The sequence below is a fragment of the Zingiber officinale genome, chromosome 5B, assembly GCF_018446385.1.
Source record: "Zingiber officinale cultivar Zhangliang chromosome 5B, Zo_v1.1, whole genome shotgun sequence".
NCBI lineage: Eukaryota > Viridiplantae > Streptophyta > Magnoliopsida > Zingiberales > Zingiberaceae > Zingiber > Zingiber officinale.
The window spans coordinates 135,491,534-135,556,741 of NC_055995.1; the positions used below are offsets into that span (position 1 = coordinate 135,491,534).

General features: G+C 36.6%; 8 protein-coding genes and 1 pseudogene across 10 annotated transcripts; 6 read left to right on the top strand and 3 right to left on the bottom strand.

Moving 5' to 3' along the window:
* Positions 1-3,507: 3,507 nt before the first annotated feature.
* Positions 3,508-8,073, top strand: LOC121986173 (bystin-like). The gene is made up of 12 exons (XM_042539998.1): positions 3,508-3,814; positions 3,898-4,101; positions 4,230-4,356; positions 4,588-4,636; positions 4,725-5,052; positions 5,269-5,348; positions 5,431-5,478; positions 6,256-6,402; positions 7,018-7,090; positions 7,201-7,273; positions 7,472-7,551; positions 7,644-8,073. The coding sequence occupies exons 1-11, from the start codon at positions 3,689-3,691 to the stop codon at positions 7,549-7,551; spliced, it is 1,335 nt and encodes a 444-aa protein (XP_042395932.1). The 5' UTR covers positions 3,508-3,688; the 3' UTR covers positions 7,644-8,073.
* Positions 8,074-8,800: 727 nt separating this feature from the next.
* LOC121986174 (allantoinase-like) lies at positions 8,801-25,926 on the top strand. The gene is made up of 15 exons (XM_042539999.1): positions 8,801-8,955; positions 9,200-9,293; positions 9,526-9,646; positions 11,796-11,869; positions 12,605-12,681; positions 12,781-12,817; positions 13,037-13,122; positions 14,068-14,127; positions 17,086-17,231; positions 20,709-20,835; positions 21,436-21,600; positions 21,671-21,781; positions 23,538-23,648; positions 25,201-25,299; positions 25,480-25,926. Exons 1-15 carry the CDS (start codon positions 8,869-8,871, stop codon positions 25,609-25,611), a joined length of 1,527 nt encoding a protein of 508 aa, XP_042395933.1. The 5' UTR covers positions 8,801-8,868; the 3' UTR covers positions 25,612-25,926.
* Positions 25,927-26,285: 359 nt separating this feature from the next.
* Positions 26,286-29,425, bottom strand: LOC121986175 (methionine adenosyltransferase 2 subunit beta-like). Its single transcript, XM_042540000.1, has 6 exons — positions 29,170-29,425; positions 28,684-28,843; positions 27,788-27,975; positions 27,341-27,467; positions 27,015-27,145; positions 26,286-26,824 (listed from the first exon to the last, which is right to left on the bottom strand). The coding sequence occupies exons 1-6, from the start codon at positions 29,389-29,391 to the stop codon at positions 26,696-26,698; spliced, it is 957 nt and encodes a 318-aa protein (XP_042395934.1). The 5' UTR covers positions 29,392-29,425; the 3' UTR covers positions 26,286-26,695.
* Positions 29,426-29,777: 352 nt separating this feature from the next.
* Positions 29,778-33,917, top strand: LOC121986176 (protein PHOX4-like). Of its 3 annotated transcripts, none has more exons than XM_042540003.1 (4): positions 29,778-30,168; positions 30,287-32,232; positions 32,916-33,153; positions 33,484-33,917. In XM_042540003.1, exons 2-3 carry the CDS (start codon positions 30,348-30,350, stop codon positions 33,062-33,064), a joined length of 2,034 nt encoding a protein of 677 aa, XP_042395937.1. In that variant the 5' UTR covers positions 29,778-30,168; positions 30,287-30,347; the 3' UTR covers positions 33,065-33,153; positions 33,484-33,917. The 3 variants fall into 3 exon arrangements, with proteins under 3 accessions (XP_042395937.1, XP_042395936.1, XP_042395935.1); XM_042540002.1 differs by having other exon boundaries at positions 30,290-32,232; XM_042540001.1 differs by having other exon boundaries at positions 29,778-32,232.
* Positions 33,918-34,484: 567 nt separating this feature from the next.
* LOC121987085 (peptidyl-prolyl cis-trans isomerase CYP28, chloroplastic-like) lies at positions 34,485-40,502 on the bottom strand. The gene is made up of 3 exons (XM_042540990.1): positions 39,776-40,502; positions 34,879-35,089; positions 34,485-34,713 (listed from the first exon to the last, which is right to left on the bottom strand). Exons 1-3 carry the CDS (start codon positions 40,500-40,502, stop codon positions 34,485-34,487), a joined length of 1,167 nt encoding a protein of 388 aa, XP_042396924.1.
* A 103-nt stretch (positions 40,503-40,605) lies between these two features.
* Positions 40,606-52,701, top strand: LOC121986177 (chorismate mutase 2, cytosolic-like). The gene is made up of 5 exons (XM_042540004.1): positions 40,606-40,878; positions 51,796-51,882; positions 51,966-52,109; positions 52,186-52,278; positions 52,352-52,701. The coding sequence occupies exons 1-5, from the start codon at positions 40,657-40,659 to the stop codon at positions 52,586-52,588; spliced, it is 783 nt and encodes a 260-aa protein (XP_042395938.1). The 5' UTR covers positions 40,606-40,656; the 3' UTR covers positions 52,589-52,701.
* Positions 52,702-52,708: 7 nt separating this feature from the next.
* LOC121987086 lies at positions 52,709-53,550 on the bottom strand (annotated as a pseudogene).
* Positions 53,551-55,390: 1,840 nt separating this feature from the next.
* On the top strand, positions 55,391-57,625 carry LOC121987907. Its single transcript, XM_042541608.1, has 2 exons — positions 55,391-55,712; positions 57,306-57,625. The coding sequence occupies exons 1-2, from the start codon at positions 55,547-55,549 to the stop codon at positions 57,395-57,397; spliced, it is 258 nt and encodes an 85-aa protein (XP_042397542.1). The 5' UTR covers positions 55,391-55,546; the 3' UTR covers positions 57,398-57,625.
* Positions 57,626-59,617: 1,992 nt separating this feature from the next.
* Positions 59,618-60,658, top strand: LOC121987908. Its single transcript, XM_042541609.1, has one exon. It carries the CDS (start codon positions 59,730-59,732, stop codon positions 60,363-60,365), a length of 636 nt encoding a protein of 211 aa, XP_042397543.1. The 5' UTR covers positions 59,618-59,729; the 3' UTR covers positions 60,366-60,658.
* The last annotated feature ends 4,550 nt before the right edge of the window (positions 60,659-65,208 follow it).

A 65,208-nucleotide genomic window follows, 5' to 3' on the forward strand; every position in this document is an offset into this window, starting at 1 on the left:
CACTGCAATTGATTATATGAAAAGAATAATGAAAAGTGAAAATTCATTTTGTTTGAAGGGAAATACTTGCACTTGAGGTGTGCGACCATATACTTGACTTAATTGTTAAGGATGGCTTAAAGGAGCTTAATGTTTCAATTAAAGCTATAAGGAATGCGGTTATTTTTATTCATTCTTCCCCATCAAGGTTGAACAAATTTAGGGAGTTTGTCATGCTAGCCAAATTTTTTTGTACGTCAACAATACCTATGGATGTCAAAACAAGGAGAATGCAACTTATTAAATACTTGAAGTTGCATTAAAGTATAGAAGAGTGTTCGAAAGGATGGTCGAAGAATGAGTGCCTTTTATGAATTACTTTCGTGAAAAAGATGAAAAAAGTAAAGTAATGATGGCCCTCCAATTGCTGATGATTGGGAGAATGCAAAGACTTTTGTACACTTTCTGAAAAAGTTTTATGATGCAACTTTAGAGCTAAGTGCATTAAAAACTCCTACATCCCAATTGATTTATCAATCAATGATTGCACTATAAACTGAGGTTGCGAGAGAGAATTGATGATTCCGATCTAACTCCTTAAAAGGTAGCATATGCAATGAAGTCAAAGTTTGACAAGTATTAGGGGAATTAGGATAATATTAACCCTTTGATATTTATTGGAAATATTTTGGACCCAAGGAACAAACTTCAGATGATCAAAGTGAGTGTCAAAAAATTTAGAGGTACTCCTATAAGAATCCAAGAGTTCATTGATAAGATCAAACAAAACTTGGTAACTTTATGGACAGAGTACAAAAGAATAAGTGATATAATGAATGTTGACAGTCAAACTATGCAAATAAAGTGTGATGGTGGAGATGACGGTACTAGTGGTGGTGATGGTGGTCTTTGTGATGATATATTTAATGATGTGGAAGCACAAAATGAAGAATAACTTCAAGAGATATCCAATGAAGTGGATAAGTACTTAGTTGATGAGATTGAAAAACGATCTAATCAATCTTTTAATCTTTTGGAGTGGTGGAAAGGAAGTGAAATTAGGTACCCAATCATTTCAATTATTGCCAAGGATATTGTTACAATTTCATCCTCAATTGTTGCTAGTGAGTCCGCTTTTAGCTTGGGCAAAAGAGTTATGCACCCTTTTAGGAGCAGTTTGAGTCCTGAAATGGAAGAGACATAGGTGTGCACTAGTGATTAACTAAGAGCAGAGGAATTTAGTTTTGGAAAAGATCCAATAGAGGATGACCTTGAATTATTTAAGCAAATTGAAGAAATTAAAAAGAGTAAGAGTTTTTATTTAATTAAGTTTAAATTTAAATAATATTTATCATCATTAATCTAACATGAATATAATACTTTTTTTTACAACCGTAAATGTCACTCAAGCCCAAGTTACTTGTTCTACGTACACCTCCATTTTGGTTTAACTTAAGAGTAACATTATATTTATATTGCTAGTTGTATGTATTGTTCTTTTAGAAGTTGACTTGATCGGACCTAATGCAAATTATTTAAGTGGTGGATTTACATTGCTAGCAATTTATTTTATAATCAATACTTATGTTCCATGGATACGGGTACGGGTATCGTATTGGACATGACACAGATACGACGATATGAAAAATTTTAAAATATAAGACATGATATGGCTAGGATACGGTGATTATTAAAAAAATATAAAATATTATATTTTGCCTCTTATGGTTCAATCCAAGTCAAAAGTTATGACATTCCAAAGTTCACACGACAAACACATTGTAACAGCTACAAACTAATAGCTGCTACAACATAATTTTCTCTGTTGTAGTAACTACTGGTTCTTAGATCAGGAGATGCTACAACAATATAGCTACATAGGAAAAATTATGTTATAGTAGCTACTAGTTAGTAACTTTTACAACGGATAAAATTATGTGGTAGCAGCTACTAGTTAGTAGTTACTACAATGTGTTTGTCAAGTAAATTATGAGAGGTCAAATCGATGATCTCTTAATGAGCTTCAATTTGATAAATTTTGTGTCTTGTGATTCAATCTGAGTCAAAAGTTATGACTTTTCAAATTTCACTTAACAAAAATATTGTAGCAACTACTAACCAGCTACAAGTCCACAACATAATTTTCTCAGTTGTATCAACAACTAATCAGTAGCTGTTACTGTTCAAACTTTCCAAATGTATCCGAAAATATGTTCCATCTGTGTCCTAGCTGTATGTGACTGGTCAAACTTAAGTCAATGACATGGTTTTTGTTGTATCTGACACACATATTTGCGTGTCGTGTTCGTGTCCATACGTGTTGTGCCCGTGTCTGACACTTAATTTTTTTTGGAGTGTCCATGCTACCAAGCCTATGTTGCATGGATACAGGTATGTCTATCGTATCGAACATTACACAAATACGACGATACAATTTTTTTTTGAAAATATAAGACACGACACGGTTAGGATATGACAATTACTAATAAATATAAAAAATATTATATTTTGCCTTTTATGGTATATTGTACGTCTTATGGTTCAATTCGAATCAAAAGTTATGACATTTCAAAGTTCACTCGGCAAACACAATTGTCTCTGTTATAACAGTTACTGGTTTATAGTCACGTAAATGCTACAACACCACAGAAAAAACTATATTGTAACAACTACTGGTTAGTAGCTGCTACAACAGAGAAAATTATGTTATAGTAGCTACGGGTTAGTAGCTGCTATAATGTGTTGTCGAGTAAATTTTGAGAGATCATAACTTTTGATTATGGATGAACCTATAATGTACAATATATCAAATCGAGAATCTCTAAACGAGTTTTGATTTGATATATTATGCGTCTTGTGGTTCAATCTGAATCAAAAGTTATGATTTTTTAAAGTTCACTTAACAAATACATTGTAGCAACTACTAACCAATAACTACTATAATATAATTTTTTTTGTTGTAGCAACTACTAACCAATAGATACTAGAACATAGTTTTTGGTGTATCAAAATTTTTGGTATGAAACTCATACCATATCTATATTGAATTTTGGGTATGATATAAGTATATTTTTTTATATTGAATTTTTCGATATGACATATGATATAAGAATTCAGTATCGTATAGTGTACTGACCTAACTCTAAACTTTACATATATTATTTGATTAAAATTGTTGGATAATTAATTACAATTTTTTAGGCAATAATAGTTCAAAGAAATAAATGACTTAAATTCTAGACTCATTTGAATTTTTCTGACATTTAATTATTTTACCTAAATTTAAATTTATGTAAATTTCGATTCTTATAACTGTCATAAATTTAAAAATAATATTTATAGAAATATTGATATTAGTTTGTGTTTATAGTGCTATAAAAAGTTATTTTTTAAAATTATTATTTTTATATTGAATTATTATTATTTAAATATTATCGATATAAAAATTTAAATTTTTTCATTAAAAATCGATATATTATATATAAATATATATGATATTAATAAATATTATATGTTAATATTAATATATATAGTCTCAGTTCACCCTAATCCCTCCGTCCCAAGCCGCCATCGCCGTTCCGCCTTCCCAGCTCGTCGCCGCCGTAACGCAGTCATCCCGCGCAGCGTCGCTTACCACGCAGCTTCCCCGTGTGACGCCGCCGCTCCTGACCTCTGAGAGATCGCCATCTCTGTTTCCACAGCCGCGACGATGGCAGGGAAGAAGCGGAAGGAGAATCCGACACGGCAACAGCACCATATCCCTCTAGGAGACGAGGAGCCCTTCAAGTCAAAGAAGCGCGCCGGCTCCCCCAAAAGCCACCAGACTGGAGACAAGGCAAAATCCTCCCTCTATATCCATTTCCAAATATTTTTTGCTTTCAGGACCATGCTAAAGGTGGTCGCTTTTCACCTGCGCAGTTGATTTCCTCTGGCCTGAGTTCGAAAATATTGAAGGAAGCCCTTGGCCAGCAGAAGGAAATCCTTAAGGAAGTTGAGGAAGAGAGCAGAGTTCCCCTCTCAGCCATCGCGGTTGATCCTTTGGCACGCTCGGATAGCGATGCCGAAGACATTGATGAATTCGATGGGTTCACCGAAACGCAGAGTCTGTATGATGGTGGTGATGTGAGTCCCTTTCATCAGCTTTCTATGCTAGTTCCTCTCAGCTTTTTATGCTAGTTCCTCTCTATTATTTAACTTAATATCCTTGGTGATTGTTAATTATCCGAGGTTTGAGTTTTTTTCTGGTTTAGGTGGAGATTGACGAGGAAGATGAGAAGGTTTTGGCCTCATTCATGTCCACCAACGCAGGACCACTACCAACGTTAGCGGATATAATTATCCAGAAAATAAAAGAAAAGGAGGCTGAAACTACATCTGGTTGGCTTATCCTTCCTGACTAAATCATTCAATGTTATTAGTGAGATGTACTATGATTTATATGTTATAGTAGACATGATTGATGATATTGGTGATCAACTGACCTAACATTGTTAGCCTTTTTCTGCTCTGTGTCTATTAAATCAGAAATATAATAACTTTTTTTTATCTTATTTCTTTGATGGTTAAGGATGTAGTTTATTGTTTTTAACTGGTTACACTTTCTCACAGAACGCCCACTCCCTAAATTGGATAGTAGCATCATTGATCTGTACAAAGGGTACCTTACATTTTACTCATACTTCTTCTACTTCTATTAATTCTTGTAGCTTAAACGACATGATAAATGTATAATTGATTTCTATTAGGGTAGGGAAGCTGTTGAGCAGGTACACCAATGGAAAGTTCCCAAAGGCCTTCAAACATATTCCAGCCATCGAACTCTGGGAGGATGTGCTATACCTAACAGAACCAGAAAATTGGTCTCCTAATGCAATGTATCAAGCAACAAGACTATTCTCTTCAAATATGAATGCAAAGAAAGCTAGGCGCTTTTACAATCTCGTTTTACTCCCACGAATTAGAGAGGACATCAGAAAGAATAAGAGGCTGCACTTTGCTTTATATCAGTCTCTTAAAAAATCCCTTTACAAGCCTGCTGCCTTCTTCAAGGGTTTTCTGCTACCACTTTGTCAGGTAGTCAGGATTTTTTTTAGCTATACTACTATGCCTTCAATACATGGTTCACATATCTATCAATATATGCTTGTAATAGTAGTCAAAGTTGCCTGGTTTCAAAAAATTGATATGTTGCATCTTCAGACTGCCTTCCTGTTGCATGCCTCCTGGGCCTTAATTATGATATATTTTTAGTTGCTTTGAAGCTTCAAAAATGCATTTTCTGATTGGCAGTCAGGAACTTGCTCTCTCCGGGAAGCTGTCATTATTGGGAGCATAATTTCTAAAGTATCAATTCCTCCACTTCATTCCAGGTAAAATGCATGATTGGAATTTTGTATTTCATTTGGTCAATGAACTTTATGAATCCATGATGAACCTTATTATTGCTTACAGTGCAGCTCTCATGAAGTTAGCAGAGCTCGACTATTGTGGCACCACTAGGTAAAGTTTATATATTTGTTCTCTGTTCATTCTCTATGCTAATGTTACAGTTAACGAGTATTTTAATTGTTTTATCCTTTGTTTTGGTTGAGATGCATCATTCTGTACTCACAAAATTGTTAAATATATATAAGTCTTTGACATAATGTCCATTATCTTTTTTTCATCTCATGCATTGTGCAATTAATTTGACGTCATGACATATATCATTTTCAGTCTTTGAAATGCATTGATGAACTTCTTTAGTCGACTTAAGAAGAATCGTAATATAAATCACACTCTATGCTGTATTTGCATTTATCTTTAAAATTTCTTTGAACTTAAATAGTATTCTGCAAAATTAAAGTATTCATTTACAAATTATTATATGACTATGATCCTAGAAAAAATTTAAAAAATTCCTCTAGTCTAACCACTCAATCTTTGTGCTATAAATTATATATTTATCATTCTCCATGTTGAATAACAGACCTAGGACCTTGAGACCCTCATAGTATTCGATGTTCATTGAATCTAATTATTCTCATATCATAAACCATTTGGATAAATATCACATTTCAGATGTATTGTACAAGTAGCCACATGATCCTAAAAATATAAAATCATCCTAGCATTGGACAATTGACAATGATGTTTTTCTAGCTTTTATTGTAAATTTTTTTGGTGCATATTTTGAGGTGATACTCATTTTATGTTTAGTTGTACTAGTATCAATGCCAAGTCTTGTTCAATGTCCAACAAATACCAACCTATACTTATGTGGTTGCTTTTTTGCAGTTATTTTATCAAGTTATTCTTGGACAAGAAGTACGCAATGCCATATCAAGTGCTAGATTCAGTCTTTGCACACTTCATGAGATTTCTGGAGGATACCAGAGTAATGCCTGTCATATGGCACCAATCGCTTCTTACATTTGTGCAAAGGTGATTTGCTGAACCTGTTGTGATTAGTATATTAAAATTATACTTCAACCTGCCCCTTATGGTGAATTAGTGTTAAACCTGCTTGATATTGTTGGGTTATTTAACAATGCACTTTGATCTCCTTTTAACCTGTATGGGGTAATCCTTTGATTAAGCCTAAACGTGCTTTACACTGTTGCATGCATGTCTTTATTATTCTAAAATTTGTATATTATGTTACTGTCTTTTTGTTCTATTGTTACTCTCCTGGTTTACTCTGCTAGGATTAAGTGCGAGTTGAGTCCTTGCAACATGGACAGCTATTAGAGTAATTCTGTGAGAATCTTTTGGAAGCATGCTATTTCCTTTATGAATATTGTAGTTGTTTGGAAGAGATAATTGTAGTGGGTAACTGGAGTTTCTTTGTCTGCTGCCATCATACCCTTTTTTTTTTTTTCTGTTTTGGAAGAGAAAATTCTTTAGCTGCTTAGAATAATTTTTGCTTAGATTGTCTCCTTCCATAAGAACTGGAAGTTCGCAAGACTGCAATATAGACACACTAAACTTTCATGTGAACTTACTTCATTGTGTTATATTGTTTTTTTTGTTTTATCAATGACTAAATTTACCTCACAGATACAAAAATGAAATAAGTAAGGAGCAAAAGGATGATCTTCACCGTTTGCTTCAACACCAGAAACATCATTTGGTATGAAATCCAGACGCATCGAGATATGAACATATGGAAAGATCTCAGTTTTGAAGTCTTAATTTTTTTTTGAAGTTGCTGATTTATTCAACTGTAATGTTTTTTCTCAGGTCACTCCTGAGATCCGAAGGGAACTAAAGAACAGCCGGAATCGTGGGGAGAAGGATGATCCCATGTCTATAAATATCCTTTTTCCTATGTCATTTTGATAACGATCTAGTAGATAGATCATAACATATTCTCGTTTTAAGAAATTCTTCCTCTTTTTCATGCATAATGAATAATTTGTTGTTTGCTTTGAATTTTTCATTGGCCCCATGCTTCCTTCATGCATAACAATCTTTTCTGCATTGTGTGAATTGTTTCCTTAACCATCCCTACCTTCATCTTTTTCTATTATCAATAATCCAATCCAGGAAGATAGATGGGATTTCCCAGAAGTTCCAATGGAGGAGGATTAGGTATTTGGTTCTTTGTAATGACCATCACATTAAATTACTTTAGTTCCTCTTGCATATTCTTTGCCCATTTGGACTGGCCTTTCCTTGTGCAGTTGCAGATGCTTGAAACCCTAATTGACCTTCATGTCTCTCCTGCCAAGAGTCGAGCACCTGTTGCGATTGCCTGAGATATGTAGCTCATTATTCAAGCAGGCCAGACCTACAGAAAAGCAATAATCTGGGTGGAGTCTATTATGTTTCTGTGCAATTACGAGATCATTGTTTTTCTTTCTGTGCCCTATGGAATTTTTTTATGTTGAAAGTGGGTCGCACCTTCAAAAACTAGTTATTTAAGCCTTCTGTTCAAGTGTTCAACAAACTGAGAGGAGCTGCACTGACCTAAAGTTTATTATGGGGAATGCTTTTAAATCTTACAAATATTATTCTGCTTTCCTATCATGGGATTTAATAGAAATTGTAAAAGTGTGTTTCTGAATAACAATTTTCAATTTTGACAGTAAATTCCAGGTGTGCTTTGGTTTTTTTCCTATGTTGCTGATAAATTCAAAGGCCAATTGAAATAAACTTTATGTTGTTCTCCAGTCAGCAAATTAATTTTTAAATCAATTTGAAGGAGTTTAAATTTATTTTGAAATTTAGAAGGGCACAAATTTTTTTAAAAAAGGTTCCACTAATTATTAAAATTGTCCAACAAACCTAGAAAAGCTTTCTTGCGAATAAGCTCAACCTAAGGAGCACAGATCTTCTGGATTATTTTTTGTGGTCTAGGGAATGTGTTATTCATATTTATAGTCGGATTATGATTGTGATCCGGTCGTAAATGGTTGCGATCTTTTTTTGGATTTATCGTCTCCTTCAGGTTATAGTTTTTGTTCTGAGCGGGCGGTCGGAGGTCGTCCAGAGGACACCCTCGTTCGACGTCCAGTAACTTAGTCACTTATCCACCATTGGAGACCTCCGGGCGGTCTTCGACCATCTGTTCCAAACAAAAATTATAACCTGGTGGGGACAGTGAATCCAGGAAGGGATCGTAATAATTTGCGGCCGGATCGTGATCACAATCCGACCGTAAATACAAGTGACATATCCTCTAGATCACTTTTACCCCTAGATCTGCCTCCAACCTAATTTAAATTTAAACTTAAATTTATAAATAATATTAATAAAAGAACTTTTTTTTTTAAAATAGCACAATTATAAAAAAATTAGTTTTTTAAAATAAAATTTAATTAATTAAAATTATGATCCTGTCAAGGCAAGCACCGAACAAAAACCCGATCGAAATCGACGCGAGCACGGAGGGAGGGACAGAAGCCAATGGACGATTTGTGGAGATGGAGGGTTCTTCCCTTGCTGGTTTTGATCGCTTCCTCCCTCGTTCTTTACCTCAGAAGCAACCCCAAGGTCCGCCTCCTTGCCACTCTTCCACCTCTTCTTTTCTTTGTCCAGTAATCAGAGTAAAGATAGTTTTTTTTTTCCAAGTTGAGTTGCCTTCTATTGTCCTTATTTGTAATTTTCTTCGTAGTCGCTGTTTGTTATTAGGATTTGATTGGTCTATGGTAATTCACCAAGTTCTCAATTCGTGATTTTTCTGAACATTTATTGCTTGGAAATTTCTGATTTGTGAACTTTCTTTTTCGATTTGCAGAAGTCAGTTACTGAATGTAGCCTTTTTCGCCATGACCACTATTGGATAACCAGCAAGCGGGTTGTTACACCTCGCGGTGTCATTGAGGGCGCAGGTAAGCGCAGTTTGAAAAGATAAAAAAAGGAAAATAAAAAACGGGAAGAAATAAAAAAAAGAAGATAGAAATACGACACAATAGTATTATTAGAAACGTATGAAGCACTGGATAGCTTCAAATGCTTATTGGGTGTTGAAGTTTCTATCTGTAAGTCATTTATCTGGTTGTTCTATCTGCATATTAATTTTGAGACATGAATTCCTGCTATTAGTTGTTTTCTGATTTTCAGTGGAAGTAAAAGAAGGGAAAATAGCCTCCGTGATTGAAACAGACAATCAGAAAGGGTGGGCATCTGGAGGGAAGGTTGTGGATTTTGGAGAAGCAGTTATCATGCCTGGTCTTATTGATATGTATGCGATCAGAAAATCCTTTTCTTCATTGCCTTGTTCATAGAAGAAAGTAGAAATACACAATAAACTTAGATTTTCTGCATTTCAATATGCAAATTTATGTCTATATGTCAATATAGAGTTTATGATGTAAGATATGAGCAGACTACTAGCATTAGTTATGATCATTGTTAACTGCTCCTTGGATTTGATTTCTGTATATTCCTTAGTGTGATATTTAGACATTGTATTATACCTGTAATGATCCAGTCTATCGAGGGTAGACAGTAATCACTAGAGTAAACAGCTCAGATAAGGTGCTTGTCCTATTAGGATTCTAGGAAGCAAGTGAAAAAAATGAATCCATACATGTATAGCAGTGGGGAAAGTCTAACTGGGTTATGGTTCCTTAAATGAATTAAGTATTTACTTTCAACAATGGGTCATTTTTTTTGTGGTATTGACTTAGTTCTTCGTAGGAACTGAGTCATCCTTACTTTCGAGTAGGTTTCCACCTAGGAAAAACTGTGAAACCAATAATATGGGAGGCTGGTAAAAGTGGAGAATACCTTGATACATTTGTGTGATGAACTAGTGGGCTTAGAGCAAGCTGGTCCTATGAGAGCCACGAGTGATTTCCAAGAAAATAGCTCAGACAAGATGTGATTATTTCCAACAAAATCGTAAAATGCAAAGGGTAGGAATGATTGGACCATTGTTTTCATATACCTTAAATGAACTAAATATGTGATCTCAATGATGGGGCACCTTTTGGTGGAATTGGATCAATTCTTCATAAGAACTCCAAAATTAAGCATGTTTAGCATGGACCGATTCATGTATAGGTGATTCTCACGGAGTTCCTCATTTTAGAGCCAATTTTTACTAGGGACACATTGTGAGTCCAATTGTATGTGATGTTGGTCAAAGTGGGCGATACCTTGATGGTGCCAATTGCCATGTCCATGGTATTTTACGTACTGATCACAAGTTCATAATTACCTTTAGAGTACTTAAATAAGGACATAACTGAGTTCTATAGATAAAAAAGGTCGATAGGTCATCTTTCCACACTGGTTGCTGCATATTCTGGGTAATATATCCTGTCAACTTGTTAAGTTACCTAATGAAACAACACCATGCTAAAACGGGAATGTTAAAGCAGTCCCATGCTGCATTCTATCAACCCACAGTAATGGATCAAATACTAATTGGTGCTGTTGTATACTTCAATATCTACTACTACTGGACTGACCAGCTCTCACTGGTTTTCAACTGTCCTCGATTCCACAGTTTATCCAGAAGTTTTGTTTTTAGTGCAAATGTTATAAGATTGGTTATTGTAAATGCAGTTTTGAGTGGAATTTGAATAAATAAAAATAATAATTGATGGATAATAGATTTATTTTGTATGTAGAATAAGGAGTCTATGCTCTATCCCTTTTCTGGAAGTCTCTTTCTCCTTGCAATTTCCATTTCCATCCCATTAGCACTATGCATCCCTTGCCCTTCCTATTACTTTTTTTGTTTTGGATCTTTCCCATCTAATCACTTTATAACAGATTATTTCCACCATTCCCAATTCCTTTTGGGGGCATCTATTAACTATCTTAAAATGACCTGTTACTTCTTTATGCATTCTTGAGTTTCAGTAAGAGATCCCTAAAAGGCAAAGGTTAGCCTGTCTGTAATTTGTCATTCATTATGATGGACAAATTATAAGTTAAATTCATGAGAGAGAGAGAGAGAGAGAGTTGCTATATATATATATTCTGTTGGAAACATACTTCAGGATAATGCATGTATACTGATCGATAACATAGAGTAAACATGGTATGGTACAGACAATTTAGACTCATTGCAGCAGACAATTTATGATCTTCATAAATCCTCATTCTCTTATCACATTCGTGCTTATGGAATACAGACTAAGTTTTCAATGTTTTACTATATTATTAGTTAATTTATAGATTATTGAGAGACACTAGGTCTTCATACAAACAATCAATTCAAGTTAAATTACAAACTAATTGGCAGTGTAAATTCATTCATGGATGACAATTTGCTTCTCTTTCTTCAAATGTAGATTAGCTTTATAATTCGGTAATTTCTATTCCAAAGATTTTGTAACAACTTGAGAGTTGAATTTATGAATGTGCCTGTGTATCAGACATGTGCATCTTGATGAGCCTGGAAGAGTTGAATGGGAAGGATTCTCATCAGGAACGAAAGCAGCTGCTGCAGGTGCCTAATTGAAAATCTGTTTATTGATCCCTATTATATGATGTCATATATACTTTGGAATGATGTAGTTCTTATTAACAATCTACTTAAGCAGAGTATAGCTAACATAGAGGACTATGTTGTTAAGATTGGCTATGTACTAAAGTCTGCAAGTCTATATTATCATGAATGCATATTAAAACAAAATTAATATATGAACACATTTTGTTTCCCTTCAATGGAGCAGATTCTGTATAGTACAAATACACAGATAGACAGAGTTACAAGGTATAACATAAATCTATCTTTGGTATAAAAGGCTAGTATAGGTTGCCTAATTTTACTCTAGTTTTTTAACTCAAATTTCCATGGCTTTTATATCAATATACTTCTGTTGACTTGGGAAAAGGAAAGATACTCATCATTCAGATGAATCATAAAAATTGTAGATTTGTGACAGCCTGTAATTTTCTAGATTGATCGTTGATACTATAAATTTAATGTACTCCCAGATAGATTAGGTAGTTCCTCCAAGTTATTTGTTTTCTTAAAGCTTTTGTTGTCAATCTATCTTTGAAAAAATTGATTAAATCTAGTTACAAATGAAACCTAACTTTGAACCGACATTAGTACACTATTAATGGATTCAAAATAATCAAATTTGTTGCTCTAATGCTATTCTGTTTAATATAATAGATATTTTGTCAAGCAGTAAGTCTAGTCATTTATGTTGATTATTTTGATCTTGTACTGTAGGTGGCATAACAACACTGGTAGACATGCCTCTTAACAATTTTCCTTCTACAATTTCTGAAGAGACACTAAGAATGAAGGTCTATTGTTGATAAGTTTGTTCTGTATCATTTTATGTCTTCCTTACTGTTCGTCACTCGACATAGTTCCACTGCTGATTCTTTAATTGTTTATATTAGGTTGAGGCTACACAGGGGAAGATTTATGTGGATGTTGGTAGGTTTGAAAATTTCAACCACCCAGTTAAAATTAGCATATTTTTAAATTTCAAATTCAGTCACAAGATTAACATGTCTCTTTGTTGATATCTTTGCAATTAATATTTTGTCTGTTCTGCGCAAACTTTAGTTATATTCTATTTGTCTTCTTATTCAGTATTTGTGCTGATCGTTTTGATTCTCATTGTTGAGGGACCATACTTTCTGCATGACATAGGTTTCTGGGGTGGTTTAGTTCCAGAAAATGCTTACAATATAACCATGTTGGATGGTCTCCTGCATGCTGGTGCACTTGGTTTGAAGGTATTTGGCAAAAATAACGCTTTTTAGTTTTTGGATAGAGATTACATTTTTTTAATTTCTCAGGTTTGAAAATTTGCTGGTGCAGTTCAAGGTCTAGGGAGCTTCCAACTTTCAGTTTCATAATAGTGTTACCTGTGACTATTAATGAGACAATTTGAGATGGGTTAAATATAGGATTTCTTTTAAAGTTTAGAGTTTGGAATGCTTGTAATTAATTGTAAGAGTTATTTTAAAATTTTTAATTCTTTAGAAAAGTTTGTTATAGATATTTTAGGGATAAATTAGGTTGTTGTTTTACAGAGAATTTGTCTTGTTGATTTTTTTCCCTCGAGAGTTTGAGTTTTTGGCAAACGATTTATTCTTGCTGCATCAATTAAGTTCAGATATGTGCAATTTCTTAGTTTTACCTTTAACTTTGCTGGTCTATCTTTTTTACTTGGTGAAGTATCTTAGCAAAATGATCCATGCAGCTCAAATTTATGTTTTTGGTTAACATAATCATCTTTAGTTACTATAACAATCAAAAGGTTGCAAACTATTGTTGTAATCTCCATCCAAATCGATATTCTAGAAATTTAATTCAAAACAGTTATGACATGGATATATTTATAATTGACTTGATAAAGGGTGGAGTTGTGCAAATGCTTTTGTCTAAATCAGTCATCCAATTTTGATTGTAACATATGTTGTTGACTAAAGTTTTCACAATATAGTGTTTTTCTCTTGTATTTTGTGACACAAATTGATGGTGATTTTTTGTAAAAAAATTTGATGGATTAGGTATTTAGGTGTCTCTTAAGGTGCAATTGTTTCCCAACGTTCAATTAGGACTTTGTGTTTTTTTTTAATGAAGTTTAAATATCATTCTAGTAGGATGACTTAAAATTTGGTTTGAACTATGATTGGCATTCAAATTCTGATTTTGTTCCTTTACTTATCGTGCAGTCTTTTATGTGCCCTTCAGGAATAAATGACTTCCCAATGACAAATATAACACATATCAAGGTTAGTCCATGACCTCTTTCTATTTTTAGAAAAGCTTTTGCTACATTATCTGTGTCACTTAGTAATTAAATAGTGATGGAAGTTAATGCTTGATTCAATTCCTAACAATGACTTGTCCTGTAATAGGTTGTTGTACTCATTTTTTATAGTTCTGGGTATTGCTTTTCCTGGTATTATAGCTAATCCTGCATTATTTTTCTCGTTTGATCTTCAAACAATATCGAGGCTTGAAGCGCCATGTCTGCCTCATCAACTCAATCCCATATTCAACACAATCACTAAATGTACAGTGTAGCTGATTCTCTGTCATTACAAGATCAATCTGAAAGCTTATACTATCAGATAAATTGATTAGTCATAATTTCACTATACTTTTCTAACACCCGTCATATTTTACTGTAGAGTGATGAAATACAAGGAACAAATTGATCTGCAAAGAGAAATAAATAATAGCATAAAAAAATAGGAATCACACAGAGGATTTAAAAATTCCATTAATCGGAAAGTAAGTTAAGAAAGAAGGGGTTGGGATCACTTCCAGAGGTTCCAACATCGGCCTAGTCTCATAAGAATTAGACAAGCAATAATCTATTTCCTAATTACTGAAGATCTTGATTTTAGGCATTTTGACTTTTTTCCAGAGCTTCGGAGAAATTGAATAAGGCTTGGTGAGGCTACACTTCACTGACCAACATTCTATACTTACAAAGGTTTAAAATTTTGACCGACATTCTATACTTACCAAGATTTAAAGTTTTGACCAACATGCTATACTTACCAAGGTTTAAAGTTTTGATCTGATTTAAAGTATTGGCTAGGCACTGGAACAATACTATTATAGAACAATATCATTCTATTTCAATCAGTGTCAATCAATCTGAGGAAGAGGAGGTAGATCGTAGGTGGATGATGAGGAGGAAGCATATTACAACCTATATGCTTCAGATTCCACGTGGCGTCTCCTCGCTTGTGTAGGAGGAAAGTGTAGATGTAGAAGAGGTGTATCAAAAGGTCTAAAAGCCTAGTCGGCTTCTCACGGCTTCTCTGGTGTGCTTCTTGTGGCATATTTGGTGTCTTGTTGCTAGTAGAGGAGGAAGTTGGAGATACGAGCGTTGTTGAGGGGTCATTCGAGGAGAAAAAGGCTTGCAAGAAGCTTAGTAGCTTTGGTGAAGTGCTTCTCATAGAGGAAGACGCATATCGTGCTTCTCACGAAGTACATCTCATGGAGGACGATACGTTCTGGAGCTTGGAGCATATTGTGTGTTCACCCATGCTGATAAGTAGGCATAATGAAAAAATTCACGAGTGCCAACCGGCACAGAATGAAATTTGATTCCTTGATACTTACTACTTTGGGACCATTTGGTGGGTGTTGAGACCTTCAAATTATGATTACTTGGAGTTTGGAGGGTAGGGATTCAAATCTATAGAAGGGGATGGTGTTTGTATCATCTCCTTCGTTTACTTTGGTGATACAATGGAATGAAATGGAGCTCTTGGTCTCATGAAGGATCCAAATCCCATCCCTCACTGATGCCCAACATTGGATGGAAATGGGGAAAAAATAATGAAATGTATAATCTGCCTCTCTTCTTACCTGTAAACAACACAAATAAACCAACTCTCACTAGTCGCGATTCACAAGATCAAGCTCCTCTACCCACTTTGTAAACCCTTTCCTCATGATTTCATCCTTCTCAGAACATAGCTGCAAGGCAAGTAATTAACAAAATTGATTGAAAGTCAAGTATCCTTCCTCTCCTTTTGTTACTCTAAATAATTAAGCTTTTAAATCTCTTTTTTTTCTCTCTTTTTCACTCCTTCCTCCACCTCCATACCCTTTGATTCCCTCCCCTTAAAATAATCTTAGCCTCAGAGTCGTCTTCGGAATACACAAATATTAATCTGAATCTTGGGTTAAATTTCTGCAAATCAAGGCAAACCTTTTCGGTTCATCATGTTGAACATCATTGGCTGACATAAGTGTTAACAAATAAGTGCAGATTTGCTGGACAAAATTTCAAACCCATAACCATTGGGCATGTAGCCAACGCCTGAACAATCTTCCCAGTGGTGTGCTGGTTGGACAACAAATACTATAAATCAAAAACTTAATTGCCAAAGTATGTTGGAAAATGTTAGTAAAACGTTTATGAATATTCTAGTATTGAAGAGTGGTCTATCATTGTTTTTTTTGGACATAAAAACAGACAGCTATTTTGGGTATCATATACAACTTTTAAAACAAACATAACAGTTCAAGCACAAGCATGTACTACATTCTCCATTTCCTTTGTTTTTCTCCTTATTTGGAATTCTAGCCAGTCAACATTATCTGGCTACAAGCCAGCTGGAGGAGGTTTCTCCAAACTCCAGTGACACATGTTAGAAGAGCGGGGTTGGCTAGAGGTCAAACTTATGATCTGTTTATTATTTTGTCAAATTAATGACCTAATTGGGACTTATGGTTTAACACACTCCATGGCATGTAAATTTGATTTTATCACAATTAACATTTGCTGGGACTGGAGATGGTGAAATTTTCACACCTGGGTCAACAAATTTCTCTAAGTTTGCATATTGGCAGTCTCATTTTTGCAACCAATGTTATGAACCGGTCTATTTCAAAATAACTAGTTTGTAACTTATATGTAAGCTAAGATTCTAATCTTTGCCAACCTGCTTGTTCTCATAAAAAAAATTATAATCCACCATGTAAAAGATTCCTCGGAGACAAATCTCAACTAATTATGGGTATTATCCAAAATACCCATGTTGCTTAAATAGGGCTGGATAATGCATGACCATGAATATTTTTAAGAGAGAGTTTCTGTGATTATTCAAATGATCTCCACTGATTAAAAAACCTATTGTGTGTAAAATATTTTAACTTAATAGGGTCAACTTTCTTATTTTTCTGTATATTTTTATCTTTTAATTTTTTTGGTGCCATTGTAGGAGGGTTTACATGTCTTAGCCAAGTACAAGAGGCCTTTGCTTGTGCATGCAGAAGTAGTTTTGGATCATGAGACTGATGAAGGAGTTGGTGGCGGTCCAAATCCTCGGTCCTATGCAACATATCTTAAGACTAGGCCGACATCGTGGTAATCACGGTTTGTTTTTCTTCATAAAAAACCATTTGCATCTAGAGCTGAATAGTCTTGTCCTCATTAGATTCAGACATGTAAACTGCTTCTCAATGTGCATTCATTTTCTATCAGACTGAATGATGAACATGCTCTTTCAGGGTTTCTTTGAAATCTTGTTGTGTGCCATATAATATTTTCGATGTAAAATAGGGAAAAGATTCTTGATACTTTAATATTTTTCAAGTAAAAACCATATGTTGAATACTTGTTGGATAGTTTAATATCAGACTTGTTTCCCTATTCATATCGAGGGTACAATCACTTCACATGTGGAATACTTAGTTGGATAGTTTTTTTTGTCCTGATAAAATCATGACAGTTTGTAAGTTCATTGTTTAGCTTGTACTCTAAAACATGGTTTCTATCAAGTTTCAACCAAAATTTTGACTTAAACATGTGGATTTCATTTCCCTATTCATATCAAGGATACATTCATTGCACATTGATTACTTAGTCCCATAGTTTTTTTTTCAGGTAAAAATACCACAGTTTATAGGTTCATTGGTTAAACCTATGCTCCTTTCGAATATGGTTTCTATTAAGTTTCATTTAGATTTTTTTTATCTCAAGTATGTGAGATTCCTTTTCCTTAGTCATATCGTGTGAACAATCAATTCACATGTTACTAAGCCTTATCCCACTAAGTGAGGTTGACTATATGGATCTTTCTACGCCATTGAGCTCTATCTCCTACTATATCATCATTTATATTTAAATAAAATTTATGTTGTTTTATTGTTGCTAACCAAGTCTCTTTTTGTCTTTCTCGTCCTCATTTAATATGCACATTTGTTATGGTTTCACATCGCCTAACTGGAGCATTTATTATTCATTTAAGTACATGATCGTACCATCTTAAACGCATCTCTTGAAGTTTTCCCTTAATAAGTGCAATCCTTACCTTCTCTCTAATATTTTGATTTCTTATCATGTCTATCCTTGCATGTCCACACATCTATCTTAACATTCTCATATCTGCGACTCTCATTTTTTATTCATATGCTTGAGTGATAACTCAACATTCAACTCCATATAACATGGCGGGTCTAATTGCCGTTTTGTAAAATTTTTCTTTAAGTCTTGAAAGTACTCAACACCTGACACTCTTCTCCATTTCAACCTACTCACTTGTATTTTATGTAAAACCTCTCTCAATCCCTCTATCCTTTTGCAAAAATAATCTTAAATATTTAAAACTCTATGTTCCTGTCTGAAACCTAGGAGATGGTATGCTTGCGTTGGCAGGTAGCATACGGGAAGATGATGCTCCGATCTAGATCTCCCAGAACCCCTTGATGATCGCCGATGTCAATAGATAATGAATTGAAGGATGTTCTGTTGAAGATGTAGAAAAACTCCTAGATAATCCTGCACACACTCAAACGAACCGATAAAACGTTAGTGACCTAAGACCAGGGTAGGAATCCTGGCTAAGCCCTCCGACGCTCAAGTTAGTTTTCCCTCTTGCTCCTGGAAGAAGAACAGTAATGGAAATAGGGTTTCAATGTAACAAGTGATGCTTGCGTACCTTGCCAACGGAGAGGATTCCCCTTTTTATACCACCTCACTTAACCTCCGTAGTCCTGAGGTGGTCCCCGATTTGTTAGAGTATGTTAGGAGATGAGAAAAGTACAACCAGAGCTTCGTACAATAATACTCCGAAGAATCTTTTTTCTACCTTAGATGTACCTCTTTTGTCTTTTATGGGTTGAGTTTCTCATGAAGCACTCTTCAGAATATGTCCCAACTTCTTTAATGAAGAGACTTTAAAGGAATATTTTCCGGCAGACTTGCCAAGTTGGCTTAATAATGTCGGCTGCTTATCTACTATACATATTGAGGATACTTTCTGTACTATCATGGCCGGTAATATATTGAGAACATCTTTTATGAAGAATCTCGGTCAGCCATGTACTGAGAATACCCTTTAGAGCATATCCCGACTTGTCATGTATTGAGAACACCCTTTATGAAGTTTTCCGGTTGGCCATGTATAGAGAACACCTCTTAAGAGGTACCCCGGGCGACCATGTATAGAGAATACCTTTCGGGAGACACCCTGGCCAGTCATACATAGAGAATACCCCTTATGGAATATCCCGACCGATCGTAATCCCGACCAATAGTATCTTGCCAATGATATTTTAGACTCCTGATCAGGTTAGTTTTCTTCCGACTCGGTCAACCTTTGTTAGCCAAGTTTTTGTATTAAGCCTAATGTCCTATATCCGGTTGATCCTCGTCTGTCCTGGCGTGTAATACTGAATTACACTGGATGCCCTTTAAGCTCGGTCAGACTCATATCTGTTTAGGCGCCCACATGGAACCTCTCATTCGATCAGTTTTCGCTCGGATGATCACATACTACTGACCAAATAGGGCTAAATGCCCTAAAACCTTGCCGGACTCATATTCGTCTGGGCATACACATGGAACCTCTCGTTCGATCAGTCTCTGCTCGGCCTTCGCTTGGTCGATTACATACTACTAACCAATTAGGACTAAATGCCCTAAAACCTTGCCGGACTCATATTCGTCCGGGCATACACATGGAACCTCTCGTTCGATCAGTCTCCGCTCGGCCTTCGCTTGGCCGATCACATACTACTAACCAATTAGGAATAAATGCCCTAAAACATGGCTGGACTCATATTCGTCCGGGCATACACATGGAACCTCTCGTTCGATCAATCTTCGCTCGGCCTTCGCTCGGCCAATCACATACTACTAACCAATTAGGACTAAATGTCAGGAAGCCCGACCGGACTAATATTCGTCTGGGCATACGCATGACTCATACTTCTTTATATCACCCCCAATTATCCTTCTACTCTAACTCTAACCACCCCACCGTTCTTCCTACCTACTCACTACAATCCGTATTACTCTCAGTTCTAAGCAATTGGCCATCTCTTATCTTAACAATTTTCTCATTATGTCTAATATTACTAAACTTAAATTTCATATGTTTTGTTTTTACTCTACTAAGCTAAAATCTTTCACTTCTAGTGTTTACCGCTGAGATTCAAGTTTAGCATTACTCTTTCACCAATCTCATCTACCAAAATAATATTATCTAAAAACAACATCTACCATGGTACTGTATCTTGAATGTGTCCATTGAATTCATTCATTATTAGTGTAAAAAGATAGACTTAGAGTTGATTAACCCTATCTTTATGGAAAATGCTTCGGTTAATCCACCTCACTCTTATCACATGTTGAATACTTAGTCCAATAATAATTTTTAATGGTAAAAGCATAACACTTTATAGGTTCATTTTGTAAAGAACAACATTGCGTATGTTTAATGCTATTACAGCCTTTGTGCCTGTGCGGATAAGTGCTTGTCTAATATTCTATTTCAGATTTGTTGGTTTTCTTGTAAGCACCAAGTGGATGAATTTATTAATAGGTTTTTTTTCCCTCAAGGGAGGAGGCTGCTATTAGAAACTTACAAGAAGCAATTAAAGATACAAGAACTGGTGGTCCAGCAGAAGGAGCTCATGTTCATATAGTTCATCTGTCTGATGCAAAAGCTTCACTAGACCTGATCAAGGTAGCTCAACCTGATGGAACTTCTATTATTACATTGTTCTGGATGAAATTTTATCAGGATTCAATAAAGGTTGAGCTTTAATTGTTCCAGTGCAAAAAAATGTGCGACAGTTTGCTGCTACATCGGTTGTTTGTGAATACAGTGATGAATAAACTGCATAATTTTACATAAATTACATGGTCTGAATTCTGAAAATGAACTTTCTGAACCTATATTTTTATTACGACATTGCCAGCTTCTGGTAATCCAATACTGCAAAAGTCCTGTTCATGCCATTAATGTTTAGACCTCAAGGCTTTATAACTATACGAGGGATAGTCCAGTGTTCCATCTTCATGACATCCTTATCCTAATCATCACTTTCATCTCTTTATTCTTACTTTATTAGCTTAGGAATATTCAGCAAATTACAAACTGAAATTAATTTAGCATGTCACATCTCATGAATATCCATATTGTGCATATTCTCATGCATGTTCTATGTTTTGAAATTATACACACCACCGCACGTCTCTGTTTTTATTCTGTTGGTTTCATTTCTTAAAATTCTATTTTACAGCTCAATTCTTCTGAGTTTTGTCTATTTTTCTTTCATTTTAGGACTTGAAACAAAAAGGACAGGATGGTGGAAGTGTGAGTGTGGAAACATGTCCTCATTACCTGGCATTTGCAGCTGAACAAATTGAAGATGGGAATACTCGTTTTAAATGTTCTCCACCAATACGAGAGGCGGCCAATAGGGAGAAGCTGTGGGAAGCATTACTGGTACTCAAATGATGATGCATTTTCACATCTGGATTGATTCTTATTCTTTAAATATTGTACAACTTCTCAGGAAGAACACATCGATATGTTGAGCTCTGACCATTCTCCATCAGTACCAGAACTTAAGCTTTTTGATGAAGGTGACTTTTTAAGGGCTTGGGGTGGAATATCATCTTTGCAGGTCAGTTAAACATTGATTTCTCGAGGTATAAGACATTAATTGATCTATTTATGGTGATTCCATTGTATGTTGGAAAATACTTGCACATCTACATAATAAAACGAGGACAAACCCAGTGAAGACTACAACCTATGAAACTTTGGGAAGCCATAACTAAGATGTGGTTTGAAAGCTGTTTACACTGATGGAACATGAAATTTGGTTACTTGACTGTGAGGCAAACACCCACAATAATCTATCCAATGGAGATAGTAGTGTCTTATACATTTTTATTAGCATGTGATAAGCCATTTGGATTAGGAGAATAATATTTCAAGATTTTATGTCAATAGTTGCCTTAGAGCTTGTTCCTATGTTACTCAAACTCGACTACGAGTATTTAACAAGTGCATGGATCAAAGTGTGCGTCTGTTTTTTTTGCATGCGATCATATGCCCCTTAGACTAAAGAATAGAATTATAAGGTTGTGGTATAACCTACCATAGTAGTGTTGAGCTTCTAGAAATTAATACATACAAATTTAATGTAGCAAAAACAAAAATGCTAAGATGGATGTGTAAGGTCATCAGAAAGAAAGTACTAAATACTAATATTGCAGGTATTTTGATGCGGTTCCAATAGATTAGAATAAGAAAAATAAGATGAGATGGTATGGATGGCCAAAAGAGACTTGTAAGTTTTATAGTTAAGTGTAGAATGATCAGAGCAGAAAATCTAATGTATGGATAGAGACCAAAGCAAAGTTGGTTAATATCATACAAACTAGTTTGCTTAATTTGAATATTACTAGTGATATAGAGTTGCATAGAACTCAATGAGGGAATAAATAACTTGAAACCAAATAGTTGGAACAAACATGGCTTGATGATGATGCAAGTAATATAGGTGCTAGATGTCAACTTTGGGTGTCAACGTCCTGTGTACAAAAGGGGTAGAGAGTGTTCAAGTAATGGTCTGTTGGTTCACTGTATCATGCAATGTTCTACAATTTGTTAGAATCTGGTAAGTTGTACAACGCTGGGAAACGTAGATCACCAAAGTAACAACCGATGTGCCAAGGTTGGGGGCACAGTTATACAATGCTGGTTATCAGTAATCTGGACGGTGAGGAGAGGGAAAGGTTTCTGAGGAAGCGACTATTCAGGCCACATTAAGAAGATGATAACTTAATGACACTATGGGGATTAAGAGGATTAGTAAAGGAAGCAAAGGATTTTACACACTGCTTAGTTGCTAGATTAGTGGTTATATGTTGAAGTCAGTTAATCTAGCTGCATCTGGTGCGGTGTATCTTTAGCAACAGTGTTCAGATTTATGAACACTGCTCTCTATGATTACTAATATTATACTGTGCTGCTGGGCATGTTCCTATCCTTTTTCCAAAAACAGAAATATTACTAGTACATTCACCTAGCAGGCACCATTACAGTCAAGTTAGTTTGCCAAACATTATCAAACACTCATACCCAGATATGTATCGATGTGTGTAAGAGACTACTATTTCTACACTTTGTTCTGCCATGTACATTTAATGAATTTCATGTTACACCTTTGTTTATGGACACTTGAATATAAGCAGAATGTATTCTAAGACAAACTACACACTTGAGACTTACTCTGTTCTGTCATGTCATTCTGTGAAAATATGCATATTGATTGGTCATACAGATTATACACCTGGTATGTTTCTCAACATCTTTGTAAAAGATGCATTACTAATGTTGTTCAAAGGGCTAATGTAATGGATTTTCTGTAGTATGTTCTGCCCATTACATGGACTTATGGACACAAGTATGGAGTTACTTTCAATCAGATAGCAACTTGGTGGAGTGAGAGGCCAGCAAAGCTTGCTGGTCAAAAGTACAAGGTATTCTGTGCTATGTATTTTTTTTTTTTTTTTCTTTTCACAATGAAGCATCAATAGCAATCCAGTTGTTGTAGACTAATTAAAAAGATCCTGTATTTATAGGATATATCGTTTCACCAACATTGATAATATAATACAATTGTGTTATATATAAAAATACTGACTGCCCAAGTAGTGGTTTAACCTTCTACCCCTTGGAAATAAGGGTGTCAATTCGGTTGGGTTGGGTATGCTCGGGTTGGGTTGAAGATTGGTTACTAAAAAAAATCCCAACTCAAACTCGAATCTGAGCTCAACCCGAAAACCTTCAGCCCGAACCCAGATAACTCGACCAACCCAAATAATCCGCCCAAGCTGCTTTTTTGGTCGTTATATTCCTATAATTATTCACTTTTATCTCAATATTTTATCATTGTTATAATAACATTATACTATTTATGTACATAAAACATCTTAATTTTCAAAATAAAATTTGATTAAACCAAAAAAAAAAAATCTCTAAACCCTAAATTCAGGTCAATCTGGGCTAATCTGATCCGAACCTAAACCAACTCAAAAAACTTCAATCCGAACCCAACCCGAACCCAAAAACCCCCAACCCGAATATGATTTTTTTTTTTTTTTTTGAATCGACGCGGGTCAAATTGGTGGGTCGGGTTCATTTTTGGCACCCTTACCTGAACCACCTTTAAATAGCTTTGCATTTAGCATTAATGAGAATACCACATGCAATTAAATAGTTGAATAATTTTAAAGTAGTATATTCAATCAATTAAGGTATAGAAGAGTGTAAAAGCAGTTACAAATAGTTAAGTTTGGCCAACATACCAACAAACGATGGCAACTAGAATCGTTGATTTAAAATGCAATTTTATGCAAACACATGTAGGCTCGCATATTCATATTAGTGCATCACCGCATTGCATTTCTCCGTATGTGTATGTAGTAGATGTCAATCTATATTTTTAGTTAGCTCACTTAAGAAAAAGATCCCTTGGCTAACAATAATATGATGCACAGAGGGTGAACTTGTTTCGAAGTAAAAAAGAGATCACACTTGGATCGATTGAAAATGATGTATAAAAAGTTGCAAAAGTATGAGAGCTAATAATGACTCGATTAACTTGCATCTCATAACAAAAATTAATGAATCCTATTTAGATTTAAGCAAAGAGGAGGAATTTCGATGGTGATTTAAGCTTCCTTACCAATTGCATATTAATTTTGTATTTTTCATAAGCACCACTGTCCACGATTTTGCATCAGTAAGGTATTTTTGGAGTGGATGCCTTCATATTAAGTTGAATTTTAAAGATCAAGGGAACACCTCACTGTATGCAAGCACTCTTGCTTGTTTCATGTTCAAGATAGTGCTAAATTGCGTGTCGCTAATCATTGTAGTTTCGGAACATTACAGTGTATCAACTATCAAGCTCAATGCACAATTATATCTTCAAGTTTTGAACAATGAAGTACTGTAGTTCACAAGTATGCATATACCCTGACATGCTACATGTTTTCACTCCAAAATTATTTACATGATCTTTTTCAGGGAGCAATTGTAGTGGGAAACGATGCAGATTTTGCTGTGTGGGAACCTGAAATGGAGTTTGTTCTTGATGATAACTATAAAACATACCATAAGCATCCGGTATGTGTCGTTCCCTATGTATATCAATACTTAAAATCTGTGTCACCTTGATTTGTCTTCAGGTCATAAAACAATTGTCTTTGCGAGTATATTAAAGCAAGTTTTCTATTGGAGTTCAGATCCGAGTTATCGGATCTCAGCAACACAAGACTGAAGACAATTTTGAATTCTATTGTGCAGAACAACTCACCCTACATGGGAATGAAGTTATCTGGCAAGGTTGGGGCAACTTTTGTGAGGGGAAATCTGGTGTTCTCTGACGGAACACATGCATCTGAAGCCTGTGGTGCTCCAATCCTTGCACAATATTGATGAACAATTCAGCTTGCCTCTCAGAGAAAAACTGCTATTGCGAAACTAGATCCAAGTACTTTGACAATGTTGGGGCTTTTAATATTGTCATTGATTTTTTTTTTAAATCAAAATATACTTTTTTGTAGGCATAAAAAAGTTTGATATGTTACATTAGAAGTGTCTACAAAGGCATATTATCCTTGTTAAAACTATTGATTTATCCAACTTTCTTAAATGTGGTAGTGGGATATTTTACACTTTTGCAAATGTCATATTGTGAGAGCTCTTTTGTAAATCATCTTATAGATACTAATCTTGAGTATCAACACAAAAGGACATGCTATTCAGATTTTGTCTACTAATTTTGAAGATAAATAACATTCCCCCTAGTTCGCCTAACAGATAAATTTGATTTCTAGAATATTCATTCGAAGTTTGATACTCTTATTTGTTCCCTTGGATACATTACCACTACACCATACCTGTGGAGGCACTTGAAATCATATTGAGAATAGAACAAAGTTGTTTCAGAATCAATGTTTCTATATCTCACACTATTTATAGGAAATATTGCATTCTTTTATTAATTTTAAATAACCCTACTCTATTTCTAGTTTTAGTGATTTTAAGATTTAAAGTTGTGCCTATATCGGAAGTTTATTTGCATTCAAATGTATAGATTTACACTGTAATTTTAGTTCATGGATCGCATATATTTTTCAACACTTCCCCCATGATGAACAATGATAAGAATTATCATTACAACTTCACCTCAAACAAATTCAATAGAACTGTATCGAAACTGAACATGGATCCTCGAGAAAATGAGGTAAAATATTTTATACCCATTCGGTAGGGGTGCCAAGTGAGGCAAGGTGAGCCCCCATGATGAACAATGATAAGAATTATCATTACAACTTCACCTCAAACAAATTCAATAGAACTGTATCGAAACTAAACATGGATCCTGGAGAAAATGAGGTAAAATATTTTATACCCATTCGGTAGGGGTGCCAAGTGAGGCAAGGTGAGCCGGTGCAAAAGCATCTCAATGCAGTTGGTCCAATTGCCAGTCATCCTATCTCCTTTTGAGTATCGACAACTATGCATTATCGGCTTCAAGTGTAGATCTGACTCCATCTTCGAAGAGGCATGGACTAACACCAAGCACTTGAATCAACCTGCTGATGTCCATGGAAATGTCTGAAGGGGATCTAACGCCGCGGTCAACCTATACATAACATGAATAGAAGCTTTCAAGGATCTACTGTAGATTGGGCAATTTGCAGAATATCAAACATGAAGAAAAATCTGGATTTTACTGCATCCAGAAGTTAGCAAAATTCGAATAGATATACATGTGCGAAATCTAATTTTGTTTCACAATAGAAATAGATCTTGAGGAAGAGAAGAAGACTTACAGATGATGCAGATACTGGCTTGATCAAAGAGGGGTTGTATCCTTTGATTCGTGCAACTGACTCGGCCATTTGCAACCTTGACACCCTATTTGCTCCACCCACGTTCAGCAGCAATTGCATTTGTTTGCCGTCTGAAATGAGAGGCAAGTACAGATGGCTACCTTGTTAGAAGTTGAGATTTCATAAATACTTTCAAAAACACCGAATGACATGAAAATCCATTTTGCATCCTTGTCACCAACCAAATTTTCTCTCGTCAAGCAGAATCTTTTTTTTCTGAAAAAGGTTAGCAAAGTATCAAATAGCAAGATGAAGGAACAGGCAACCTGATATCCACTTTTTAGTTGCAGCCATTATGACATCCACCATATCCTTTACATACACAGGGCAACGGAACTCGTCATGAAAAAATTCAACCTCATGACCTTGTTTATTAAGAACACTGTCAATCCACTGCATGAATAGAAGGCAAGAGTATATCAGAACGAAATGAAATATGTAGTTAACAGGAAATGATAACAAGGTGTTATAGAACACTTGTACACAATGAGGTTAATGGCATCGACCACTCAGAAAAATTTATAATCAAGAAAAATCAGGAAATGCTATAGGTTTGCGAGGCTAAACACTGGAAACATAGTGGCAAGTTAGATTTAGACTCAAGTTTCTCTCGAGTATCTAGAATTAATAACATAAGACCTTAAATACATCCTCCTGTTTACATTGCATCTAGCTGATGTAAATGGTTGGAGGCATATCCATGAAATGCTCACCTGGATTGGAAGTGACTTTTCAACCGGTGAAATTGTCTGTGGCCCATATATTATGCTGCTTCTCAAGATGGCATAATTTGAGCAGTGAGCAATGATATGCTGCTCTGCAGCTAGTTTTGTTTTTCCATACATATTTACAGGTACAGCTTCATCCTCTTCTTTGTAAAATGATTTTACCCCTTCATATACTGTAAGTTGACGTTACTTCTTAATTGAATGAATTAGGAGTAAAAGCCAATCGAAAGCTATTAAGCGCAAAACATGAAAACAAGATTGTCACCATCACAAATGTTAATAACACAATCCACTGAATTTTAAAGTTCATGTTAGTCACTTTCCTCAACATAAATCTCAATAGATTGATAGGAAGCATCTTTTTGTCAGTCAGAGGTCCTACAAATTAAGGCTGATTAGATTATGAAAAAAAATAAGATCATGAAAATAATAGTCTCGCACCAGATATATTTTTGTGTACACTAATATCTAAATCACCCATCCCTTGCAACTCCATTTAACACGGCCTCTAAGACATAGGTCTGGAGGCCTAACCAGCAAATCCTAGGACATATGTTATCTCCCAGCTGCATTCATAATGCATCAGCTAACATACATGTACAAAAGCTTTCACTTAATCAGGAATGTGAATACAACTCCTTGCAAGTCATCAATCTTAAATCAAGTATGTTGATCCGAGGAGAAATGAAACAAAGTAAAAAAAATTCTTATCGGAGTAAAAGCAAAGAAGTGATTTCTGATAGTAAAATCTACAAATTTCCAGCTCAGTACATTGAGAAAACTCATCAGATCCTAATTTCACACATGTTTGGGAGACATGGATATATGAGTGAGAAATCTGTTGCGCAAATAACACAGGGAAAATATAGAAAGCAAGTAACCTTGATCAGTTGACAGATGAACTAGAAGAGAATTGCTATTGTTGAAGCTTGATAGCCAATTTACAAGAGAAGATGGCACGTTTATGGACACAGCAGCTGCAGGATCCATTTCACAAGCACGAGGAACAGAGAGCGCAGCACAGTTAACAACCACATCTGGCTGAAACAATAGAGAATTGTTTAAACAAATAAATCTTAATCTAAGAAGAACAAATGCACCTATTTTTTATTATCTATTTTCAAGATGTTGATTTCTTGCATGAGAAAGAATAAGAAGAATTCCACACAGTAGGAAAAACTTCATAATGTTGAAGGTGATCCGTGTTATCCAAAAAAAAAAACTGAGTTCCTCTTATCATCTCATGCTTCGGGCAACATGTATAATTGAATCAATAAGACCTTTCCTCTCAACGAGTGGATCTGTTTTACAAGTTTCTACATATGTAGATCTGAGATCCATCAACTTTTAGAAAGAAAAAGCATCACCTGTCCAAATGAGGAAGAAATAGCGTCGAATCCGTCTCCGGTTCGCAGGTCGACGCGGAAGGGGATCACCGGGGAGACGGCAGCCACGAGATCGGGGGGAGGGATGGGGCGATTATGGGTGAAGGCTAAGTCGTAGAGAAGGGCTCCGGCGAGACCTTGGAGGAGGTGCTGGCCCAAGTAGCCGGTGCCACCGACCACCAGCACTCGCTTCCTCCCCGCCATCGTTTCTTTCTCCTCTCTCTGCTCTTTCTCGGGGAATAAGACGCTTCAGATGTGTTGCATTCAGCCCCTTCGAGTTTCTATTTTATACTTTCAAACCCTGAAAATAGTGGGGAAATATATTCTAAGTTGTTTATAATAAAATAGAAAACTTTAGGGCATTTTTTGGCATTAATAATTTGAAAATATTTTTCAATTTTATAATAAAGTAGACTTTGAGAAAACTCATATTGAGAATCTATAATAGATTGGAGGATTAAATTCAAAATTCCTTATTAATAAAAGTTTACATTAATATATATTCAGAGGCTGAATCTAAAATTTTCCACTTAATAGGGACCGATTTGAATCGATTTTGGTTTTGCTAAATTCGCCCTAAACATGCAGGGCAACCATAAGTCGCCAATTTTGAACGGCCGCGTATCGTGGAAGGCGTCTTCTACCTCGAAAAGGTGGAGACTTGCGGAGATTCGATCGCTCTTGATTTGGTGGCGAGTCTTGTCAAGGGAGAGATGGCCGCTTGAGGGCTCAGATTGCCGAATTGTAGGTGTACGAAGTAGGGCGGGGGTGAAATTTCTGAGGCAGGACCGCGATTCGGAGAAGTTTCTTCGATTTGTGCCTCATCTTGTTAAGTTTTGTCGGAAAAGGTTGGATCTTGCACTGTAAGGCTGAGTCGCTTTTGCTCCCTTTGGAGTTCTGTTTGGAAGCCAACTTCAATTTCACATTTCCCCTTTGATTGGCGGATCCTTCGGGTGCTTCTGGTAGAATTTGAAGGGGAAAGTAGGTTTTTTTTTCTGGTTCTCTTGTTAATTTTTGAGCCTTTGTTCATCTCGTTATTAGTTCAATTCGTTATTATTAAAGTTTGTTTCGTTTTGTGTCTCTGTGTGTATTATTTGAGAAGCGAATCATTTTAGTTGCAAAAGAAGAACTAGGGTTTGATTGAAGTTGTGGAAATAAGAATGGGTAAATCGGCTGTCATGAAGAAATCTTCAGGAGGAAAACATAGTGATGCGAATTCACAGCACAGAAAATCCAGCGAGAACAGCCCCAGAGTCTTCGACGAGGATACCACAATCTTTATGGACATGGCTCGTGATATGAAAGAGGAGGGCAATGCACTGTTCCAGAAGAGGGAGTATGAGAGAGCATTGCTGAAGTACGAGAAAGCCATTAAGCTGCTTCCAAAGAACCATATTGACATTGCCAACCTCCACAGCAACATGGCAGCTTGTTTTATGCAGATGACCCCGAAGGAGTACCAACATGCCATTAATGAGTGTAATCTAGCTCTCGAGGTATCACCCAAGTACAGTAAGGCACTTCTGAAGAGAGCCAAGTGTTTTGAAGCCTTGAACATGTTAGAGTTGGCTCATAGAGATGTTGATATAGTTTTGAGTATGGAGCCAAACAACCTGACAGCATTGGAGATTTTTGAACGTGTGAAAAAGGAAATGGAGAAAATAGGTGTTGTGCTTGATGAGAAGGCAGTTTATCCACTGCCAGAGTCTCTTACAGTGAAACAAAAAACAAAGAAGAAGAAGAAAAAGAGCCACAAGTCTGAGGAGGTGGTTTTGTTTGTAAAGGAGAAACATGATGTAGTCAAGGAAGAACCTATCAAGAATGTGAAGTTAGTTTTTGGGCAAGACATAAGGTTGGCGCAAGTGCCTGGTAACTGCACATTGTTGCGATTGAGAGAAATTGTTGGCAATAAATTTCCAGGCTTAAAGGCCGTTCTGATCAAGTATATGGATAAAGAGGGGGATTTGGTGACAATCACTACAAATGAGGAACTGAGATGGGCTGAAGAATCTGCAGAATCACAGGGGTCTATGAAGCTCTATATTGTAGAAGTTTCACCTGATTTGGAACCTTTATTTGAAGAGTCGAAAACCATATCATGTGTGAGGACATCAAATAGGGATGATACTGGTATCCATGAAACTGGGAGCATCAAATGTGAGGATGACAAGGCATCTTCAGTAGCCATTGATGACTGGATTGCTCAATTTGCTCAGTTATTGAAGGACCATATTGGTTTTGAATCAGATGGTTACATGAACCTTCATGAGTTAGGAATGAACCTGTTTTCAAAGGCAATTGAGGAGGCTGTCACAAGTGAAGAAGCACAAGAAATTTTTGAACTTGCTGAGGTGAAGTTCCAGGAGATGACAGCACTGGCTTTGTTTAACTGTGGAAACGTGCATATGTCTCAAGCAAGGAAACAGTTATCTTTGTCAGAAAATGCTTCAGGAGAATCAATACTTGTAGAGGTCAGACTTGCATATGAGGGGGCTCAAACTGAATATGCTAAAGCTGGAAGGAGTTACTATGAAGCTCTGAAAGTTAAGCCAAACTTCTTTGAAGGTCTTATTGCCCTTGCACTTCAACAGTTTGAGCAAGCAAAGCTTTCATGGTCATATGCGATTGGAAGCAAGGAAGATCTAGAGAAATGGCCTTCATCAGAAGTTATTGAGTTATTCGACCAAGCCGAGGATAACATTGAAAAGGGAACAGAGATATGGGAAGATATGGAAGAACAACGACAGGAAATATCTAAGTCCGGTAGGGAGAAAACCTTGCTGCAAAAGATGGGTTTGGGAAACTACCATGTAGAACTCTCAACAGATGAGATTGCAGAACTGAACTCAAACATGAGATCACAAATAAATATACTATGGGGGACCATTCTTTATGAGCGTTCTGTTGTGGAATTTAAATTAGGTGTTCCAATGTGGGAAGATTGCCTCATGGCAGCAGTAGAAAAATTCAAACTGGCCGGTGCTTCACCGACTGACATTGCTGTTATGATGAAAAACCATTGTGCACATGAGACTGCCCAAGAAGGTATCGAAATTTGTCTTATAATTCTGCAACTATTAAAGTATTAATGGTGTGAGACAATTTCTATCAGCATCTTGGTGGTTTTCACTAAAGTTTTGTTTTTGTGCACCGTCGTACTGCTAGTGTATGCTAAAGTTCTTGAGCTTTGGCTAAGTGTTTTTTTAAACTTAGATATTCTTGTAGCAGAATACACAGCTAATTGTCTCCCACTTGTAGTCATTTTAGTTGAATAATAACAGCAATTGGAAGTGATATCATGTTGCATATAGTTTAATTGGTGGATAAGATTCACATAGCAAATCCCAGATATAGGGGAGAAACATCGCTTGATAATAATGATGATCAACTGGTTTTTAGAAACATTGAGGTAGAACTGATTTCACAATTAAGAATATTGGACACTGATAATTGTGTAACTGAATGCTCTGCTGCTTTTTTTTTAAAATAAAAATTATTAAATTTTTGTTTTAAGCATTAGATTGTTCTAGGTATTTGAACCATATTCATCCACAAGTTCGTAGTAATTTAAAGGTTTTGTGAGAATATTCTTGGTTCACTAATCACCTTGGTCTTATCTGCTTCTCATCTAATGATATGTTGTGTTTATTTGAACTTCCTACATGTTTGATTCCAGTAGACGCCTGGTGATGACTTTTTGACTGAATTTTTCATTTGTCTATTTGCAGGATTAGGATTCAAGATTGATGAGATAGTTCAAGCGTGGAATGAGATGTATGATGCAAAAAAGTGGACGAGTGGTGTTCCATCATTTAGACTTGAACCTTTACTTCAGCGGCGATTGCCAAAGTTGCACCAGGATTTGGAGTATCTCTGATTTGTGATTCGCTGCCAGCATTAGTTCAGAATTATAGGGCTTGTTGAGAGCACAAAAATATTTTTGTCCATTGTCTGTGTTTCATATAGGTAATATTCTTCTTTAATTTGCATGAAAAAAAGTTTCATTTCGAATCTTTAAATTTCTACACTTGCTTTCTCCACACTACAGTTAAAACTTTAAAAATATTTTTGTCCATTGTCTGTGTTTCGTTGCTTGCAAAAGTTTGCGTCTTGAACTAGAAACACCATCCTGTGATTTGTAAACACTAAATATCATTGTCTGTGTTTCATTGCTTGCAAAAGATTGTGTCTTGAACTAGAAACACCATCCTGTGATATGTAAACACTAAATATCAACATGAATTTAGATTCAATAGTTTGCCAATCTAATGAAAACTTGGTTTCTTGCCTTTGCAGGAATTGTTCATCCATTGTCGTATGCTGTTTCACTTGCTCTTTTGGAGAAGAGTATGTTTTCATAGTCGTATAGCAGACCTCTTCACATGGAAGAAGGTCCCAGAGTCGAGTGCTATTTGATTCTTGTGAAGCGTAAATTAACCTGTTTGGGGTAAGGCCTGCCCAGTTATTATCCAACCACTCATTGTATTGGTTAAGTTAGATTTTTCTTTTTTTTTTTTCACTTTGATTTCTTTCCTAGTGTATTGTATCAAGGTTTTGTCTCAGGTCTAAAGGTTTCTGTTCTTTATATATTTTCGCGACCAAGTTTCTTGATGTAAACACACATTTTATTCGTGTCAGTGATGTATGATTTGTGTAGGCTGATTTTGTCTCCGTTTCTAGAACAGAGGGGGAAAACACTCATAGAACACTGAATTAGGCTTCTTGTCAAACCATATAAACTCTTTATCTATATTGCAATACAACTATACATAGTTACTAACCCGGACAATTAGTTTGATTAACCAAAGCATCTCACTTTGCGACTGGTGTCCGGTCCCTCCTCCAGCATGCACCCATTATGGCTCGATGTGTGGAAGTATCTTGGCAAAGTTCTGAACTTCTTGATGGGGATCAGCTAGCTTCAAAATCTTCAATGGTGACAAGGTAAAAGCTTGGCTTGACAGGTGGGACAAACTCTATCACTTTCGAGCAACTGAAACGTGAAATAGCTGATGAGAATTTAGACAGGTATGAATGCAAAAAGCTCTATAAACTACTATTCTCTATCTGCAAACAACAAAACATTCCTGATGAGATATGAGAAGTAAAGAAGAAAATGAATTGCTGGAGTTCAGTGGCAAGCTCTCCAGCATCAAATTAGAGCTCTTGTAGTTCACGTTGATGGAGCCCCCTTTCGTGGTTCTGGAGAAAGAGATGCCCTCGATCGCCCGTCCTCGATGAGGCCACACTTTTGATAAGGATTTGACGGAGTTCAGTGCTTGGGCTTCTCTGCCGCTTTAGTTGCTGGCAGCTTCTTGTCTCTGAGCTCTATAGTTGACCATTCCTATTCGGAGCTCATTGTCGGACACCGGATGATCACGTCCTGGCAATTGAGCTTGATGCTTTGCACGGCGAGCCTCTGCAGCAGAGGCCTCTTCGAGTAGCAGTGGTATTCGATGCATTTGACATAGAGCAATTCCTGAAATACACAGCCACTGCATACCAATAAGATACACAGATGAACCCCTGTACTTACAAACTCAAATGAGAATCTTTCAGATAATGAGAATTAGGAGAAAAATATAAAATTTGGCACGTTTCGAGATCAAAAACATCCATACAAGAAGCCTCAGGGGACTCCTATATACAACTTTGTAGGACAAAGTAAGACTCCTCTATGAGAATACATACAGTTGGGGCAAGCTAGGTGAAAGTGAAGGTGTTGCCACGTTCAACTCCCCGCAGTCACTGATATAAATAGTTTCTAGAGGCCGATTCCACATCATACGAGCTATCTGAGCTCTCTCATCCCCAAGGAATTGTGCAAAAGCATTAAATTGTCGAATCCTTTCAGCTGGCTTATATGTGGGAATGGTAGCTATACTGGTGATCACATCCATCCCTGCGATATTGCAATATGAAACTTCAATAATATCAGGAAACTGAATCATTGCAGAAGTCGATAACTTGTAAACATGCAGAAATCAAGGAAGACTGTAAACTGATATAAGAAAGTTCTCTAGAAGGTCAATGATGTGAATAGCTCAAATGTAGCAATTCAATAAGAAAATTAGAGGACTTCTCAAGCGCCCCGTGCCATACGATGACTTCCACTTTGAAAGCGAAACAGCACCTTCAAGTGAAAGTCATGCAACGGAAGAGAAACATCAACTGACAAAATCCCCAGATAAAATGTTCAACCTAGAACTAGTAAAAATACAAACACTAATGATTCCATGGAATTGAAAGATAGGAACAAATAAAAACAGGATTGGAAAGTCAGTATTCATAAGTTTTTACTTAAGCTTAAGTAATCAATATGAGCTGTCCTACTATGCATTAAGACCATAAAGATTGCAGAGATTTTCTCAGATTAAAATAATTAATAGCTCTTTGACATTAATTGGTTCAACTTCTACTCCATTAAGAGAATATTCAAAGGCAATCATCAATCAGTGCACATGCCCCTTTTCATAGTTCACCTTGTCTTTATTCGTATAATTCCTATTCAGAATTGAATCATGATTCAGTGTTCTTGATGACACAAGCATTAGATTTCACTTAGGTCACTAATTTTTCACTATGTTTGTTGGTTGCTACTCGGAAAATCTAGAGGTTCCACTGTACAAAAATTTTGTACAAAGGTCTGAACCTTTTCCTAGCTACCATGTGTTCTTTTAAATTAAATTTTGGATCGCCTGCGGAACTTAACACGTTTGATCCAAAACTTAATCTATTTGTTCTTTTAGGTTTTGACTTGGATCTCCTGCGGAACCTAACACGTTCGACCCAAGTCACCTTAAGTTATTAATTCCATTAAATATTAATTTCCATAATTGGTTCCCAGTACTGACGTGGCGAGGCACATGACCTTCTTGGATATGGGAGCAACCATCACCGACTAGACAAAACCTTTTATGGAAAGCTAATATTTAATTTCCTAAAATAACTTTAGGTTAACCGAAAAGAACAATCAAATCACAAGGAAAAGAAAAACAAAAGAACACTATACCGAAAAGAACAATCAAATCACAAGGAAAAGAAAAACAAAAGAACACTACATCGAAAACAAATTCGAAACTCTAGAATCATATGCCTCTTGTATTTAGTATTATTTCCAAAAATAACTAGTATGATGCGGAAAGAAAAAATACTAGTTATACTTTTTAGAAAAACCTCTTGATCTTCTACCGTATTCCTCTTCTAACTTCGGACGTTGTGTGGCCAACGATCTTCCGAGATGAGAAACCACCAAAGCACCTTCTCCTTTCTTCGAATTTCGGCCCAACACAAAGCTTCCAAAAGATGAAGATCTTTTCCACCAACCAAGCTCCAAGGGATGTAGGCTTTCTCTCCTTCTTCCTCAAGCTAGACGACTAGACAAAACCTTTATGGAAAGCTAATATTTAATTTCCTAAATAACTTTGTTAACCAAAAGAACAATCAAATCACAAGGAAAAGAAAAACAAAAACACTATAAAAGAACAATCAAATCACAAGGAAAGAAAACAAAAGAACACTACATCGAAAACAAATTAAACTCTAGAATCATATGCCTCTTGTATTTAGTATTATTTCCAAAATAACTAGTATGATGGAAAGAAAAATACTAGTTATACTTTTAGAAAAACCTCTTGATCTTTTCCTCTTCTAACTCGGACGTTGTGTGGCCAAATCTTCCGAGATGAGAAACCACCAAGCACCTTCTCCTTTCTTGAATTTGCCCAACACAAAGCTTCCAAAAGATGAAGATCTTTCCACCAACCAAGCTCCAAGGGATGAGCTTTCTCTCCTTCTTCTCAGATCTGGCCACCAATTAAAACTCCATAAGCATGAAGAGGTTCGCCCACAAAGAGAAGAAGAAGAGAAGGAAGGGCCGGCCACACCACCAAGGAAAAGAGGAAGAAAATAGAATAGAGTAGTTCACCTTGAACCCTCCTCTACCCCTCTTTTATAATCCTTGGTCTTGGCAATAAGAAAAATTTAATAAAATTTCCTTAATTTTTTCCATTGAAAATTATTTAATTAAAAATAATTTTCAAATACAATTGCCAACCTCAAGCCCCGAATCAAGGAAAGTTTTAATTAAAACAAGAATTAAAACTTCCTAATTGTTTCCGAAATTTATAAAATTTCTCCAATAATTTAATCCCTTCATGATTGGTTTATAAAAGGAAATTTAATAAATTAAAATATTTCTTTTAAACATGTGGATAAAAGAAAGTTATCTCTAAAATTAAAATCTCTTTAATCTACAAATAAGGAAAGATATCAAGTCTTTTCTTAATTTTTGTAGAAACTAATAAAAGAGAATTATTAATTTTAAACTTTCTTTAACATCGACGTAAATGGTTTTCTTAAAATTTAAAATCCTCCTTTAATCAACAAATAAGGAAAGATTTTAAATTTTAAACTCTCTTTAAACATGTATACAAATATGAAAATTTTTACCAAAATTAAAACCATCCTTTTAAACTACAAATAAGGAAAGAGATTAATCTCTCTTAATCTTTGTAGAAAGCTATAAAAGGAAATTTTTAATTTTAAACTCGCTTTAAATCATGATATCCACATAAGAAATAATTTTAATAAAATCCTTTTAATATTCTAGTGGCCAGCCACCTAAGCAAGCTTTGGCCCCCCACCTACACGACTCATCCACTGATCTTGGCGGCCTAGCTTGGGTTCCAAGCTAGCTTGGCCGCCCCATTGGATGGGTAAGAAGGTGTATGCGGTGGGTATAAATCTATATACTAGAGGCTACGATAGGGACCAGAGGAGGAATTGGTTTGGTCTCCGATGAAATTAGCATCCCGTGTTCGCCCGAACACACAACTTAATTTCATCAATAATAATTCATTCCACTAAATAACTATTATTGCACACTAATCCCAAATTATATTTTGGGCTCCTTATTATGAGTGTGTTAGTCTCCTATATTTAAGATAACAATGTCCACTAATTAAGTAAGTTACACAACTCACTTAATTAATATCTAGCTCCAAGAGTAGTACCACTCAACTTCGATCACGTTTCGGACGTCCAAGTCCATGCAGGGTTAACACGACAATCCTTATAAGCTCCTCTGGGGCATTCTCAACCTAGATTACTAGACACGCTTCCTTCTATAATCAACAACACACTATAAGTGATATCATTTCCAACTTATCGGGCTTATTGATTCATCGAACTAAATCTCACCCATTGATAAATTAAAGAAATAAATATCAAATATATGTGCTTGTTATTATATTAGGATTAAGAGCACACACTTCCATAATAACTGAGGTCTTTGTTCCTTCATAAAGTCAGTATAAAAGGAACGACCTCAAATGATCCTACTCAATACACTCTAAGTGTACTAGTGTAATTATATAGTTAAGATAAACTAATACCTAATAACATTACGACTTTCCAATGGTTTGTTCCTTTCCATCTTGGTCGTGAGCTACTGTTTATAATTTATAAGGAACCAATAACATGATCTTCTGTGTGTGACACCACACACCATGTTATCTACAATATAAATTAATTGAGCAACTACATTTATCATAAATGTAGACATTTGACCAATGTGATTCTTATTTCTAGATAAATATTTATACCAAAAGCTAGGCTTTTAGTATACACTCTAACAATGTTATTTAGCTTCTGGTTATGGTTATACTCATGCCGAACCTTTATAAGAGCATGTTGTAAGAACACCAAGATGCCTTTATATAAGGGGTTTGATATGTGAATCTATAATCATTTCCTAGTCTAAATAATATAGATTATTTTTGCACAAAGATGAATTTAGCATACACAGAAAAAAAAAATGCTCTAAGAAAATTTGGAAAATAGAGGTGTTCTAGGGTGATTTTGAAAAGTAGCAGTTTTGAAGTACATGTGTCAATATAGATTGTATAAACCTGTTCACAGATGACTGATAGATGTTATAGCCGACAAGTTGAAACAATTAAATTTAAAAGTGTGAGATGTAAATAAAGACTCAAAAATTCTACTTTAACATAACCAAAATAGATAAAAGTGACTTTGAGTATTACTAGAAATCTAGTATGTAGCTTTTCAAGGAGCTAAGTTTATGGCCAATCCTAAATAGAAGGATTTACTTGTTAATGTTGTGAACATCTTTAGGTATATTTTAATGTTTTCCTATAATATTATGATCCAACCTTTTTCTACCTCAATTGCCCCTTCATATGTATCAATCCTTTTCATTTGCTCTTCGACAACCACAAGCCATCTTTCAGAGCATGAACATCAAGAACATAATTAGAGAAATTGCTAGCAAGTTACACAACTCAACTCCTAATCATAATTAAGTTTAACCATTGCACAGCTCAACTTATTTTAGATAAATCCAATCTAGTTCAGATTGAGAAAACCATGAAAAAAGGTACTACTGTTCTTCCAAGGCTACAAGTTCAAATTTGTCATCGAGATGCTTCAATGTAAATCTAGAATTCTTTGTCCAACTTCGAGTCGATAAAAGGATTTAGGAAAGTAAGTTTGCATGATGAGAGACCCTCAATTCGATTCAGGGATGATATCCACTAAATTAAGAGCAATTCGTCAAACAACTTACCTTCGAGCACAGTGCCAAACACAATGTTCTCGTTGTCAAGCTGTGGGCATGGCCCCGGCCCAGTGGTCACCAAAAACTCTACATTGTGGTAATCAGGCTCGAGCTTGACGGATTCATTATCATCGTTCTCCGACAGGCACAGTGATAGGGTTCCGGGCCTAGAATGCTTCAGCTGGAACGCCTTGGGGTCGACGGTCTCCATGTTGCGCACCAGACCGGGTGGCGGCCGGACCTCCCGCTTTTCCTTCCGCCCCTGCCGGCCGGCAACAAAGAACTGGCCCTGGAGGATCTTGTGGACGAGCGTCCCGCGGTAGGCCGCGGAGGCGCATACCGCCTTGAAGTTGGCGACGGTCTGCGGAAGGATCTTGCCGTAGAGGCCGAAGACGACGCGGCCGAGGGGCTCGGTGTCGGGGCAAGCGGCGAGGTCGAAGCCGAGAGGCCGATCGGAGCGGAGGTAGCTAGGGCAGAGGCCGAAATCGAAGAAGACGCGATCAGTGACGATGGAGGGTTGTAGGCGGTCGGACGGAGGGGCGGTGTCGGCGGCGCTGGGTTGGGCGAGGAGGAGAGAGGAAGCGGAGGATAGGATGAAGGAGCGGCGGTGGAGGAGGGGGTTTGGAATTCGGTAGCGGATGGAGTAGGCTTGCGTCGTAAGGAGGCGGCGGCGGCGGCCGCGCTGGTGGCGAAGGAGGGGAGGAGCTGCGGAGGAGAGGGCAGGCGACGACGCCATTACCAGATAACTAGCAAGTGGCACTGTGGCAGCGGGAGCCGGTCTAAAAGTTGGTTCGGCCCGGTCCACCAAAAATGTCGGTAATAAAAAAAAGGAAAAAAGGCAAAGGTAACGAACAGCCTTCGCTTCCCCTCTTCCTGATCTCTGCATCGAGATGGCCCAGGAGAAGGCGCCGCCCTCGCCGTCGCAAGATCTGACTCTGGAGTGGGTTAGGGACGCGCTGGTCCGGCAGGAGGATTCCATCGTGTTCGCCCTAATCGAGAGGGCCAGGTTCCCCTGCAACGCCCCCGCCTACAACCCTTCCTTGTTCCCCCAGCTCGGAGGCCGATCCCTCGTCGAGGTCTTTGTCAGAGGCGCGGAGGGTCTTCAGGCCAAGGTGTCTTCTTCTTCTTATTCCTTTTTGCACCTCTTTTCGCGTTTTTCGAGACAGAAATGCTATGCGTATTCTTTATGATTGCAAATATTAAAATTTGATCAGATCGTTTTGCTTCCTTGGATACTACACGACCTAGTTTACGTAGTTGAAGGCCATTCAATTTGAAGTTGGATGTTCCATCATTTTTCTTGCAACTATTTTTTTGTGCTGAAGTTTACAAATAGAGATAACCTAACACCCTGTTTGGAATCCTATGGAATTGAATTCCTATGGTAATTGGAATTCAATTCCATAGTTTGGAATGAATTTTTAAGATGGATTTGATATGGAATTCAATTCCAATTCCATTCAAAACGTGAATAGTAAATCAGACCTTAAATGGTCAGATTTGGATAGGGATTTACCATGAACAACTAAAATTACTTAATTTCCCTTTTAACTTAAAACCTTTTTTTCCATCTGCCGACTCTCTTGTTTTCTCCTGCCTTTCTCCCGTGTGCCGTTTCTCCTTGTGTCGAAAACTTCTCCTTGCACCGTTTCTCCCGTGCGCCACCTTCTTCATACTGCTGTCTTAACTGTGCGATCCTTTCTTCCTATTCTCTAATACTTAACTTGATTATTAAATGATTAGTTATGAGGATAAAATGGTAAATGTATAAGAATGAAATTCAATTCAAATAGATTTCAAATTAAGGAATTCAATTCAATTCTATTATTCACTAATCCATTCCAAACATAGGAATTGAATTCAATTCTTGCCAGAATTCAATTCCTAATGGAATTCAATTCAATTCCTTCACTTTAGTTGTTTCCAAACAGGGTGTAAGGATTACATGTAAATCAGGAACACTTATCAACTATCAATACATGACAAATGAAATGATACAGTATTAGAAATTCTTGAGTTTTCAATATTAAAACTAGCATAATTGACATCGATAGTGGGCACAATTATACATTCTTCAGAATAATTATATTCCAGCACTGATCATTATGGATGACAATCATGCATATCTCTCATGAAACATAATTGAATCATACAATATGGGTATCATGTTAAAGAACAGTATGGGAGGTTCTGAAAGGAAATTGAAACAAGTCAAACACTAATAGCAAGACATTGTTTAACTAGTATTCAGAAGGAAAGTTATTAATCAAGCAGCCCGTCACTCAAACACAATCCTTAAGCATATTCACTCACTCTCGTCAATCTTGAATCAAGGTACTAGAAAAAGATGCAGATGACTTCTTCTAGACTGTACTTGGAAAATTAAGGAATGATGGTATATAAGCATTTAATAAATCAGGTAATGTGTAGCCACTTTGTAACTCACCACCACATCTCTCACTCTGTCATGTGTTTAACAGATATACTTAGTGTTCATTCAGACAATGAAGTTCCCTGAATCTCCACACCAATCACCATTCACAGGTAAACCAAACAAGAATACATTGCTATGGATTCGTCATAATTCATAAGAACCATGATTCAAGAGGAAACAGGTCGATCCGACATCAAACAATGCAATAGATACTAAAGCACCAGATCGCCAAACATATCTTTCCCTTACCATGTATCAACTATTGAAACATCATCAACCAGGACATCCAACAAAGGAAATCCATTATTAAACTATCCAAATCAATGATACTAATCTGTCACTAACAGATGAAATCATCAGCTAACCAACACATCTTTCCCTGCATACTAATGACTGTACAAACTTGACCCTTAGCTAAGCAACTAGAAGCTGTTCTTTTTTTCTACTATAATTTTCTATAGCAAATATACCACTCAAAATCTATCAGCAACACTACACCAACAGTTGATAACAGTAAGATATATATTAAGTTAAACTAAGCTTAACTATTCATCTTGATGTATCAATGAGTTTGCTAAGTTTAGAAGATTAATTACCACTCAATCCTCACATGAGTCCAACCACTCAAGATCTTGTACAAACAAGATGCAAGCATGAAACCAAATACTCTAACTTGAAACTGTTACACTGTCACAATGACACTACAACTTTGAAAATTTTTATTGTCTTTAATGCTTGTAATATCCAGAGGGTGGACCTTTTACTTCACGTTCTCTGTGTTAACAACTACTTAAGCCACCGACGCCTCAATCTTAAGTTGTTTCTCCATCATGAGTCTTTACTACTTTCTCATTGGATGGCCTCCAAGTGATCTCCATCATGAGGTTTATTTTTTCCTTGCTTTTGTTTGCATTATAAATTGAATTCATTGATGACATTCTTGAGTCTTGACTATATGAAGATGCAATGTCAAGATCCAACACAACATGTGCCCTGAATCTTTTGATCTGTGATTCTATTCCACATAAGGCTTAGCAGATTTTTTATTACTTCCTAATAAAAACCATGCAGAATTTGATTATTCATTCAAACAATTTTTCCATTACTAAAAGTTATCATGGGATCAAATAACCAAAGAAAAATTTATCATGGCATCAAAGCCATAACATCCTATTCCCTCAAACTTCCTCCTTGTTCTATCTGCATTCTGAGGGGTGGCATCAGTACAATAAATGCAACTTCCACTCCTCTTGTCCCAATCCACTTCATCCTCTACTCAGTCATTGGTCAGGGTTGTCCACTCTTGGAGCATCTTCCTTGTTTCTTAATCACCGTGATCTCCTATGTCACTTCTCATTGCTGGAAGCACTAATTTGCTTCTTAGACTTGCTCATCATGAATGTGTCCCTCTTTCCTCCTACATCTTTATAACAGCATGTGGCATCCTTCTAGCAGATGTGTACTCTTCAAATCTCGATGTTTGCTTCACCTTGTGGCAGGGTTTGGCCACTGCGGCATCTTCACATCACCAACTTCCTCCTTTTACGTGCTAACATTTTTATCCAAACAGTTAGTCAACAATGTCAGGATACCCCTACATGGTTGTCCACATGCTACCTTTGTGCTCGGATTTGCCTGTCAACAAGCAATCCCATCCCAACAATTTCCAGCGTGTCTCTACTTGAAGCCCTTTGTGAGTCAGTGATGCACAACCATAAAATGTTGCTTCTTTTGTCTTCTATTCACTGTCAGCTGCTTTCCCTTGCTCATTGTCCATGAATCTGATTCCTCAACTCTAGTAGGTTCAGACATTTATTGATGGTAGCATTAGACCAGGCCATCGCTGAATTGGATTACTCTGCTCCGCTCCCGTACTGATGAAATGTAGTTCTCTATACATTCATGTTTTTCTCTTATCCTCTGTTTTTGATTTGACATTGTTTCTTTACTTGCATCTCTATCATTTGTCTGGGGTCGACACAAATTCTTGATTGCATCTTTTTATGTCAGTTGACTATTTGATTTGTTTTTCTATCTACTACTTTCCATTGGGGTTGCATGTAGTGCCATACAGGACGAACAAGAATCAAGGATTAAATGCAGGCGAAATTCTCTCCAATGCCTTGGATGTTCAGTCCACTCCCCCTAGTGAACACGTCTGTCATTCTTCTGCTTGTTATTCTAGAGCATGGTGTTTCCCAGTTAATCCTTCAGATCCTCTTCTTGTGATTCTAGAGCAATAACAATAATAACAACCAAGTCTTTTCCTACTAGATGGGGTCGGTTGTATAAATCCTTTTACGCCATTAAGCTCTATTTCCTATTATATCATCATCTATATTTAAATAACTTTTCTCTTGTTTTATTATTACTAACCCAAGTCTTTTTTGGTCTTCCTTTTCCTCGTTTGACATGCATGTTTATCATAGTTTCACATCGCCTAACTGGAGCATTTATTGGTCATCTAAATACATGTCCGTACCATATTAAACATGTCTCTCGGAGTTTTTCCTCAATAGATGCAATTCTGACTTTCTCTTTAATTCTCTCATTTCTTATTTTGTTCATCCTCGTATGACCACACATCCATCTAAACATCCTCATCTTTGTAACTCTCATCTTCTGCTCATGTGCTCGAGTCATAGCCCAACATTTAACTCCATATAACATAGCAGGTCTAACTGCGATTTTATAGAACTTACCTTTAAGTTTAAGGGGTACTTTACGGTCATATAAAATACTCGACGCTCCCCTCCATTTCACCCATCTTGCTTGTATTCTATGTAAGACATCTCTCTCAATCCCTCCATCGTTTTGTAAAAATGATCCTAAATATTTAAATCTTTCGGTTCCGGACAACTCGTCATCTCCTATCTTAACAATTGTTTCATTACTTCTAATATTGCTAAACTTAAATTTCATATATTCTGTCTTTAATCTACTAAGCTTAAAACCTTTCCCTTCTAGTGTTTCCCTCCAAGATTCTAGTTTAGCATTTACTCCTTCACATGTTTCATCTACCAAAATAATAATTTTTGTAAACAACATGCATCACGGTACTGTGCCTTGAATGAGTGCAGTGAGTTCGTCCATAATTAATGTAAAAAGATAGGGACTTAGAGTCGATCTTTGATATAACTCTATCTTTATTGGAAATGCTTCAGTTACTCCGCCTGAAGTCTTTACTCTGGTCGTTACATTCTCATACATATCCTTAATTAGTTCAATATATGTTACGCTAACACTTCTCTTTTCTAAAATTCTATCATAAGCTTTTTCTAAGTCAATGAATACCATGTGTAGATCTTGTTTTTGCTCCCGATATTTTTCAATTAATTGTCTAAGAAGATGTATAAATTCTATTGTCGATCTTCCAGGCATGAACCTAAATTGATTTTCTGTTACTGTGATCTCCTTCCTTAATCTTTTTTTTATTACTTTTTACCAAAGTTTCATAGTATGACTCATTAGTTTAATATCCCTATAGTTTGCATAATTTTGTACATTTCTCTTGTTCTTATATAAGGGAACTAGAATACTTATCCTCTATTGATCAGACATTTTTTTCGTTTTCAATATCATGTTAAATAATTTTGTAAGTCATTCAATACCTTATTTCCTTGAACACTTTCATACCTCTATCGGAATGATCCAACGACTTTTTCATTGTGCATCTCATTTAAAGTTTGTTTTACTTCTGAAGTTTGAATTCTACGATAAAAATTAAAATTTCTATGCTCATTTAACCTACTTAAATTACCTAAGTTAAGTTGGTCACCTAAACCTTCATTAAAAAGTCGATGAAAATACCTCTTCCATCGCTTTTTTATTTTTCCATCGTTTACTAATACCCTATTATATTCATCTTTAATACATTTTATTTAGCTAAGATCTCTTGTTTTCCTTTCTCTCACTTTAGATATTCTATAAATGTCTCTTTCCTCTTCTTTTGTATCTAATTTTTGATATAATCGTTTAAAAGTTTCATTTTTTACTTCACTCACTACTTTCTTAACTTCTTTCTTAGCTATTGTATATTTTTTTAAGTTTTTCTCGTTCTTACAAATATATAGTTCCTTAGAAGCTATTCGTTTTTCCTTCACTTTTTCTTATACTTTCTCATTCCACTACCAAGATTCTTTACTCAGTGGTGCATGCTCCTTTGACTCACCGAGTACACTCTTAATTACTATGTTCAACTTTGATGTCATCTTATCTCATGTTGTATTAGAGTTATCTTATATTTTACCTAATGTTTGTACTTCTACTTTCTTCTTAAATATATTTTTTACTTCCCATCCTTTAACTTTCATCACTTAATTATAGGAATTGTATATATTTTCTTTCTATTAATACTATGTTTGAGGCGTATATCCAACACTACTAACCTATGTTGGGTAGGGTAGTTAACCTTTCTCCAGTGATGACTTTGCAATCTTTACAAATCTTTCTATCCTTCTTCCTAACCATAAGAAAGTCAATTTGCGATTTATTATTCCCACTTTTGAATGTAACTAAGTGTTTTTCTCTTTTCTTAAAAAACGTATTAGCTAATATAAGGTCATATGCTATCGCAAAATCTAATATAGTTTTCCCTTCCTCATTCCTCGTTCCAAACCTATAACTCTCATGTACTCTCTCATATTCCTCATTTTTCACTCCGACATGCTCATTTAAATCACCTCCTATTAAAATCATTTCATTTGATGGAATATTTTATAATATTTTATCTAAGTCCTCGCAAAATTTTAATTTGGTAGCTTCATCTAATTCTACCTGTGGTGCATATACGTTAATTATGTTCATAGTTTCTTTCGCCACTATTATCTTAAGGGTTATAATTATATCCTCTTTTCTAACTACTCCTACAACTTTATCCTTTAACAAACTATCTACAATAATACCCACTTCATTTCTTGCTTTACTCTTTCCAGTGTACCATAACTTAAAATCCGAGTTCTCTATCATCTTTGTCTTCTCGTCTGTCCATTTTGTCTCTTATACACACAAAATACTAATTCTTCTCTTAATTATCATATCTACTACCTCCATTGATTTACCAGTAGAGTTCCTATGTTCCATATTCCAAAAAAAAAAAGGCAGCCCGGTGCATGAAGCTCCCGCCATGTGAGGTCCCGGGGAAGGATCCATTGTATGCAGTCTTACCCTGCTTTTTGCAAGAGGTTGTTTTCAGGATTCGAACCCGTGACCTTTTGGTCACATGACAACAACTTTACCGTTGCGCCAAAGCTCCCTTTCTATGTTCCATATTCCAAATCTTAGATTATTAGTTTTTCTATCATATTTGTTCTTATCTAATCTATAATGTGAGAACTCTTGCCTATTAAATTTATTGGTCCTTGGCGGCCGGCAAGAAGGGAGGGGTGAATTGCCTTGCAAAAATAAACTCTACCCTTTCTCGACTTTATAGCTTAATAGAACACTTGTAATAATAAAACAAAAAGACTAATTAAAATGATAGAAACACAAGGAAAATTACTTGGTTTGCAATCAGGAGATTCCTAATCCAAGGAAAATGATACGCACTTTTCTGAAGATCTCCTTTGGACAGAGTAGTCTCTTACAACGTTAATAGCTCGCACACAATAGTAGAACAGAAAGAAAAGAATTACAAGTTGTTATCTGAACTACATATTTATAGCACTGTTCTCGGCGTTTGGAAGGGTTTCGGGCACCTAGAATGGGATAGAATTCTATCCTTGACGCGTCGGTCAACGGACACGTCGAACCTGATAAGATTGAGGTTCCGGGTGCCCGGAATGGTTTCGTATGCCCGGACCCATAAAAGTCAACACAGTTAACTTTTTCGGTCTGGGCCCTCTGCTCCGGCTTTACTCGCCTCGGTCCGGATCTTCCACTTCGGTTCCACTCGCTTGGGTGATCTCAGCCATCCTGAATAGGGCTCACCCGAATTCAATTTTCGGCTTTCTCCTCGAGCAGCCTTCCTCTCCGGTTTCTCATCCCTCGAATGTCGCGTACGTTCTTCTCGTCCACCGGTGTACTCTTCTACGGCACCTCTTCCTTTGGACGCACTGAATCCGTCGGCTCTCTCCCGTGCCGTCCTTCTCGCTAGCCGCGTCTTCCGCTCGACTTCCTGTGCTCCTAAGCTCCCGCACACTTAAATACAGGGGTTAAACCAAACATGACCTAACTTAACTTGTTTGATCACATCAAAACAACCTTGGGGTTCCAACAATCTCCCCCTTTTTGATGTGAGCAACCCAAGTTAAGATAGGGTAAACAAATAAAGTTAAAGTAAAAATAAATTTTGCAATAAAGCACAAAAAGTAAGAGAATTTAATTTTAAGCTATCTTCCCCTAGACTTAATCTTTTTCTTCTCCCTCTTTGATCACATAAAAAATGGATATAATAAAAATCTAAGGGTAACTTTTTAAAAAAAAACCTGAATTTCCAAAAAGCTTTTTTCAAGTAAGAAAAAATTTCTAAGTCTAACAATGTAATAATTTCAGAAATATTTTCTAAGTAAAAAAAATTAAGTTTAATAACTTAAAAAAAATTAAGTTAAACACACAACAAATTTTAACAAAAACAATTTAAATGGATTTTGCAAAGACAAATTTCTAAGCGAAATTTGAACGAGTTTTTAAGTGAAGTTTGTAATATTTTTAAAAAAAATTAACAAATGTTAAACCTTGACAAATATTGAAAGCATTTAATTAACTATTTCATGCTTATCAGTTTGTCAATTAAATATTAAATTCAGAAATTGGCTTCTAGGTTGTGGCGGGGCACTAGGCCTTCTTGGTTATTGGATCATCAACCACTTCTAGACAAAGCTTTTTAATGAATTCAAATATTTAATTTCCTATCTGAAAACTCTAAGTCTAATTTCTCTCTTTAATTTAAACAGGGTTTTGGAACCCAATATAGGTTCCTTCCTACAGGGTTAATCAGGTATTTTCTAAGGATATAAGATTTTGTTATTTTTCTTATCTGACCTTTGTGAAATCTATAGTACTAGTTTAATTCTATATAGTTTCTAAAAATAGAAATATTTGAACATGCAACATTTTTCAAGTTTTCTATTTCTTCTTTTAATTTAATATTTTCAAATTTTACTTTTTCAAAATTTTATTTCTAAGTTTTCAATTTTTAATTTATCATTTTTATTTTTTTAACATATACATAGATTTTGTCATAGAATTAATACCAAAATAGAGTTGATGAAGAGGTAAGAGGCATACTTCGTTTCATTCATCTGAAGTCGCTCCCCCTTCATCGATGCTGGTTTCTGAGATGCTTTGCTCTTCATGGCTTGCCATCAGTGCTAGTCCGACATATTCTTTTATTTCTGATTCTGATGATGAGATGTCGTCCCAAATAGTAGTTAGAGTCTTGTGCTTATTCTGCTTAGGCATCTTGCTTTTTTCCTTTCTGAGTTCTGGGCAATCCTCTTTTAAGTGTCTTTCTTTTTGACACTGGTAGCATCGAACCCTTCTTCTATTTCTTTGATTTTTCCTATTCTGCATTTCTTTAAATTTGTTAAATCTAAAGAATTTTCTAAAATTCCTTACCATGTAAGCTTCTTTATCTTCTTCTGAGGCTGACTCGAGTTCATACTTCTTGGTTGCTTTTAGTGTCATAATTTAGCATGTTTCTTTTGTTGTACCTGCATATCTGGTTTCATGTAATTCTAGAGTAGAAAAGAGTTCCTCTTGGGTACTTATCTTCAGGTCCTTTGAGATATAATAAGCGCTGATTATCGAGGACCATTCTGGAGTCCTGGGAAAGACATTGAATGCGCAACGTATTGAGTCCCGGTTGGTTACTGTTTCACTGAGGTTTTCAAGTCCGGTGATTAGTTCTTTGACCTTCGCGTGTAGATCGGCTACCTTCTCACCTTTTTCCATACGGATATTCGCCAGCTTGTTCCGAAGTATGTCTCGTCTTGTGAGCTTGGCTTCGGATGTGCTTTCGTGGAGTTCCAGTAATTTTTTTCAGAGTTCTTTGGCCGACGAGTAACTCCCGATGCGGTTGACTTCTTGAGGCGGCAGCACACTCAGCAAGTGATATTCCGCTCGATTATTTGCTACGGAATCATTTTGTTCTTTCTTCATCCAAAGACTCTTCCTTCTCCTCTCCGTTTTGATTCGTAGGAGCTACAAAGACATATTTGATTATTAAACGAATCTCAAAGTCAGTTTTTAGAAATACCTCCATTCGGCGTTTCCAGTGTGCGAAGCCTCCCTCGAATTTTAGTGGAACGATACTTGGTCCGGTCATTGGCTCCTTTACTTCGGTCGACGGTTAGTCCTTCTGAAGCGTCCTTGCTCTGACACTTGTTGGTCCCTTTATGACCGACAAGAGAGGAGGATGAATTGCCTTGCAAAAATAAACTTAACCCTTTCTCAACTTTATAGCTTAATTAAGAACACTTGTAATAATAAAACAAAAAGACAAATTAAAATGACAGAAACACAAGAAGAATTACTTTATTTGCAATCAGGAGATTGCTAATCCAAGGAAAATGATGCGCACTTTTCTGAAGATTTCCTTCGGGCGGAGTAGCCTCTTACAACGTTAATAGCTCGGATACAATAGTAGAACAGAAAGAAAAGAATTACAAGTTATTATCTGATCTACTGAAATTAGAATTATATTTATAGCACTGTTCCGGGCATTTGGAAGGGTTCCGGGCGCCTAGAGTGGGATAGAGTTCTATCTCCGACGCGTCGGTCAACAGACATGGCGAACCTGATAAGATTGAGGTTTCGGGTGCCCGGAATGGCTCCGTGCTCCCGGACCCATAAAAGTCAACACAGTTGACTTTTTCGGTCCGGGCCCTCTGCTCCGGTTCTGCTCGCCTCGGTCCGAATCTTCCACTCTAGTTCTGTTCGCTTGGGTGATCTCGGCCATCCTGACTAGGACTCATCTGAATCCAATTTCCGGCCTTCTCCTCAAGCAGTCTTCCTCTCCGGTTTCTCGTCCCTCGAACGTCGCGTACGTCCTTCTCGTCCACCGGTGTACTCTTCCGCGGCACCTCGTCCTTCGGACGCATCAAGCCCGTTGGCTCTCTCCCGTGTCGTTTTTTTCGCTAGCTACGTCTTCCGCTCGACTTCATGTGCTCCTAAGCTCCCGCACACTTAGACACAGGGGTTAAACCAAACAGGACATAACTTAACTTGTTTGATCACATCAAAATAACCTTGGGGTTCCAACATTTAACACTACACTCAAGTTCTCATGGAGATGTAGCGATTTTTGCTGAGACGTTACAGTCAGACCCTGTAACGCGAACTCTTATATATTTAGCACTACATCCGAGTTCTGGAGATTATAATCGGATCCTGCAACGTGTTCTTTTCGGGGAACAACATAGCATTAACACAATAGTTTAATGAATCCATTCATTAAATATTTATCATAGTTTTGACGTGGACTGACAATCTGACGCAACCGTTTCCTTTATCCGGGATTGGGATCCATTTTAGAGCATGATGTTTCAAAGAAACATGAGTTATCTGCTTGAACTGTTCATATGTTTGGTTGGTCCTTTACTTCTCTGTAATTGGCCTTCCATCTGAATTGTCCAAAATTACACATGTTTCTCAGTGTGGTCGATATCAAAACCCAGAAGAGGTCCCCTTCTTCCCAGATGATCTGCCTGCGCCATTGATAACCGCTTACAACTTCCCGCAGGTGAATGACCAATTTGAGCTTTCATAAATCAGCAGGTCCCCGGCCTACCTGTTCTAAATGCCACTAGAAATTCCAATTGCTAGGTCCTTCATCCAATTTCTGCATCTGTTGCCGTGAGTGATGCCATCTGGTATATGTATTTCAATGATTTGCTCCCGTTGATTACTGTCGAAGGAGAGGATGGCAACTACGCGTCAACAGCAGCATCAGATCTCATATGTTTACAGGTGAAGACAAATTTTTCATGTCTGTGCATGCCATCACTGAGAAGTGCTTAGCAGAAAACATTTCCTCATTTCCCAGGCCCTATCGCGAAGAATTCACTTTGGCAAGTTCGTCGCCGAGGTGAAATATAGAGACGCCCCACTTGATTATACCACAGCAATTCATGCAAAGGTGCGTTGTATAAATCCTTTCATGTGTCTTGCAAAGTTTAGAGGCTTTGTTTCATCTCTTCCTGCTGGTGCAGGATAGGGATGCTCTGATGAAGCTGTTGACGTTTGAGGCCGTCGAAGAGATGGTCAAAAGAAGAGTGAAGAAAAAGGCCATGGTATTCGGTCAAAATGTGACCTTGGAAGACAAGGATTCTGATGCTGCGTCACAGTACAAAGTGGATCCCTCGGTGGTCGCTCGCCTCTATGAAGACTGGGTTATACCCTTCACCAAGGTTGTAGAGGTCGACTACCTTCTCCGGCGGCTGGATTAAGTGAGTGCTTATTGGAAATGTTCACCAACTTTGATTTACAAGTATGATATAAAATAACAAAAATTAACCATGCAAGTTATATAATTGAATGCGTCCGAGCATGTCTTCCCTCATACCTCTTCCGTGTTGACCTAGAGACGGATTGACGGAGATACTGGGAACTAACTAATTATCTTTTGTCACATAAGTGAATGATCACTGCCACTAAGTGTGGTATAATTATAGCATAACCATCTCAAATGCCATCTGGGTGGTTGTGACCATGGTGGCGCTGGTGGATGCCACGGCTGGGCCCTCGTTCTTTGCGGGTGCTGGTGCCGGGGCCAGCTGCACGCGGAGGGCGTGGCGACATGACCACCACGATGAGCCTCTGCCCCTCGTTGCAGGCCCCCGCCGCACCACTGATGAAGTAGTACGCTCCTGACCGGCGCAGCTCCACTGCAGTGGTGCCGTCCTTGTGCTCCGCCAATAGCTGCGACCTGTTACAGCTCAAGTAGGCCTTCCGTGTCATCTCCAGCACGGCAGCACCGAGTCTTTTGCTGGATCGTACTTCCAAACTGCATCATGTCAATTTTGTAGATGCTTTCAAAGTGAAAATGGTGGGAAGAGATTGGAATATTGATGGAGTCACCGACTTGGAAGCGGCTCATCTCGGCCCACTGATTTAGGGAATCAGTAGTGTTAGGGGGGATCTGCCAGGCGGTGTTGGCGCCGCCGACCAAGAACTCTCTCGTTTCTGAGCTGGTGATGACGAGGAGAAGAGCGATGCCAAAGACGAGTGAAGAAGCCATGGAGGAAGGTTTGAACCTGCTGGGAGGAGAAGAGAGCGTCAAAGCAGGAGGTTGAGTTGAGGCCGGCGACGGCGATAGTGATCTATAACGAAGGGAAGAGGAAAATAGATTTTGAAATGGGAGCGGGGAAGCCAGGCGTGGGATTTCTGTTTGGGCGTGCCACGGTGTCATCGTCGGGTTCATTTATTGGATTCCGGGATCACAACGTATGCAATTTTTGGATTTTCCTAAGCAAGAATGTATGAGTCCATTCAATGGATCCAATGTTCGGTTTAGTTTACACCATCATTATTAATAATAATAATAATAATAATAATAATAATAATTCCGGGATCATTATCAATGGTTTTCAAGTATTTACAGCTTTGCGGCAATTGACTCGAGTTTCTTCACGTGGAAAGATGTTCAATTTCTTAATTTTAATCTAATTTTTTTTTATCAATTCCTTAAAAGGAGTTAAAATATTTTTAAATTAATAATATATGTAAATTCCTCAGATGCTTGAATCGTATCTATTTTTATTTTAAAACTTAGAGTTTATTATCTGTAAAAATAATTTTATATTACTATTTCTGATGAAGATATTTTTATAGAAAAAGAAAAAACAAATGAGAGAATATACGTCTAAAAAAATATAAGACACGCTATATAAAAAAATTTTTAAAAAAACAACCGAGGTGTTTTTTTTTTTTTTTTGAAAATTTGCCTTCGAATTTCTTTATTGCACATCAGTAAATACGACAATTGACACACACAACTTTTTGAATTGAATTAAGTAATCTCATGCTCTGATAATTATTAAAGTACACACTAATTTGTGTAGACCTTTCCCTCTACTCGTGGTCAACCGAACCTCAACATCTCTCATTTCTCCTTCCGTTCTTTTTACTCATGGAAAATAAATTTATCCTTCACTTTGCTCATTTATCTATTTTTATTCTACTCAAATTTAAATCATCATTAAGAAAGATAAAAAATGATAATGAAAAATATATTTAGATTTCTTTCAATATCATAAATCAACCGGATATAAAATAAATATAATCTATTAGTAAATTTCGATTAAAATTTACTGATCAATTTAAATATCTCATATTACATACATTTTAGATTCTCGGGATTTTTAAAATTTGAAGGAGTCCAATTATACTTTCTATTACTATTTTCAGCTTGCCTAGTGTTGGTCCAAAGATTTAAAAAATAAAAATAAAAACCTCTTTTCTATTTGGTCATGATATGAGAATCAAGACTACATTGGGTTCGATATGGAGATATCAAGCTAGCATATGAGAAAACAAGAAAAAAAAGATTTACTTTCTTTAAAAAACCTTTAGACCACCACTAAAGATTAAAGAAGCCAAAAATCATAATTGAGATCATATTTAGATTCCTTGTGACCTTAAAAACTAACAAAGTACAATCTGAGGTCTATACATCGATCAATGAATTCTGATCAAAACTCACTAATTGATTTACATTTCAATTATTTAATTTTTTTGAATTTTTAAAATTATAAAGAGTTCAAATATACCCTCCAACGTTATCCCAATATACTCTCATATCATACCCAACTAGAAATGAAAATTTAATTTTTTTTAAAACCTCTATATCATCGTCGAAAATAATAATATATGATATATTTAGACTCCTTACAATCTATTACTATTTTTAACTTTCCTAACAGTGGTAAAAAAAAAAAATTTTAATTTCGTTTCTTGTGTTTCTAATGGCATGATATCCTCGTATCATGATATCGTTATATCAAATTTAACATGGTCTTAACATACTCTCATATCAAGACATAGCGTAAAAGAGATTTTTTTTTTCAAAATCTTTAGAACATCATTAGAAAAATTAAAAATAATAATGGAAGATATATCTAAACTACACGTGGTTGACAGTAGAACGGAAAGATCAAATAAATTAAAGCATCTTTTGATAATTAACTATTGGTCAATTGAGAAAGTTACGTGTGCCGGTCAATTGCCGCAGTAAATACAATTGAACAGCATGGGGTTTGACTCGGTTCGCAATCGTGTTCACAGATAAAAGGCCGACTATTAGGGCGATCCCATTGAACTTCGGATCGGCGATCGAGGGTTTTGGATTTACGCTGCGGTTTCTCCTTCTCGGTGGACCCAGCAGCAGCTGGTCGACGACAAGAGGAATGGGAGGCAGTTCCACTGGAGCCACCGGCGGCGGAGGTAGTGGAGGAGAGGGTTTTAAGGCGCGGCTCGAACACTATCTCTATAGCGGCAACAAGAAGCACGTCTTCGTCGGCATCGCCATTTTCGCCGCCGTCTTTTCAGTCCCATGGATTTACATGAATCGAGGTACCTTTCTCTTTCACTCTAAGCGTTGTGGAGTAAGTCTTTTCAGAATACCCTAGTCTAAAGCTCCGTAAAAACCCTAGCCACAGGCCTACTGCCACCAAGTTTAGCGCCTGGGAAAACAGATCCCAATCCGGAAAGTTTATCTTGAACTTTGGAGGATTTTAATATGGTCTATATCGACGAACTTAGCTCTCTTCGCATTAGCATCTTCTGGTTCATATTGAACTTGTGGTTCTGGATAATTAGAGTTTATTAGCCTCCTTATACCTTGATTTGTACTTCTTTAATTGTCGCTTAAGCAATTCTCAGTGAACTAAAAGTATGATTTGAACATGTTGAAACAATGGCATCTAACTCCTAGATTTATTTTAGATGATTATTGTGCCGTGAATTTGTCATTGTATTGAAGTGTTTCATTCAAAGAGATGAAACTGTAATATATTCTGGCTTTAGATGCTTAGATATCAGGAAAAATAGCCCCCATCATGCCTAATAGGAGATCCGCAAAATTTGAAAATGTAAATTTCATTATTAAATGGATTTGGTTGCTTCAAAGATCTTAAATGGATTTTTTTTTTGTTATCATTTGGCAATAGTATGTTCGCTAGTGTGGTTTCTTTTCGACTACCAGTTGTAGTAACTAGCAATATCGAAACCTCTGTCACATTATGAGCTTCTCGTGCAACATTGGTGTTGTGTTACATTGTTAATCACATAAACAATAGTTTTCTTTGTTCTTTCTCATACATTTTCTGCTTTAAGCAATTCAATTTGTCTAATTGTAGAATCTGTTGATCAAATTAAGCAGGCTATTTTTTTTTTTTTTTTGTCTCTGTTTAAGAAATTCTACTTGTATAACTTTATAAGTTATTGACTGTCAAGTGCCTTCTTTTCATCCACACTTTTTATCTAGTTAGATTAAAGAGTCACATAATTATTAGTCATGAAGTGTGGAGTAACCGAGTTAGTTGTTGGGTTATTTATTCTTTTCAGTTGTGCCAGGTTGATGTGTTAGTGGGTAGGTCATGATCTGATTGTGGGATGATATGCCATGGGGGAGATGTGTTATGTAGGGAAAGAAAGTGGAAACACAAAAACTTTAGTCAAAACTCAATGAAAGCTGTCTCTTATTTCGCTTTTGAGAACTCACAGGAAGCTTTTAAAAACAGTGGTAGGAAATTCTTAGTAGACCATGTTAGAACAAGCATAAATGGAAGATGATTCGACAGAGAGGACCTTGAAGAAATATCAGATAAACAATATAAGTTGGCCGAATGAATTTTAGATAGACAAAAGGAAGTAGGCTTTACACCAACAAAGTGCTTTTCAGAAAAGCACATCTCAAACCAATAATTTGTGTGATAGAATAATGTAAATTGAAGGACTGTACTTTATAATGGTTATCATAAAATTTGCTGATTGTAAAGATTATAGATATAGTCAATTAGTTTGGTGGTAAATTTATTGTGCGGGAATTAAGAACGGTTTTCGCACAAGAGTCCATGTTGAGCCATGTAGTATTGCAGTTTCCCTCTGATTGCGCGGATCTTGCTTAATGCCTCATTTCATCTTCCTATTTTTTCCATCTTGTAGGATCACAGCATCAATCGCATCAAGATTACATGGAAAACGCAAGTAAAGCACGGAACGAGCGACTTTCTTCTCGCCAACCAACCATTGAGTGATAACAAAATGGCGAATACCATTGCTGCACTTCGTTTCAGTTTGTATCGGAAACTTTAGTTGCATCGTCCACATGCAGGCATAAAATAAGCTCTCTATTTAGAACTCAGATGCTCTCCTCTTTATTGTTTGGTTAACATGTTGCTAGCAAATGTCTCACTTAGGAGACCGACATTTTTTGTGGTTTACTTTCCATAAACTCTCAATGCTTCATTTTTTGTGCTGATACAGATGTTTAGGGTTTTGCATATATGCCATAGATTTAGAAGGACAAATGCATAGATACCATATAGCATTTCAAAATGATTGATTTATTTTGTTTAAAATTATTTAATAAGTTTATTAAATTTGCAATGGTGGAATTTTTAAAGTGTCCATCGACGGATTATATACCATATAGAGGGGCATTTTGAAAATCCCCCAAACATCACTTTAGTGAAATTTATTCTATTTTTATTTTTCTTCATTTTTATTTGTTTCAAATATTATTATTTTAATTTTGTTATTAAACTATGTTAATTATTCACCAAATTTTATTTCTAAATGTAAGTTTATTATTATTGGACTTGTGATAAGTAGGATTCATTTTTTTTCCCCCTAAAGACGTAAATAAGTTTAGTTTTGTGATATTAAAATTTATTTAATAAGGTAGTCGAGTCATGTTTAAAATGAATCGAGTTGTTAAAATGATTGTTTGATTTTGGCTTGATTTTTTTTTATGAGTTTAAACATGATTTAAGTTTGATTCGTCTAGAAATTTTTGGACTTTTAATTCATTTTTATTTATTTATTTTGAAAATTTCTTTATGTATTTAGTAAATTAATGAGAGTTTTATTAATAAATATAATTTCTGAACGTTATTTCTGAACAGTTAAACATATATATATTTAAATTTATTTATTTATAAAATAAGTTATTTAAATTTATTTATTTAATTGATTTTTTTACCTTCATTCGTTTAGTGAAATAAATTATTTAAATTTATTTATTTAATTAATTTTTGATATATATTAAATAAATATAAATAAGTTTTTATCAAACTAAATACAAGCTTATTCAAATGCTCGATTTATTTACAAGCCTATCTGTGTTAAGCTGGGGCTGGATAAAAAATGGATGGAATTTAGAAATCTAAAGTCGGATGACTCAATAAAATCATATTAATGTAAAATCCATAAGCATAATGAAATTAATTTGTACCCATGAATCTGAGTTCATACCCATGAAATTAATTCGTGTTAACTCTAGGACGGATTTACGGGGGGCACTGGAAACAAATGTATTCATCTTTTACTACTAATATTACATATAAAGTCTTTGGGTATTCAGTTAATTAAAGGAAAATAAATTTATTATAATAAGGTAAAAAATAATTTTTAGTGGACATATGCTTTCGGAAAAATCTTTTCTATCCTAGTCATTTGATGATTAATTATAAATTAATTTTATAATTTACCTCTCTTCATATAATTTAAGAATAGACTATGAGAAATATTTGGAATGAGTATAATCATCCTTTACTATAATATTGCACATCAAGAGGTCATTGAGGATTAACACAATTGATTCCTTTATGAATGTTTAATCTAATAAATTTTTTATGTCAATTTTCAATAAATACAAAATATCTTGTTAAAAATTTGATCTTCTTGTACAAAGAGCGTAATAAAATAAAATGTCCTCATAATATATCTATCTATATTGATATATATTTAGGTTGCCCCACACATAGGTACAGTGGCATTAGTATTTAGGTAATAAATTGTCACAAGGATTAAATTCTCTGAAGAATAATTCCGTAGAAAATAAAATCATTTCTATCTAAAAACGTCGCTCGTTTTCATAATTTACTCCATTCGTTTTACACGATGTTCAAAGACGAGAGGCGCTTTAATCAGCGAGTCCTTTCGTCTTACATATTATATTATGATAAATCCAGATAATGTATCTCACCTATGGAGCATAAGATTCGTTTTTTTAGAACGATTTAATGACTAACGTATGAAATATTGTCATTATAAAATCTTATTTTTAATCTTAATAAAATTAAAAATTAAAATATTTCAATAATTTGCTTGTTGGAATTAAAAATTATAATAATAAAGTTTAAACCTTTAAAAGAATTAAAATAAAAAGATTTTAATATGTCCACCTCTTGAAAATTTTGTTAATAGGTTTTGCAATTTAGTGTATAATATTTAAACATTATTGAAGCGCAGATCGTATTAGTATTATAGATGATCGAAATTTGACGGGTTCCGAAACCCTAATCTGGAGCCCCTTCCCTTCGTTCCTTCGTCTCTTCCTCTGAGAGAATCTTCATGTAGTTGACGATGAAGGCGGTGACAGGAACCGTGGTCTCCTCGAAGCCCATCTCCCTCTCGAAGGCCGCCGCGGTGCTTTCCCGCTTCGCCGCCAACGAAAACGATGCCCGCCCGGAGGTCGCCGCTTTCGTCCGCCGCGCCTCCGCCGCCTTCGACGAACTCGTTCTCTTCCACCGCGAGGTACGCGCCGCACTTAGGCGCCCCGAGGAGAGAGGAGAGGAGGGCGAGTGGAAGAAGAAGAAAAGGAAAAGGAGCAGAGACGAAGATAAAGCTGAAGCTGGCGATGATGTCGGGCGAAACCCATATTTGATGAATGGGAATGCAGATCTTGGAAGCGATGGGGAGAATAAGAAAAAGAAGAGGAGGAGGGCGGATGCGGATGACAGAACGGAACTTGTTCTGGAGACGCCGAAGAATTTGGTGGGAAATGTCCGGCATTACGAAGATGCTGCAAAGTTAGTAGATGGGAGGAATAAGAAGAAACTGAAAGTTGGAACTGAGAAAATGAGCAATCTTAACAGAATAGGTGAATCGGAACCAGAGTTCCAAGAAGAAAGCCTTAGGAATAGGAAGAAGAAAGACAAGAAGCATAAAAGGGATCCAAAGGAAGTCAGTTTGGAAGTTGCAGTAAAAAAACCGAAATAAGTTGCGCATCGAAGAAGAACTTGGGCGAATAGGGGAGCAAAAAGAGCAGATCACAAAGAAAAAGAAAGATTAACAGAATGGAAGATCAGCAAACAACTAGCTTTTCCAAGAGTTGGAGTTTCATGACAAGTGGAATCTTTAAGGTGTGTGGCCACATTGTTCTAACCTAATATTTTTGATAACACGCATTGAATATCTAAAGTTTTGAGGTAACATCTTATTGACAATAGAATAATTTGCATGAGATGTTAACTTGCCACTTCAATATCAAACATTGCCTTTAATGTGACTTATGAAAGAGATTTTTGTTGTAAAAATTCCAACTGAGTTATTGTTTATTCAAACTATCTTTCCAGTTTGCTGCTTGTTAGTGTTTTGGCTGGTTGTTTATGGTGATCATGTATGTTTTTTTTTCAGTATGACAATGTGTTCAATGCTTTTCTTTGTATGATTGGAATCTTCAAATTAAACTATCAAATCTCATGCATTTGGCCATGGAATTCCTCTTCACTCATCATTCTTGTATTGTTTCATGGGGTGCTAGGAAGATGATTTTTAATGTGATTCCTCATGCAATTCATTCCTGATATTTTTGTTTATTAATCATTTGAGAAATAATGTTCCCACAAATGTGGTAGTCATGAAAATGTGATTATGAATGATATTAGATTGGCATAGTTGGTTCACACAATAGATTTCACTGACCGATATGTTCCAACCCTATAAATTTGACATATTTGGTTTCCAAGACCAACTAGTGGTGTCAAAATGGGTTGCAATCAACTGACTGCAATTTCTAGGAAATTTTGATACTTAGTCTTGTTATGGACATCTGATACCTAGATTTATCGAAATCAAAAGCCTATTAGGGCATTTGTTAAGAATTACATGCTTAGTATAGAATATTTTCCTTTTTTTCCCTTTATTCTTATTAACTATTTATGATATTACATATGATAGAGCAAGTCTAGCTAAAGATAAGAATGAAGTATCATATGGACAATAATCTTTAGTCTTGAGCTCAGAAGAAAGCTTTTCTCACATCCAAAGCTTTACCCTGGCACAGTGCCTTATTGGACATGCCTGAACACAGTTCAAAAGCTACCCCAAAAGTGATTGAAATAGAGATAGATCGCATGAAGAAATGCCAACAAAGTTAGCATCGTCAAGAGGATCTGTGCTGCTGAAACAGGTTAGATCAACTCTCCGAACCTTTAATGGCTAATGATGCAAGCTTTGTCGATGAAGGCAACTCGAGGCTTGCAGTTTGATTTGTCCTGTGAGGGGATGATAATGAATCAAGAACCTTCTCTTTTTAGGAACCTTCTCATTGAGAATTCATGAGCCTTCTCTTTTGATCCAAGTTAACTAGTGTTCCAATTCATCAAGTAGTGGACACATCAAAAAGAAAGCCTTCACAATTGCTAGTGTTCCAATTCATTCAGCTCTTTGAAATAACAGAAGGGAAAATATAATGATATCTGCCTCCATACTGTTTAGACGGGTAGTAATGGGGATTGGTGATGTCTAGCCAGATTGATTAGAAGAACGACCATTCCATCTTTCACTACTCAAAAATGCTAATATGTAATTTAAGATGAGATAGCAAACTAGTGGAACCACCATTGTTGGACTTTGCACCCAATTGTAGGAAAGTTGAGGGGAATTGCTCAAAAACAAGATATCATGTGCAAATAAAATCTACCATGTTTAGAGACCACCAAGAAGATACAAAATCAGATACAAGTAGAAGGTACCATTACTTTCCCCAAGTTAACAAATATAGTTTGAGATCATAAACAAATCTTCATTTAGAAACTCTACCTGGAGCGGGCGAAGTATTCAATGAGCACAAGTCTTCAAATGTAGAAAAGGTTTCAGTATCCCCACTAAGCATATCGGCATAAGATATGGAAAAGCTGCCTTATTTTGTTTTCGTGGTTAGATTCCAAGAGGGTCGAAAATGCATTGTACTAGAAGTATTTATCATTCTAACAATACTTCCTTGGAAGGTTTAGCAATAACCCAACACATTTCAGTTATGCGGTTCCATGCTTGCAGCTCGGCTAGGCATGACATCTTTATAAAGAACGGTTTTGTGGGAAAACCAAAACACCTCATCAACACTTGTGGACTGTTGGACATACAAACATTTGAATTATTTAAAAAATAAAATAAATAAAAATAAGTAAAAAACAACAAACACCAGCACAGCAGTGCAGAGGAAAGAGATAAATAGATGAAGCCGGAGGGAAAAAAAAAAGGCTTTCCTTTTGTTTTCTGTTGCACCTAGGGATGTAAACTAGTTGAATCGAGTTAGAATAATATTAAGCTCGAGCTCGGTTTATTTAAGTTATATTCGAGCTCAGCTTGAGCTTGGTTCAAAATTTTATCACAAGGTTCACGCTCGGCTCGAATTTTTATCATAAGGCTCGAGCTCGACTTGTTTTGAAATTATTAAGTTCGTGAACTGTTTGAATTTGACTCGTTATTAGCTCGATTATCATAGTTAATGAGTCAAACTCGTTAAGCAAGCTCGAGCTCATTTTCGGACTCGTTTTAGAGTTCATTTTTTTGCTCATTTTAAGGTTCGTTTTACAGGCTTGTTAAGCGAGCTCGAAAACTCATTTGAATAAATATTCAACAAACCTAACAATTAAAATAATATAAACTCAACACATCATTAAACTTTCAAACTCAACACACCATTGAACATGTTTGCGAGCCCTTTAATCCAACCGAGCTCGAGCCCGAGTTCACAACCTTATAAAAGAGCATGTTTTCGAGCACTTTAAACGAGCATAGTTCGAGTCCGAGTTCACGAGCTTATAAACGAACATGTTCTCGAGTCCTTTAAACGAGCTGAGCTCGAGCCCTTTAAATGAACCGAGCCCGAGCCCTTTAAATGAGTTGAGCTTGAGCCTGAGCTCGCGAGCCTATAAACAAATATGCTCGTGAGCTCATAAGCCGAATATCCTTAAGTTCGAGCTCGGCTCAATAAAACTGTCGAGCTCAAAATCGGGCTCAAGCTCAGCTCGATAAGTTAAATGAACTAACTCGAACGAATTTTTTATCGAATCGAGCTCTGAATAGCTCGCAAATCGTTTTATTCATTTACCTCCATAGTTGCAGCTCAAGTGTCCACTCTATTGCTTCCTTTGCCGCTGCCTCTCGCTTTTTAGGCCTATGTCTAACCGACCGAGCGTCCACCTGCCACAATCCCTACATAAGTTCTCGTCTGTACCCGCACCAGGGCGAACAGGTCCACACGAAGGAAGTAAAGCGGGTGTTCGATGTCCTCTCCAGCCCCGAGAAGCGAAATCCAATCCTTGTCGTAGATTCCAACCCCGATGCCGTGATCAGAGAAGTCATGCAGAGGGTTCACTCCAGCGATGTGCCGCCGCACCTGCTTAATGCCCAAGTCCTTCCCTTTCCTAAAGAACTCTCCACTAGAGAGCCAATCAGCTCGGTCGACTGCCAAAGCGGCGTGATCATCCATCTAGGCGACCTCAAATGGCTAGTGGACTTTCACAGCGTCTCTGAGGTCGGCTGGGCGTCGACGGAGCAGATGGGTAAGCTCTTGAAGAACTCCCAGAACGGTGATCGACTGCGGTTGATCAAAACTGCATCATGTGAGACCTTCCTCCAATGCCAGGTCCACCTCCTGACCATGGATCATGGAGCATGATTGGGATCTCCAGTTCGTCCATGATTTATCTCCTCCGTGTTGGTATTGGGATGGATTGGCGGGGGCGTTAGTGGCGAACATATTCGTCTTTTTGCCACAATGATTGGGATCTCCATGTAGGATAAGGGTCCGAGGTAAAGTTGTGGAAAAAAGTTCTCCTTGCACTAGTCAATTATAATTTTCCGATTTACCTCTTTACATATGATCATGGGCCAACCGTGTGAGGCAGCTAGGACGGTGAATTCCATCTTTTACTACCCCGATTGGGATCCTCCTGCCGATGCTGATATCGCTGAGATCTTCCCTCGCTTGAACGTCCGAAAGGTGAGATTTTTTTTTGAACCCCTGCTTAGTCTTCCTCACGATCAGCTCGCTTAAAGTTTACCGATCTATGAAATCTCGTTTGAGGATCATGTTCTTTGGTCCCTCTTCTATGATTGGAGGCAACCAGGGCAGAGTCAGCACGGGCGTTTGGAAAAAAAAAATTACGACCTGGATCAACAAAACCCATCCTCGTCCAAGTAGAGACTTCCGAACAAGTTTTCAAAGCAAGGGAGGCACAAGCTTCTAGCTTGATTACAGAGAGCCCTCTCTTGATAGATGAAAAAACCCCTGGCCCTCTCTTATGGATTAGGGCATATAAGATCATAACTGATCAGAGTAGGAATAGGAGAGAGCTGGATTGGTGCCCTACCGTCAGGTCTGCTGCTAGAATTGGACCGAGAGAGGCACGCTCCGCAACATGCAACTTGCCCATCGATGGTAGTCGCAATTTACCTACACTGAATTAATATCCTAAATCCACCCCTGGAAGCAACGGTGGTACCTCTGCAAGAGCAGAGGCAGGCCGAGCATTGCCTCCATGACTGCAGCTTGCAAAGCTTGACAATGGAAGCAAATGCCGGGAAACTCCACTGTCATTGGAGCTCGAATTAATGCTATCGCTGAGCGCGCGCTGTGGACGGCCTACTACTGCCTCGCCCTATGCTCCTGTTAGGACTGATCTCATCATTGGCAACTCCAAGCTCTCCAATTCAGCCCTCATTCAACACCAATAAGGATACCTTCATGAGGTTATTCGAGGGTCTCGCCAATAAAGTAAGTCGGCAACATGAAGCCTCATTGTCAGTTGCTACCGTTGTATCGAAATGCAAG

Bases quoted from the DNA above. Each gene is read 5' to 3' on its own strand.
- LOC121986173 (XM_042539998.1), top strand. From the start codon at position 3,689: ATGGCAGGGAAGAAGCGGAAGGAGAATCCGACACGGCAACAGCACCAT. The intron at 4,637-4,724 runs GTACCTTACATT...GATTTCTATTAG, and splicing joins ATCATTGATCTGTACAAAGG to GGTAGGGAAGCTGTTGAGCA. The intron at 5,479-6,255 runs GTAAAGTTTATA...GCTTTTTTGCAG, and splicing joins GACTATTGTGGCACCACTAG to TTATTTTATCAAGTTATTCT.
- LOC121986174 (XM_042539999.1), top strand. From the start codon at position 8,869: ATGGACGATTTGTGGAGATGGAGGGTTCTTCCCTTGCTGGTTTTGATC. The intron at 9,647-11,795 runs GTATGCGATCAG...CCTGTGTATCAG, and splicing joins ATGCCTGGTCTTATTGATAT to ACATGTGCATCTTGATGAGC. The intron at 20,836-21,435 runs GTAGCTCAACCT...CTTTCATTTTAG, and splicing joins CTTCACTAGACCTGATCAAG to GACTTGAAACAAAAAGGACA.
- LOC121986175 (XM_042540000.1), bottom strand. From the start codon at position 29,391: ATGGCGGGGAGGAAGCGAGTGCTGGTGGTCGGTGGCACCGGCTACTTG. The intron at 27,976-28,683 runs GTTACTTGCTTT...GTCAACTTACAG, and splicing joins TCATCTGTCAACTGATCAAG to TATATGAAGGGGTAAAATCA. The intron at 27,146-27,340 runs GTTGCCTGTTCC...CTCTCATTTCAG, and splicing joins AACTAAAAAGTGGATATCAG to ACGGCAAACAAATGCAATTG.
- LOC121986176 (XM_042540001.1), top strand. From the start codon at position 30,348: ATGGGTAAATCGGCTGTCATGAAGAAATCTTCAGGAGGAAAACATAGT. The intron at 32,233-32,915 runs GTATCGAAATTT...GTCTATTTGCAG, and splicing joins ACATGAGACTGCCCAAGAAG to GATTAGGATTCAAGATTGAT.
- LOC121987085 (XM_042540990.1), bottom strand. From the start codon at position 40,502: ATGGCGTCGTCGCCTGCCCTCTCCTCCGCAGCTCCTCCCCTCCTTCGC. The intron at 35,090-39,775 runs GTAAGTTGTTTG...GCAATATCGCAG, and splicing joins GTTTGGCACTGTGCTCGAAG to GGATGGATGTGATCACCAGT. The intron at 34,714-34,878 runs GTATGTATTCTC...TTGTAAGTACAG, and splicing joins TCACCTAGCTTGCCCCAACT to GGGTTCATCTGTGTATCTTA.
- LOC121986177 (XM_042540004.1), top strand. From the start codon at position 40,657: ATGGCCCAGGAGAAGGCGCCGCCCTCGCCGTCGCAAGATCTGACTCTG. The intron at 51,883-51,965 runs GTGAATGACCAA...TCCAATTGCTAG, and splicing joins CCGCTTACAACTTCCCGCAG to GTCCTTCATCCAATTTCTGC. The intron at 52,110-52,185 runs GTGAAGACAAAT...CTCATTTCCCAG, and splicing joins CAGATCTCATATGTTTACAG to GCCCTATCGCGAAGAATTCA.
- LOC121987907 (XM_042541608.1), top strand. From the start codon at position 55,547: ATGGGAGGCAGTTCCACTGGAGCCACCGGCGGCGGAGGTAGTGGAGGA. The intron at 55,713-57,305 runs GTACCTTTCTCT...TCCATCTTGTAG, and splicing joins ATGGATTTACATGAATCGAG to GATCACAGCATCAATCGCAT.
- LOC121987908 (XM_042541609.1), top strand. From the start codon at position 59,730: ATGAAGGCGGTGACAGGAACCGTGGTCTCCTCGAAGCCCATCTCCCTC.